General features: G+C 37.9%; 2 protein-coding genes across 2 annotated transcripts in view; both read right to left on the bottom strand.

Annotated features, from left to right (window-relative positions):
• Positions 1-525: 525 nt before the first annotated feature.
• Positions 526-20,573, bottom strand: LOC139722104 (uncharacterized). The gene is made up of 13 exons (XM_071633424.1): positions 20,382-20,573; positions 19,556-19,741; positions 18,230-18,281; positions 17,372-17,504; positions 16,064-16,217; positions 15,128-15,197; positions 10,545-10,680; positions 8,620-8,773; positions 4,268-4,311; positions 3,376-3,644; positions 2,160-2,245; positions 1,035-1,160; positions 526-693 (listed from the first exon to the last, which is right to left on the bottom strand). The coding sequence occupies exons 1-13, from the start codon at positions 20,559-20,561 to the stop codon at positions 526-528; spliced, it is 1,758 nt and encodes a 585-aa protein (XP_071489525.1). The 5' UTR covers positions 20,562-20,573.
• A 33,181-nt stretch (positions 20,574-53,754) lies between these two features.
• Positions 53,755-72,089, bottom strand: part of LOC139722096 (DNA excision repair protein ERCC-5-like) — a 19,244-nt gene continuing 909 nt past the window's right edge. The window contains exons 2-16 of the mRNA XM_071633418.1: positions 70,338-70,523; positions 69,069-69,235; positions 68,373-68,488; positions 67,035-67,142; positions 66,298-66,514; positions 65,172-65,321; positions 63,442-64,516; positions 62,631-62,733; positions 61,930-62,008; positions 59,814-59,933; positions 58,543-58,756; positions 57,449-57,593; positions 56,645-56,836; positions 56,019-56,103; positions 53,755-54,549 (exon numbers count right to left, since the gene is read on the bottom strand). Coding sequence (XP_071489519.1) covers positions 53,755-54,549; positions 56,019-56,103; positions 56,645-56,836; positions 57,449-57,593; positions 58,543-58,756; positions 59,814-59,933; positions 61,930-62,008; positions 62,631-62,733; positions 63,442-64,516; positions 65,172-65,321; positions 66,298-66,514; positions 67,035-67,142; positions 68,373-68,488; positions 69,069-69,235; positions 70,338-70,425 — 3,654 coding nt within the window. The 5' untranslated portion in view covers positions 70,426-70,523. The remainder of the gene's footprint in view (positions 54,550-56,018; positions 56,104-56,644; positions 56,837-57,448; positions 57,594-58,542; positions 58,757-59,813; positions 59,934-61,929; positions 62,009-62,630; positions 62,734-63,441; positions 64,517-65,171; positions 65,322-66,297; positions 66,515-67,034; positions 67,143-68,372; positions 68,489-69,068; positions 69,236-70,337; positions 70,524-72,089) is intronic.

The following is a 72,089-nucleotide window of genomic DNA, read 5'->3' on the forward strand; positions in this document are numbered from 1 at the left end:
TAAGGCAAGACAAGACTCTAACGCTTCTATTGGGTAGACATCCAACATTTCTCCAGTATTATACACGCAGATACATACTGAGGTTACAATCTTTTTTATTTTTTTTTCATTCACAAGTTCACGATCGCCCAATTAAGTCGAAGAAGCTATTCTACGGAAGCGCTAGTTATATACCTGAATGAGAGGCTGGCAATGTGGGCAAAAGTCTGGCATTGCAGCCGCAGTGTTAAACGATATCCCTTTCTGTATTTTCTTCATCTTGCCTGACTTTTCTTTATATGCACAGCACCGCCTGTTGTCGATTTGGTAATTGCCTAGAATACAGTGTGAAAAACCTGCTACTCCTATAGCTACATAAGTTCACTCGCGTCAATGAAACTGACAATTCAAAGACAAGACGTGCTCCGAAAGTTTTCTTCTCAAATGATCGGGAAAACAGAACGAAAAGCAATGCTAGCACGTGATATCTATCAATGTCAACATGACGAGAGTCTTTGCAGCAGCTGCTCTGAAGAGGTTTGTGGATCACTGAATCGTACATAATCGGGATACGGATTGTCCGCCGTGTTTCACGATTCCACTTCGGAAGACTTCGGATCGGCCTCGCTTGTTCGTCACCATGAGCGCGATCGTCAGGTACTCGAAGAAATCCACGGTGTCATTACCGTCAGCATCGATTTCGAGCATCGCTTCCTGCGTTTGAACAAAACACATAATGCAGTCAATCTACCAGCCATGAGCAATTTCTAAAAAGTATATATAGCATCATCATTATGTTCCATTATCGGTCGTTGACAGGACTTTCCATTTTCATAAGAAACATCTCACATCAGAATGCAACATGTGTCAAATATTTTCGGTAATAATACGATATTTTTTTGGTTTGTTTGTTTGTTTCAATCTCCACGTTTCGCGTAGTTTTGCTTTCTCACATACGCAAAACATATTCGTACATCTCTACTTATCGATCACCAATGACAGATAAACAATCGAGACCCAACCTCTTTTTGCCCTTGCCTAAAATTTTCCCCTACCTTGATTTGTGCCGCAGAGTAGAAATTGCCCACAGTCGAATGAATGGCCCTCACGACTTCGGTAAAGTCTAGCATGAGATCGTCGCTGGTGTCGTACTGTTTGAACTGCTGGAAGTGGTCTTTGATCTGGTAAGGGAAAAAAACAACAACACAAGTATTGTAACGGTGCCTTTATTGCTCTGTGGTGTATAGCAGATATACATGATAGATATGCTTTAGTGTCCATTCTTTGATGCGCAATTTGCTATATATTGTGTGTCGCACTTTTTTAATGATGTGATATTTCTGTTACTGTATCTGCTATGCCATGTCAAAGAGATCACACCCATCATTGGTTTTAGTGACGGTTGCATTGTCACTATCAATACAACTGATATTATAATGATGTTAATAATAGTTGAACGATCATGATGATAACTGTAACAAGCATTGATACCACCACCTCAAATATAATCGTTTTCAGTATCATGGAATTGTCCTAATTTCTATTTTTGTCATTTTGATAAACAAAGTGTAGATGAAATAAAAGAATCCAGGCTATACTTCCTAGCCCGGATGTCACAGGACAATATAGACCTTATCTGAAATGAATTAGAGACAGACGGAACATGTGTCATTTATACATCGATAATCAATTGAAATGATCGAATACTATATAAAACGTTACGAATAACGCGTTAACAAGAGGACATATCCAAAGTAGAATCTAAAAAAAAATCATTATAAACACACACACACACACACACACACATTGATGATAGGACTATGGAAGTGAGAAAGTATACGCTTTTTTAACTGAAAGAAAGAAAGAAAGGTGGTAGTGTCGCTGCCCGGAAAGCAGTAGATGACAGGTTCGAGTCCCACTGGTTCCTTTTTTCCGACATGTTTGTTAATTTACAGATCAGCAGTTGCGATCTTAACAAATTTAATTTGTAGAGGGAGACAAAGTGAAGAAATTCGCACATATACACTTTTTTGTTCGTAACCTTATACGACAGAAATAGTGTAGCAAGAAGAGCATCAAATTTTATGAAGTCCCCTGTCGGTGTCTATTCAATATACGCCTGAAGGGATCAACACGTAGTGAAAGGTAATCACAAAGCTCTATAGAAAGGGTGTCCTCACCTGTCGTTCCGTCAATTCCGGGAAATACTTTGCTGCCAATTCGATGTTCAGATGACCATTGCTCAGGTCGACCAGATCTGGATGAGCTGAGGAGAGAGATAGTCATACACTTTATGTAAGTAAGAAATAGTTTTTTCTCGGGTGAGCTCATAAAACGGTATAATATAGGGTGAGAAGGAGATGGCGCAAACACGACTTCGATTGCAATATATTTGTAGGCAAAATAACCACTGATCTCTGTTCCATAGAGATCAGGGCCCTGTTTCATAAAAGATGTTAGGATGACAACTCTTGCTGGAATGGCAACTTCCAATAGCAACAGCCAATCAGGAAGCTCGATTCTTGTCGTTACCATGACAATTGTCATTCCAGCAAGAATTGTTATATTATCGACCTTTTATGAAATGGGACCCATGCAGGGATAAAACGGGGGGAAAATCGACGTCCCACATTTTTTGTCATCAATGTTGTTTGCATTGTTTGTATATTATTGAAGTATAGGATTTGACAGTCGCAGATTTAAAAAAAAAAATCCCGGATAAAAACCATTCTCTATTGTTGTCCATAACAACAGGAATCTGAAAGACTAGATGCAATATAGCATACTCAACCTACATAGGCCATCCTATAGTATTTATAGCGACGAAGAAAAGACGCCAAAGACGAGTTTATAATAGATGGAAAGCCGTTTCGCATCTCATTTTTTCTCTTCTCATTTTTTTCGCATTTATTTCTTCCATTCTATTGTCTTTTTTTTTCTCTGCGGTATTTCTATCAGATCTCCTCATTTTCTTATACTTTTTCTTCTGTTCGGGATTCTTCCATCTTTTTATTTTGCTCTTTATAAACCTGTCTGTAAGGAATTCCCTTTCTTTTATTTCTGTCATGTGATCCTTTTGCTGGTTCGTCATCCACTGAGTATATTGATAATGTTACTAGCAATAGTGAGCAAACGGTATCAACCAGGCACATTGTGCCCGACTCCTCCAACTTTACCCCAAATAACCTTCCCTTCCACAACTCCGTCAGTGGCAGATGGGGAGGGGGGGGGGGGGGCGCACCGGGCTTGCGTCCCCTTCCCCCTTTATTTTTGTTAAAACAAAAGAAACAAAAAAAAAATAGAGGGGGCGCGTGCACCCCTTTTCATTTCATAAAGCCCCCCTCCCATTTCGGAATGGATCCGCCTCTATCCGTGAAGTATTATGGTGTAACCTACGCAGTTGAGTTGGAGATAGGAGCACACGGGATTCCCGCCTCTTCTTCACCGCCTCGGCCTTCTTGAACGCCTTCTCGGGCCCCGCCCCGAGGACGTCCCTCTCTTCGGACTCCTCCATCTCGGAGCCGTCGATGGGCTGGAGCCGCCTGTCGGAGTCCTTCGTCCGCGGGCTTCCCGGCGGGCTAGGCTCGGGCGATGCCGTATTGGAATTGGACTTTTCGCTGTCCTGCAGGGGTATGAGATGGTGTCGAACTACCGGCCTCAGTACTCTGTAACATGGGAGAAGAAAGGCACTTTAAAACAACATATCTGAGAACATGGACTACTGCGTATATTATAATATATTAAACAGATGAATAGATATTGTAAGCAATGGTGATGTATATCATAGACATTTATACTGCACGAAACCTATGATCTCAGTATACCAGATTTTTACCTCCGAAATTGTCAATCCAGGTCATTCCTACTGAAGAAGAGATTGACGTCAGACAATTTCGGAGGTAATTTTATGATACCGAGACACAGAGTTTAGATGCCATTATGCCAGGTAGGTGAAAAGACAGATAAAAATGAACGAAAAAAAAAATACTTTTCAGAGTCATAGAGTAGAAATAACTGTACAATTCCCATGACAGAAATAAATCTCTCGAAGCAGTGAAGGTTTTTTTTTCAGTTGATATTTGTGAAGACAAAATTCATCGAGATACAAAATTGAACTCATATTTCATACTGATTTACGAACTCTGAAGGGTCATAATAATTATTTTGAACTTCCATATTATCTGAGCTGATAAGTCTGCCTAATTACTGTTATTCCTCATAACTTTATCCGGACAGCGAATTCTTGTTTGAATCATGAATATAATCATCATAAGAAAACAAAACTTACAGTGACTTTCCTATGCTCTTCTTTATGGGGTGTCCAGTGAGATCCTATGGAGAGAAATACAAAATTTCAGCAAACTTGAAAATAGTATACACCTTTGTTTGTTTGTTTGCTGATACATGTAATTCAGCACTGTTTTGACTCTGGCATAGTATACCAGCACTGAAGCAACGTGTCTAGCAATAGTTTAACACGGGACAGGAATAAAAGTATAATATTGGTTCAACCATCATGTTTTAAACTGTAATTGTTGATGTTACATTCTGGATTGCCTTATAGTCCAGGCTAGGCTCCATAGAAAGTGCGCCTAACCTTGTTTTTTGATATATACAATGTTTTTTGATGGTTTCTTGTCAATTCGAGGGTGCTGATTCCAAATCCGATTGATGCCACTCGCGTAACCTTGAGCATTTTCGGCAAAACGCAAAAATCCAAAATGGCCGCCAGATATGCTAATTTGGCCATGATAATCCCAGTTATGTCAATTTTATGACAAATTATTCCATCAAAGTTTTTAAAATTTTTGTTCCTTGAGTAATTCTACTTGCACATGCAAGAAATTTTTCATTTGAAGAGGTACATTTAGTATTTTAAGCTTATTTTCAATTCAAAATGGCCGCCACTCCTATACTCATGTACTATATAAATGGCAAAAAATATGCATAGAAATAGAAGACGAATTTCCAGTCACAAACCTACGCTTTTATCAAGTTTTGCATGTGCAATGCAAATCTGATGAGTGCCACTAGCAAAACAAGCAAACAAAAAAGCAAACAAACAGAAAGTTTATTGTTTTTAGGCTTATTATATTCTTCTTAATACAAAACTTCAAAATGGACGCCACTCATATACCCCTGCACAATATGAACGGCAGAGCTTGTGAAATAAACAAATTTCATTTTTTTTCTGTCACTCAGGTACACTGTTTACCAATTTGTGTGCTGATTATAAATCAGAAGGTTGTTACTAACAAAGGCTGTTTTATTTTTTTATGCAAACATCCAAATTTGCTACCTCAACCTGAAATTTTCCCTAGGTATTAGGAAAAATCCACCAAAACTTGAATTGACGCCAACATCAAGATCGTTTATCAGGAATTATAAGATATGAACATTTGATACTTACTTGCCTTGAGATGTTCAACATCAAAATATTCATTCTGATTTACTGAATTAAAAGGCTGAATCCTAGATGATGACACAAATGAAATTTCCAATTAACTGTCCTGTTCTACATTATCTAAAAGCGATATTATACAAACTTTTCAGTCCCCTCATCCGAGAAAGAACATGAGGCAGGGGAAAGTGGAAAAAGGGACCACCTCACTTCCTGTTGTCAAATCTCTGAAATGAAGACAATGCCCCAAAGTTTTTGATGTTAACCCAGATGAACATGGTAGATGAATTTTACCACGGTTTTTTTTTTCGGAGTGAATGTGTTTGAGTATAGGCCTATGATATCGAGGGAGACTCTGAGATCTGTACAGTGCTGCCTTATTCTGAAAGCAGTGTTATAACAACTTCACACTGCTTGTCTTTAATCTTCAGATTCAGGATTGCTCTCGGTAACCAGACCAGCTGTGTTAGGACTCTGAATGATGGCCTCCTTAATGGTGGATGTAAATTAACTCCACTAGAGGTCTTTTTAACATATATGTGGTGACATTACATTCACTTCACGTAGGAAGTTTGCAGATGATCTTGCCTTTACGTCTCAGGGTTAAAGTCCTTGGATGACATGAGCCGAATACTGACCCATCTCAAGACAATAGTGGAGTACTTCATCTTCTGGAGACTTTGCCCCAACCTTTATTAGATTATCATCAGATCCATGCCTTCCATCTTAGTAACCATCTTGCCAACGCCATGTTCAAGACAGCCCTCTGTGGCAAGCCTTCCAAGCATAGGCTAAGGAAGTCCACCCTCCTTCACTGGCACTCAATCACTCTCCCTCACACTGGAAGGAAAGGATGGCAAGTGTCACCAGTGCCGTCAACGCATACCTTGACCTTCCAAACACGATAGCATGGGGGGGGGGGGCATTTCATGAAGCATTTTGTCGGACAAATTTGTCTGACAAATTTGCTCTCAGCCAATCAGATGCAAGGATTTAATAGCTTATAACAGTTTGTAAAAAAGAAAAGATCTGACAAAACACTTCATGAAATGCCCCCTTGAACAACCTGCCATATAATGCGCCTGAAATCCCACAAGCCTATAGATTTCCCTACTGTAACTTGAAAGCTTTGACCCCAAAACAGGTTGGTGCAGATGCTGGTCTGATGTCATCTCTGATACTACCCAAGTTACCGACAACACTATCTCTGGCCTGGCAACAAAAGCCACAGGGCTTCAACGGGTGGTGATCAAGCAAGTCTTCATGTCTTCATCCTGTTTCTATGGCAAATAATCGCCCTCTGACCCCTGAGGAAGTGCTGAACATCACCAGATGTGGTTGCAATTAAAACAATTGCAGGACTAATATGCATCTTTAGCCTGAGAATTCTGCAAACTTGGGGCTGATGTCGCCTGCTGCTAAACATACAATTAAATTAAGGGTTCTTTAAAGACAATAAAAATGACAGTTTTAGTTTTAAGACAACACTGAATGAGATCATGATGTCAAAGTGTATACATGTATTATCAACACCTGAGAACATTTACTGTGAGAGAACTGAAAGAGGTATCTCACATTGCTCCTTGGTTGATGTTTAATGAACAGTTTGTACGGTATTGCATTAGGACGGTTTCGTTTATGCCTTCAACAGTTTTTGTTGTTGTTTTAATTCAAGAAGAAAATCAGGTTTGCTCGATAATATCAAGGCGGCACTTCTAAATTAAATCATATCAAAGTGATGGAGATTATGATCCATTTCGAACTCGCCTCAGGACTGCTCCCTCCCCCCCCCCCCCCAACTCCTTGCTGGAAAAAAAAAATCTACAATGTAAAGGGTTTTTAGTTATGCCATTAATGTCCGATGTGTTTTTGTCTGCAACCATGTATCTCTGCACTTACTGTATAGGATTTTTCTGTACTTTGTTAATATGGTTTTAGGGGAATGCATATTACAAGCTTTGCTTTCTAGCTTCCCCTCCATGTTCAACATTATTTGATAAATACCATGTATCTAGGCTCCTTGATATATTGTGTTAGTATTACATGTTTATATTCAACCGGCATGTAGACTATGATGGTATATTCATTCTTTGCGAGACGTTAGTGAATATATATTGTTGAGACTTTTGTTGAGACAAAATGAAATATATAAGAAATTGTGTTCAACATCGTAAGGCTTATGAATATTAAATGCTCATAATGTAGCCCCCTATATATTGTAAGTGACACCCAACATATTGCACATACAAAACTTTATGATAGCGTAGGTAAGGGACTGGAAATACAGTAAATTTGTTCTATATTTCCATGCATATGTTTTGCCATTCATATAGTACATAAGCATAGGAATGGCGGCCATTTTGAATACAAAAATGAGCTTTAAATGCTAAATGAACCTATATGAAATGAAAATTCGCTTGCAAATGCAGATGGAGTAACTCTAGGAACAATAATGTACGAAGTTTGGTGGAATAATTGGTCATATAATGCACATTGTTGTGTTTATCACGGCCGAATTAGCATATCTGGCGGCCATTTTGGATTTTTGCATTTTGCCGAAAATGCTCAAGGTTACGCGAGTGGCATCAATCGGATTTGGAATCAGCACCCTCGAATTGACAAGAAACCATCAAAAAACATTGTATATATCAAAAAACAAGGTTGGGTGCCTTCTAGCCTGGACTATTATCCGCTTTGACTATAACACTCGAATTGTGCTTAAAACTCCAATTTGTAATGTAGGAAATACAGCATTATGAAACAGTTAAACAATCGCAATTCAATCATCACAGACTGGTGTTAGATTTTCTTAATCTTCGTATCTTCGTATTTCGTTAGCATTCGAGTGGAATTTGATTCTTCACACCTTGTCACATTCTTAATGGTTTGCTAACTTTTCGATTGCTTGTTATAGGTGCGGGGCGTATAGTTATACTGAAGCTTTGTTATTCTGAAGATTCATTAATCCACAAAATGAAACAATGTTCGTTATTCCGAAGGTTCGTCAACCCAAATATGAAATAAGGTGCTTATCAACGAACCTTCAAAATTTTACGAACTTCATTTCGTTTTCAGATTAACATATACCATCGGAATAACGAGTCTTTTTTTTTTTCATTTTCAGATTAATGAATCTTCGCAATAACAAATCTTATTTCATTTTTAGGTTAACAAACCCTCGGAATAACGAGCCTTCGGAATAACACAATGTAACCGTTAGGTGCATGTCTATACATTACCTCAGGCAGCGCGATATAGTGAAGCGGTAAATCAGCTTTAGTGATGTCCAGTTGGCCTTCTTTTGCCCCGTCGTAGATGGCGTTTAAGATTTTCTTAAATCTCTTAGCGTCGATCTTCTTGAATTTCCCTTCTTCTTGCCGATCAACCAAGATTCTACGATCAAAAATGAAAGTCAGTGTGAAGAAAAATTGGATTTACCTGCTGCGTATTTCCTTTTTCTCATTACAACGATTTCGTATGACATATATGGCCAAAGCAAAACAACCAATACACTTATAAAGAGAGAGAAAGAGAGGAGAGAGGGGGAGAGAGAGAGAAAGAGAGGAGAGAGGGGGAGAGATCTCCTTCTCTTCATCCCGCTCCTTTTCTTTCCTCTTCATCAGTACAGTACTCTCCGCATAATCGGGTAGGTTCGGGGAGAGCGTTTCTTACAACCCGATAAAGCGGAGTACCCGATTAACAGAAGAACACGTCTCATTCACAATTGACACACACTATGTGTATATATGCATTACATACTGCACCAAACACCTACACTGTATGCTTAACACGAGTGCTTGCACGGCACATTATACTACATGCCTTACACTTGCTCAGTCATGAGCAATAATTTACACTCTTTTTATGGACAAATATGTCTTCAGAAAACTTTGTTTTGTGACTATAGATTCCTCGCTAACACGCAGATGTTTTCTGAAATGAACACGTCTCTTTGCGTGCACTATAGACACGTAGAACGTCGGGTTACTTTTCGAGAAGTGACTAGGGAAAAGCAAAATTATGGAGATGTTGCATGGCCTGATTTTCGTTGCAAACTTCTCGTACATTTGTATTGTGAATGTTGCTGCGGAGGAAGGGAGGAGCGCAAGTGTGTTCAACTTCTGTCTATGCAATTGTGAGTGTCAGCTACTGTGTAATGTTCGTTTACGTGTGGCAAGTCGGTACTCCCCTGGTATATGTGTTTTCATGTTTAATCACTCCCCAAGTGTAATGATCGGTCTTCTTTGCAAATTATAGACAGAGAATGCGATTACCCGTGGTAAATTTGACATTCATGATTCCTTAAAGTGTTATAACTGCGATAAAATGAGGGTAGAATCGATTAGAAGAAAATTATTTACCCATTTATGCGGAGAGGCAACCCGATTATCAGGTGATTTTAATGTGCATTGGAACTGATTTTGACGTTACTACCCAATTAAACGGAGTACCCGTTTAAGCGATACCCGATTACGCGGAGAGTACTGCATTGCCATCATAATCGTCATCTTATTCAAACAAATTGGTAGGAGAATAACGAGGAAGAATAATTACCCGTACCTTTCCCCCTTTTTTTATTGTGTATAGGTTTGTAAAGAGCACATTTGAGAATGCAAGACTTCTACGCACATATTTCACAAGGTGTTACCTGCTATAATCATACCACAGCACAAAAATGCTACTAGCTGCCAAGATTTTCAGCTCTGCCTATGATATATACAGTAGTTAAATAGTTGCATGTGTTTCTCGTGCACGCAGCCTTCATCACATCAGGAATGCCAGAGACGCGAATAAGAACATAATAACAATAAAAGGCTTCAAGCATTATGCTCTCATTTCGCGATGGTCACATATTTATACAGTAGGTCCTATAATTACATCCACGTTCAATAAATCATGCAATTTGTATTTTGAAACCATCATTCAATATTTGCCTGCCATGTACTTGGTGATTATACATTTAGGTGTTGTCGTATGTCTCTGATTTTATTGTCTTTTTATCAACAAACCAGGGATGGCCAGTTTAAGGCAGGCAGGTTTTATCTCGAACAGTTGGATATATAAAGTAAACAAACGAAGCACACAAGGCTGGAAGGCCCTGAGAGATCTATAAGCATAGAAGACCAAACCAACAGAAGTTGATCTAATGAAGATGGTAACTTACTTGAAGTCTTTCTGGATCCCCTTGAAGCAACCCACGGCGAGTTTCTGCTGGTTGATGATCTCGTCTTCCAATCGTCTGATGTCTTTCTCCATGGAGTAGATCTTTCTCTTCAATCCCTCAACCTCCAACTCAAGGTCTTTGGGAAATAGAAATACACATTTAACTATGTAGACTATAGATAGAAATAGGTAGAAAATAGATAGATAGATAGATAGATAGATAGATGAATACAATATTTTTATTATAACTATACATAAACAGAGAAGTAATTGATAGGCAGATAGATACAATGTATATTGATAGATATATACAGATATATATGTATATATATGTATATATAATATATGTATATATATATATATATATATGTACATATATATATACATACATATAGATAGGTATGAATAGACATGTTGGTAGGAAGATAAACAGATGGGCCGATAAAGAGAGAAGAAAGGTGGAAGGTGTAACGCTGAGCTTAGAAATTTCGTTGGAGAAATTGCATACTTCTTATTGAAAACGGGTTGATAATCATTATCATCACACAAATTCAAAGTCGAGTTTATTTTTTCATATCTAGTTATGATAAAACGGTTTCTCCTTTTTTGCTCCGCTTTAACTTATTTCCCTTCTTCTTTTTTCAGAGGGCATGGACTCACTGCATCAGTTGATACGGTACGCTGAGTAGACATATAAGGCGAGCCAAACATAATGGTTGCTGTCAGTCACTTTTTTTGGCAAAAGTTTGTTTGAAAACCAATATCACCTCGTTTTCATATTGAGGTGCAGACAATACCGCCTTTATAGCATGCATCCTTAAATCTATATCTCTAGTAGTAGCTCCATGTTAATTTGTGTTTCGCTTCAGAGCTATAATACTCATCGAGAAGCAATACCTGTGAGACTAAAGCATTAACCTGATATACTGTCAAATCAATATTGGTGAGAACAAAAACAAAGTGGACGAAGAAAATAATACCAACACCACATATTTCTCACACCTTCACAGCAGATAGAGCTCGAACGGAAAACCCAAAAGAATGCTATACACAATACATTGTAAATCTATGTCCACGCATATCGGACGTGCTTGAAATTAAATCACCGTCAGAATAATGGCAAACACAACAACAAGAAACCCCGAATCTCTAAAACACATTTGGCACATTATTCCATTAGTCACACATCAGAACGAGAGAAAAGAATGAGATGTTTATGATATAAGTTGTGAAATTGCCTCCATGTTGTTTCCACCATTTCAACACACTCTTGGCTATGGTGAAATGTGTATAGAAACTTGTACATCATCTGTTCCAAGAGTCGACCCGATTGCCAAATTAATGAACTGCGACACTATGTTTAGAAGAATATATTCCATCAATGTTTTGTATTATCTAAAGGAGACAGTTCTCCAATTTAATGGTATCACGGAATGGCGTGTTATTTGTACTTATTCTGTATATTCATTTTCAGATTTTCTTTTTCTTTTTTTCTTTTGGCGTTTACTTTGTTTTATTCATATTCATATGTTACAAAGGTTTGGATAAGTTATTGAAAAGCTTTCTTGCACTTTGATGTCGCAAAAATGAAATCGAACCATCTTTAATGATATATGATTTTGACATGATGTCATATAGAAATGCAATACATTATAGTTCACATATATTATGTTATGGTATGTACTATTATGATATAGGGTAATGTAATATAGAATTATATTATACACTGTATAATATCATACAATATTAAAAATTAACATAACTATGTTCAGATAACCTATGCGGTTAATTCAAGCCGCAATCATAAGTTTCCATATTTACGTGTGATACCTTGAATAGTTTTCTTACATTTGACATAGCAACATATCAATTTGCCTTTTATAACTTTCGTTAGTTTTTATGTGATATAATGTCACGTGTTATGTGTGATATAATTGTATGATAAAAGATAACAAGTCAAAGTATACAATTCATTATGACATAGATAAATAGATTATATGAATAAATGAACTGTATACATAAACAACTACAGGCTATACCTATATTAACTAAACACTTCTACAGATACGGCAGACTGGAAAGTCATCGCTAACACTATTTCAAATGAAAAATCAACTGTGTTCATTCACGGTATTCACGGCATGGAAAACAATGCTAATTAACGCTCACAGCTAATTTAGATATTCACACGGACTCATCACCATGACAACCACTTAGCCTGAAACAAATGAAAGAAACAATCCAACCAAAGATGTAGAGGAAATGAAGAAGAATACTAGTAGTGAATTTTGATCCATTAAGATTGGAAAGAGGAAAGCAAAAGACTGCCACCATTTTCAATATGAAAATAGATAGATCTTACAGGGCAGAAAAATGGCAAACTATTATGAGATAAACCAGACGGCAACGAGTGGTAACTAGATATCACGGTAACCTGCCTCCAGCGCTCAGTAAGTTGCCTGATAAACTTCCCGCCAAATCCGGCGACGAACTGGCGAGCGACTCGAAGGATTTTGAAACTGTCAGAAGGGGTTAGAAGAAATCCCGATTACTACTTCAGTTTTACAGTTTCAATTGTTTTACCACACACACTATACAAAAAGATCGAACAGATCCTCAAAAGGCTCACAATATTCCTAGGAATACATGAAAAGAGATGAGTGTGAGGATTATGGTACTGGAATCCACTGAACTATTGATTGAAAAGAAAATGAGACACTAATGACGTCTCTCTTCTCATTTCTTCTATTGTTGGACAGTGTCAGCCAAAGGTTTATTGTTGCAAATACCTTAATTCTAATATCACAAAGGTTTTTGGCATATAGTGCAATGAAAATATGGTTCTTTGAAGAACGTGTGCACTTGATGGCAGAAACTGATCAACAATCTTGTTTGCCCAAAGGCCGGGCGTAATACAGGACCTTTGTAGCAGCCGTCAGACTCTGAAATATACCAGTAATGTCACGTATCGTGCTACAATACGACGTGTACTCCTTTGTATTATGTACATAAACACAAAGTGCTCCATTAAAAAACATAATCAAATTGTGATTCAATCCGTGCCAATCACAGAAAAAAACAAATTCTTCTTGGAAGCCGAGGAGAAAATGTGTGTGCTGACTAATCGATAGAATGTGCTTGTGTGCCTGTTCAATGCTGTGAAATATACTGTGTGGTATACATCTACATTATTTACATTAATGTTCATACACATACACACACACACATACGTGTTTATAAATATACATATATATATATACATATATATATATATATATGTACATATACATATATATATATGTGTGTGTGTGTGTGTGTGTGTATGTGTGTGTGTGTACATGCACACACGCATACATACATAATAAGGGAGAGAGAGAGAGAGAGTGCATAGTGTGTATGATGTGTGTGAGAGCGTGCATGTGTCTTGTCATTATTTAAACCCAGCATTTGATATGATATATAGCACCCAAAAGTATAGATACAAGTCAAACCAACATGATTCCAAAATTCCCCAAACTTAAAAAAACTAACAGAAATACCACAAAACACTGCCATAAACGCATATTACCGTCTACTCTCAGACTAAACGGGGTGTATGCAAAATCTACAAATAATGACAGAAGTTGAAATTTAACGCCAATTACAATCTATTATCCGATACACAAGAAATAAATACAAACATCTTATTTTATTGCTTTGTTTCCTTCATAATGTAATGGATTGCTAGGAGTTCATCACAATAATATTGATAAAACCTCTAATATGGATGTTCAGCTTGCGACGGATGCTTTTACAGATATACGTTAGCCTTTTAACGTTCATGCAGATTCTCTCATAGTTTGAAAGATTGATTAGGTTTATATTAAAACACAAATCGATTTCAAACTAATGTTTCAAAAATGATATTCTGCACTATGATAGACCCTGGTGTTGAGATTCTACCTGTCAACACTCTCATAGGATTCTTCTGGTTTCTATATACGTGTTTATCTTGGCATATCTTGTCACATTTTACATAATTGTTGCTTTATCCTCCGAAACATTGTGACAAAACGAATGCACGTGATAAACATACCTTCCTCCCACATCTTGCAAGTAAACAATGTTAACCAATCGAAATGATGATCAAAAATCTTGATATATTGAAACAATCACAAATGTTTGCTTGATTGAAAAAAAAAAGTTGTTTTGCATTTACACAATCACACTGCTATTGCAAAGGATGAGGGGCATTTGGAACATACTATAAAAGCCAGAATTCGTGTTTTCCTTCAGCTTTATGAATGGGGTTTAAAACAGTCCAGCAGCGAGAATAAAGTAAAACAAGGTGTGTAATTTCAAAGATCTGTGCAGTTAATGAAAATCGTTGTAGAAACGACTATTTAAGCTTACATTGTAAAAACTTGTAAAAAAATGCAACAATGATTTGGAAAAATTAAAACGACCACCGATATGGGTAAGTGTTAAGCTGTCTTTCTGAAGCGCTGTATACTGTAAAGAGTGGAGTTGGTAACATCAAATTACGCGAGATACAAGGTATAGTCAAAGTGATTTATATAATGTTTAACAAGGAAAACAACATACCATTTCTATTGACGATCTTTTTATCCAAGGAGTCTTTCATCTTCTGAATCTTCAACTTTTCTTCCGTTTCCTAAAAACAACAAACACACAAACAAATAAACAAAACATAACAGGTCAGTTCATTGGCTGACAGTGTTTCGTCGGGGCTTTGTAATAATTATACTGTCCGCCACCATTGTTCAATAACACATTTATTCTGAGAAAACAATGAATGGAATGTGGATTGATAACATGACACGAAACCGCTTCACCACAATAAAATTGCAATGATCAAATTCATTATGATGACAGCTGGGTTATCAACGATACAGATGCGAGCATGCAAGTCATTGCTGAAAATGTAATAACTCATACATAACTGATACAGAAACTGCTGAGCTTTCTGCGAAACAAGTCTCCTTGAAACGGTTATAAATGATTGTGTTCAAAAGATCTACTCTCTAAAAAAAATCGAGTGAAAATATTCACTCTTAAAAGATTGAATACAAAAAAAGAGTGAATTTAGAGTGAAATTGGAGTGAATTTTGAGTGAAAATGCTCATTTTCACTCATTTTGGAGTGACGTCAGGGATCACTCGAAGATTTTGGATTGATCCCTGACGTCACTCCAAAATGAGTGAAAATGAACATTTTCACTCAAAATTCACTCCAATTTCACTCGAAATTCACTCTTTTTTGTATTCACTCTTTTAAAAGTGAATATTTTCACTCGATTTTTTTTAGAGAGTATGCAAGAACAATTTGCATTTCATCCATTCGATAGCAAAATCGCGTTCATTTTCGAAAGTTTGACAGAAGCTAGGCAAACAAACACACACATCCAATCTCTATCTCCCCTTCTCTCCCACTGTTCCCTCTTCCATCCACTTTCTTTCTCTTGCGTCAAGCTATAATCGAACATCATTATTATGCCAAGTATGGTAGTTTATAGCTTACCCTTAATTTCTCCGTCAGTTTCTCCTTCATATCCTCGTACTTGGTTGTCATCTCCTCAAGCTCTTTGGTGAGTTTTTCTTCCCGTTTCTTCGACGCCTCCATCAACTTTGTCTTTTCCTTGTCCCACAGCTGTACTGTGCCGTTTCGTTGCAGCCTATCCAAAGTAACATTCATGAACATAATACAGATGACAATGAAATCATGATGACAGCAGCGAAATGCATCGGTGGATAGGGCCAACGACAAAGATGCTTGATCATACTGCTGGTAATCCCGAAAAGTTTTTTTCACGTAGAACGAGGTTTCTGTTCACACACTGCTAGTTGTCCTCGGAGGTAGTACTATATAGGTATATATATCGTTTTTGCCCATGCTTTGTTATCGATTTAGGCCCTATATATGCTGAGGCCATCCATATTAGAATCTGCAGCATTTTCTTAGATAGATTTACCAGGTTTAACTACAACTACCTATAGTCAAATGAAACAAGTCGATATTCCTATCTTGAGCGTACGTCTATAGTGTTTGTCTGCGCGATACTTACCCCATATTCTAATGGTGACGCAAAGGTGTTGGGACGCGGATATTTACTGTATTTACAGGTGTATAACAATTAAGACTTTGTGTTAACTCGATCACAAAGACAGTGAATAACAGGTTCGATTGTATAGATGAACACGGTGGATTGTCCAAATACCGTATGCCCCCCCCCCCCCAAAAAAAAAATACAACGGAACCCTCCACAATGATATCTTTAAAAGTAATGAATCAATCCAAATACAAATTCAGGGTATGAAACTATAACTCATTGCCCACATCTTACAGGTATCCCAATTCGATTTGCTTCTGTGGTCAAAGAGAATTGAGAAATTTTGTAGAGGATGTCAAGAATCTCTTCCCTCCAAGTTTTGTCTATTGTATTCACACACAAAAGCATCCAAGTGCTAAACAATCAATGCTTTACAACATTCAACTTTTCTCTGTGACCGCCTAACCAAATTGAATGGGGTTTTCTGCATTAAAAATATAGAGCTAAGATGTTATATTTTAAGACCCTGAAGTAGCATTTAGACATCTTAATCATATTGGGTGTTATCAATGCAAAAATTTGATTGTATTTTTTTTTTTTGGGGGGGGGGGACATACTGTACAGTTGTGGGTCTGATATTCAAAGTACTGACGTCTAATAGCTGTAATAGTCATGCGTCAAACTCCTAACTTAATTATTAAACCAATGTTGAACTCAGTGAGATGCTGCAAAGTATTGCATTGCCACCACACACTGGGGAGTGTATATGGAGAGCTTACTGTGCAATTTGTTCTTGTTTTTCTTTCAGCTGCTGCTGCAAGACGGGTACCGTGTATTTCCCAGCATTCTCTGTTGCTTCCTGAGCTTTCCACTTCAGTTCAACGTTCTGCTGTCTCTCATCGTACAATTGCTCTGCAAACAAATTTGAACAAAAACAGCACACTTTAAACCATCATAACCCACATAGCAGACAAAACAGTAAAATGATTTTTAAGGAATGCAATTGGAAGAAACCTCTCGGATTTTTAATGGTATCATCGGGCAGATTGTGTGGATGTATACAGGAAATGTACGAGTCATTTTGACGAATGAGTTCTTCTTCATTGCAATGTTATTTTGACGGAATTACTTATCACCTTCAGCTCAAATCAGTTATGGATTGATCAAGCTGTGACATTTAATGACGACACCCCTTCCCATGAATTTCTCTAAGTTTCTGTCATTGATTGCGTCTCTCCTTTATACAAAACGGTCATAATATTTGTCAGTTTGGTTTAATCATGAGTTATTTACATCATTAGCCGGTTAAGTCAATTGGAGACGGCCCCTTAATGAATTGCTTTTTAAGCCTACCGCCTGCCTATATACCACCCAAACCATTTCAAGCAGTTTCAATTCAGCATAGCCTATTATGTAAAACAACTCACAAAAATACACATTCGACTAACGATGGTCTTGAGATCAAAAGCATGCAGTAGGTCCTGTAGCACAGTAAACCGATAGAGTCTATGTCTATCGTTACCCGTGTATAATGCAAGGCACACATGCATGTAAAAATCATCAAGAAAATATCTGTGGTGCGTGTGTGTGTGTTTCTTTTTTTTTTTCGCGTGAAACTCTCTAATTCTGACACTTACCTTGTAATAGTTTAACTTCTTTGATCATGTTCTCTTCCCTCTTAGCTGTAACCTGTAATTCGAACATAATTTAGATTATGTAGATTAAAGGATATTACTGTATCGAGAAAGTATAAAGACAAGGCAAATATTATGAAGCAACGAGTAAGAGTGAAACAAACCACTTTCGCTCGTCAGCGCGCTTGTCAGCGGATAGAATACAATAAGTTACTGAGGAACATGTCTTAATGTAATTTCAACTTCAATATAGTGGAAATGCACACTATCTCTTCGTCAGTATCTATTTCGCTATATCATTGCTAAGGTGGCTTACAAGGCACAAGCTTGAAAACGCACGTGTAACCACACAAAACCACCACACAGTTAAACTATATATAGCGTTATATCGCTCCCCTCGATAACTTTAACTTTCTGTAATGAATCGATAACGGATCTAGCCCTATTATCATTCGTTGTTATTCGCACAATGCGTCGGTGAGAACACGGGCCTTTGATGTTGAGCTGTTAGCCGATTCATCAGAAACACACTGACAGTTAACAATTCGGACTTTGAACAACGTATATATTGAAAATAAAATGCCGACTGTTCTTAGTTACCATAATACTTGTAAAAGGTAACAGTGCATGTAGCCCAGGTCCTACATGTGTATTATGCTGTATTCATCAGGGGCAGCCCAACACATATTTGGCTTTGAAAGAAAAAGAAAAAATAGATGGAAAATAGATTGGAAACAAACACAAGAAAATCTATTGATTTTGAAGGGCTCCTACCCAAGATTCTTCAAAGGAAAGAGGGTTGGGGCTTGCCCATTAACATAAAATTCATGTATAGAGTGTTGTATTCATCCATCAATTTAACTGTTCATGTATGAGGGACACTTGCGTCATTATCTGACATATACTCATGTTGAAAAAGACTAATCAGTCTCGATCATGCCGATGATGACTAGACTCATCTGTGTGTTAATGAGAATAATAGCTGTCAGCGGTGCTCATATAGACGTATGCCGTCATGTTTTGATACTATACGGATATACAAGATGTCAGGTGTTTCAAGGCTGTACTTTGATGATTTCACAATCTGAATCGGCAGCCTGTCCATTTGATTGGTTTACTTTTCTTTCTTTTTATGTTTATTGCCGTTGTTCATGACACACTTGACATGACATGATGAAATACGTAAAGTCAATTAACATCTATCTTTCGTGTTCGGAGGGGTAGCCTTAGCTGAAATTACGTATCCACAGTTGAATAAAAAGTAAATTTATTACCCTGCAACTTCAACAACACTAGAATTCCTTAACTATCTAAGAAACGTATAATCACCTTTAACCTCGTGTCAAGTCCCTTTTTGACGTCATCAACCTTCTCGGCTAGACTCATGATACATTCTGCAGCTGATTTGTCTGTGTCGTTTCCATTTATGGCGTCATCCTGGAAAGATGGGCGCTTCTTAAACGACTTAAAAACGTCTAACAGTTCGACGCGTATCCTCTCCCAACAGTCTTTGTCCTTTGAGAACGAGAGAAAAAAAATGTGCAAATTAGCCTACATTACCAACTTGTAAAAGACTCAATTGATTAATAATTTGTAGACAAAGCATGCAATGAGACGCGGAGAGATAGAAACACAAAACAAGATGGACAAAACGAAGATACACGAATAGAAATGGAATAGCAGTTACTTCATTGAGGTTGAGAAGAAAAATGAGAATGATGGCACGTTGGAGTTTTCCCATTTCGTTTGTTTAATGCGGTTTATTTCAGCCTGTTATGGGTAAGTTAGAAACTACACACAGGAAAACCAGGTGAGATGTGATGAAATGTAGATAGGCATCAAACTTGTCATATATATGTTATAGGAAAAAAAGATTAGTACAGTCGATTTCCGTTATAACGAAGTCCTCAGGAGCGGCAGTTTTCTTTCGTTTTATCAAAATTTCGTTATAGCCGAAAGATAAAGCACAACTATATTGTAGGAGACACAATGTCAATGTATAGGTCAATGGATGACTCAAGCGATCGCTAAAAACAGGGAAAATAAATCAACAGCGGAAGCATAAACAAGAAAATATGATTTAAAGCAGAATCAAGGAACATCCAAGTCAACTCATGTAGGAATTTGAGGCGAGGTATTTAGTAAATAGACTCACGATTTGTTGAAGCTGCTCAGCGTGTTCGGCTGACTTGAGGCAGAGCATCGAGCCGGACGCCAGGTCGTCCTGTACGGCGAGCACGGACTGCATGGCGCCAAGGACGGCCGAGAGTCCCTTCTGAAGCAGGGCTAGTCGGTCCCGCGAATAGAGCAGGGCCTGGAAGTCTGCCGAAGTCATGGCCACATCAAACTGGTCTCCTGGGAGAAAAAAAAATGATGGTGATAACGATGATGATGATGATGATGATGATGATAATGATAATAACAATAATGATAATGATAACACTGATAATGATAATGATAATAATAATGATAATAATAATAATGTTATTATTATTATCATCATTATTGTTACTATTTTATCATTATTAGTAGGAAAAGTAATAATGATAATTTGGATAACGAGAAAAAATCAAATCGGCAACGTTACAGCGTTACTCTCTAAATTCCTTAGATTGGAAATCAAGAGACCAATCCTAAATTAGATCGAGAAAAATATTGTTTTTTTTTTTCTTCAATCCATGAGATTTAGATTTTCATTCTAATGTTGGCTTGGTCCCTCATCTCAGTCTAAAGAATTTAGAGAGTATCGTCAACAATCCTTTTATCTGTCGTCGGCAGTACAGTTTGTTTATGCCTATTGGGTGCGAAAGGGCTAGGAAGTTCTGCTCTCTTAATCTGGACCCTAACAGCCCCACTCAGTTTGCTGCCTTGACAACAGAACCATTGCACCCCTGCTTTTGATACATACCAACCGACTGGCTGACTGAAAAACGCGCAAACGTTATGATATCTTCTTGCGAATCCAACATTAAAATTTTCTTAATCTTGACGGCAGCCGAAATTAATTACTCTAATCGGTATTGCAGAAGTGAAATCACACTGAATGCATTTTATTTAGATGGTGTGTCTAAAACACATCACTGAAGATGTAATGCATGTCTATATGTGTCTGCAACCCCACAGATAATGCTGGCGTGTCGACGGAGCGTCGGCACCCGCGTTGAGATGCGTCATTGCGCCAAATACCAAGCACTTTCCTATGTCCCAGGACCAGATAGGGTTGATAATGATTACAGTCTTTAATCAGTACAGCAACCAACTCACAGTGCCGATACTTGGCTATAGTTAGGCCGGGATCTCGGAGCTTGTCTGATTTGAAGCAAATGGCACAAGGCTCCTTCACATTATTGCGTTGTGAGTTTGCTTTGCAGAAGCTCCCGAACATTCGAGACTCCCACAAGACAAGGCCAGATTGTTTTTCGGGAAGTGACTTCCACTCAAGACATCCATTTTTTGCGTCCTTACTACGTCACAGTATAACCATGTATTTAAACCTATCCTGACGTTCAATCGATAGCTCATGTAGTCGCCTTTGCGGCCATGTCGAGCTGATTTCAACACCTTTGTGAAAGGTGAACAAAGGGCAGCTCCACACGTCCTCTACTTCACAAAAGGCCGTCTTTACGCATAAAAATCGATATGGCGGGATCTCAGCAAAGCAGCTGTGAAAATGGAAGAAAGCGTAGCAGTAATGGGTCGTTGAATTGATTTCTAAACAATACAAAAGAATCTTGTTGGAAAAAATAAGTTGGATTAGCGACAGTTAAGAGTCGAAGTGAAGAGCAATCTCCATGGGAACGTCCAGAACGAATGGACGTATCTATATCAAAGAATACTTAGAAATAGTGATGCACCAGATCAAATTAATTTGATTTGCGTTCAGAACTGTATCATCTGAATCATTTTTGCGTTTGGTTAAGATGCCATGGGGCATGTTGTGTTATGATATATAAGTATCGATTACAGGTTTGTTTACAGGTTGTACTGTGATAAGACAATGGTAAAGTTCTAAAGTTGATTGACCTCATAGATAACCTTGGTTTACAGCAATGGACAAACAACAACAACAATACACACAAAAAACAAAAACAAAGGACGGACTTGAAGCCGATTGTCTACAAGTAGGATTAAAAAACAGCAACACAAAACTGGAAATGTCAGCCACATGCCTGCTGGCGTGGCCAACTTAATTAACCCTACAATTACGTTGCCTTAGGCAGTCGAGGCACAGAAATGTCGATTTCACTTTCTCCAAACGTGATCTCGTGAATGAAAGAGGTGTTACTGCTCTATAAGATGAAAGTAACAATGGGGGCTAATCGCTGAATTACTTCAGTCTGGAGCAGAGTTATGTACACCATCTGGAACGCTCTTTAAGTATGTGAGGAAAGCGACATTACCGAAGGCCTGGGATGTAATAGATATTTTCACGAGCTGCAAGTGGTGACAACGTGCATAAACCCTTTTCACGACCGCCATGTCATACTGCAGTGCCATTGGTATATCAACAAATTGGTCGCCTATGGTAATTACAAAGTTAACATCACACCACGTATACAGGCATTTTATTTACCAAAGTATATACCGCCAGTAAAATGCGAAACGAGCACAGCTGACAAAAGTATGCACTTTTATTGTCAAGGAGTTATGTGATTGTAAACCTATGAAAGAGAGATAACCGGATATACAGTGCGTAAAGGGAAAATCCCCTGCCTCACGCAGAGTCGAGTGTGAATGAATTTAGTATGATATCACTATTCCGCTGCGCAGAAAGTGAGTCGCGTGATGTGAAACAATTTTGATGGCATGATTTTATAGCTTTTGGTTCCCGCAGTGACCTGAAATGAACACAAGTTTAATTCAAGTGCTTTGAATGTCAGTGCCTCAGATCATCCTGTTTGTTACATTGCGACAGAGGGGAAAATAAGTCTTACTAAATCTTGTAATAGATTATAGTATACTGGAATCCTTTCAGCACACATCAGAAATATAAAATACCATGCTATTCATATACCGAATGATACGATTAGCAGTGATCGACTCCGAAATTATTGTTATTGTTTCTTTTTTTTTTCGGGGGGGGGGGGGGGGGTAATTATCATCCATCTCCAAAGTCCGAAGGCAGGCATGCAAATTAATTTGATTCGTCAGTTATTATTTATAGCATAAGGTTGATGCTCATAAGACTATAACAAATGGGTGCCTCCACGAGTGAAACTGATTGACAGGGAAATCTGCAATATTTACAATCCAGGTATTAACATTAAAAGTTGTTTTTCGAGCATATATCTTTAGTACGGTTATGTTCCTATTATGTTTAGCATAATGTGATAATTCTATTGATGCTTAACTCTGCAAGGGAGGAAGAAACATAAGAATTAGAAGAAACGAAAGAAACAAAAGAGGAAGATGAAGGAGGAGGAGAAAAGGATATATTACACCTAGAAGGAGTAAAAAGAAGTAGAGCGTAAAAAAAAGAAGAATTAAGAAGGAATTGATAAGGAAGATAATGATGATTGGTGAAGATATTGAAGAAAATAAGGAAAAATATGGCTAGACGACAAAACTAAGTTTGTAAGATTCATCCGTGAACGTATAGGCCGACGAAGATGGTATATGTCTTTCATCGATACGAAACCATAATTCTGATTTTTAGATATAAAATCTGCCAAATCGTATAGTTTTTAGTTTCTATAATCTATGGTCTCTATGGAAATTAATCTTTGAATCGATTTATTGTTTAAAAGCTAGCACGTGGTGAGACGTACGACCCGGTGTGTGACAATTCCACTTGTACTACGTTTCCTAATTACATTCAGTGGCTTGTTACAGTTTTAAATACAATCATGGTGGCAACAGATATTCGTCTGTCAACACGAATAAACCCTTGTATGCAATCAGTTGTCCCAGGAGACACGGAATTGGCATTTTCAGGACTCAGTTTTAGTATTTTTAGTGAAATTTACGATACTTCTACTATTCATCTTCTTAGTTTAATGATCTGAATTCTATAGTAACTATAGTGAAACAGAATAGAAGAGTGATTACATCACCATGTGAAAAAAAATGAAACAAACGCCAGAATATTATTTAGTCTGCCGATGGCTTGCATACAAATACATTGCTTGCATATCGCGGAAAAGGACATGCTAAATGCGTTGTATTACGACCACAACAGTCTTATTCAAATTAATGATTGAGTTGTTTTTATTGCAACCCGAGCAATATATGCCCATAGTTTTTCTACTACCAAAACTTACTGAATAATCGGTTTTCATTTACACCATCAGTCTTTGAGCTATCCCCCTTGGACCAAAATAATAACAATTTCGTCTGTCGTTTACTGCCTCAAAAATCATTCTTATCCAAGTCACGTACATACTTTTGAGGAAAATACATCGACAACATACAATCAGAAATGTTATTCAATTGTCTGTGAAATATTGTCGAAAATGACATTTTGAGCATACTTACCCATGACGTTCGTTGACAGAATAGATTAATGTCAATAGTATAGTATTAGATACGCAGATTATACCACCATACGAAAACGCTCAGAGCTATCAATACTGACATAGGAATCCACACAGCCAGAAATGTCCAGGGGTAAAGTATATTTCTCCTGTTTGAATCTTTGATGATCTTCACGAAATGAACGCCATCAGCATTAATAGACAGCGTGTGAAGTCAGGGACGGACGAGCTTACATAGAATTAATTGCGTTTTCTGATGGCACGTATGTTTTCTCTTTCTCTGGTTTGAATACCTTATATCTCTAGGGAGAGGTTTGCGCACGCGCGCAAAATGAATAGACGGATTTATGAAGCCATACAGCCCAGACCGTATTGAGATACTTGGGTGTCATTCAACGAGCTAAAGTCGCAAACCACTTGTAGTGTTTCAATGTCCGTGGGAGAACTGTAATTTTGGGATTACAATTCTTTCAAATCGATTGCCGACGTACATTCTTGTGCAAATAAGAGTATAGTGATAAGACACGCCTACGTCACGTCTATAGATTCACGATATTGTTAAGCAAGTATGATATAACATGAATTTAACGGGTATCTCATCATAGTGGATTACTTTGTCACAGAGAAGGATCTCTATAATTGAGAAACTTGTAAGAACTACTGTCTTGGAGATGTAATGAATTACGTCAGCTCAGACTTGACTAAATGACTGACTTGAATGAATGAATATATAAAAGAGCAGATAATTGATGAATGGACCAACAGAGAATCCAAATACCACTATGCAGTTTGCTGTTTAGACATATTATTTTCAAATAAAAGCAGTTGATGACAGGTTCGAGTCCCACTGGTTCCTTCCCGCCCCCCCCCCCCCCCCGGACATGTTTGTAAGGTTACAGATCAGCAGTTGCGATCTTAACAAATTTTATTTGTAGAAGGGAAACAAATTGAAGAAACTCACACCATATTACACTATTATTTTTGTTTGTCAGGATTCAGCCAATACGACGAATGTATATAGCTTAATCAGTCTTATCAAAAACTATTGTTTACTCTTACACATTGTCCTATGCCAATGACGGTATCAAAGATCTTTCCGCTGATCATAACGGTTTGAGGGAGGTGCGAATGTGTGTATAAGCGTGTGTATGTCGACTAGACACGATATTGTTTGTCATTCAGCAATGTTATCCATAATGATACGTTGTAATAATAAAATTTATGCGCTCTGTGCAATTCTTCGACCAAGATTTTTTTTACGAGAGTTCCAAAGCTTCTATTTGCATTATGATAGTCATTAGAATTGTTTTCTATTTCCGTCGGTGACAAAATTTTCGTGTCATGTGATTTCAGGGGAGTGCAAAAAGCACATTGGACTTGCATCTTCTGACAAGCAGTGTATTCACATTAAATGCTCTTCCAAATTATAACCCTAATAGGTGAATCTATAAAAATAACAAACAATTCGAATGTTCATTTTTTCTATACATCAAGTTAGTAATGACACGTGATGATAATTTATAGTGGTAGTAGCAGAAATAATGACAATAAAAGCATTTGTATGTGTATTGATGCATGGTTAAGAGAAAATAAAACAGTCATTGGCGCAGTGCAAATTTGGGAATAAACAACATTGATTAATAATGATAATAATGATAATAATAATAATAATAATAATAATAATAATAATAATAATAACAATGATAATAATAATAATAATAATAATAATAATGATGATAATAATAATGATAATAATAATAATAATAACAACAACAACAACAACAACAACAACAACAACAACAATAATAATAAAATAGTCTCGACTGAATACCCAAAACATAGCTGGCCTATACAGGCTTACGCTGTCGGTACTTTCGTGTGTGTGTGCGTGTGTGTGTGTGTACATATGTGTGTTATACAACAGAGTTCATCACAAAAATGGGAACCCTTCAAGCAAGTACTTCAGTTTTTTATGTTATAGCCACTTTCGTAGGCCTTTTTTTTCTCTCTTGGTCAAGGAAAAGCGGCTTACGAGAAGCAGTCTTATTGTGATGGAGCAAAGAAGTGACTATAAGCCTGTGGAGGATAACACTGAGTACTGTCCTTTTCATATCAAACGCAACAGCAACAGAAACATCCCCGCACAGCAACAGTAAACAACGGCACCGACACTGACAAGTGGATATCTTCGTTTCCCGAGGCGTGTTGCAGTGAAAGTCGCACTAGATCGATTGCAGGTTTTGTTGTTCCTCTGTTAAAAGGCGATTAAATTGGATTTCTGACACTAACTCTTGACATGGCCGTATAGTTTAGGAGAAGCGCGAAGTTATCTGATTGTGGAAGGCCATTCATTGCAGAGCATTTTGTATATAGAATAATAGTCATAGATTTCTACGTTTTAGATTCTGAAAAGTTGTCCTTATTTACATGGATTATATTCAGGGGGCGGGAAACGTGTCGTTGATTGGATAATGGAGACATAATAACTTGAAATAGCCTGGCTGACGTCAGCAACGGGAATAACCATTCCCGTTAGCAACGCATAATAAATATAAATCTTTAATTTACGGAGACGTTTGGCACGTCATGTACATGCAAAAACACTTCACTATCAATTCCGTAACTATTTTATCCAGTTCTATTACTTTTCCCAAGGCCATGAAAAGATTAAAAAACATAATTCTAATCGCTAATCGGCCTATAGTCTCACCGGTCTGTATATCGTGATGCATTGGTATCTAGAATGTCCATCGAAAACAGAGGCGTCAAGAAACACAGCAAAGCTTGTGCACATTCATAGACAATAACAAAAAGAGCAAGACAAAAACAAGTAGACAAACAAACAAACAAACAGACAGACATTTTACTTTCGTTTTGAATTGCAATTTCATCCACACATTCCACCACAGTACGCCAGAAGGAATATGGTGCAATAATTCTAAAGTTTCAAAATGATATCAAACAGTATCCCCTTGAGCATATCATCATAAACCTATAGGCCTATGCGACTGTTTGTTATCATTATTATGCTGACTGTCATGGCTACAAAGACAAATCCATACTCTTAAAGGAATAGAAGTATTAGGCGCGAAATGATTAAATATTCATCTGGAGTGTCTAACACCTCTGTAGTGATTACACAAGTCATTCTTTTCTCCGTACGATGTTACACAATGTGCTGGTATTCAGGTGTGCTATTTACAGTCCGACGCATCCTAGATGCCCCCATTGTATCGTACAAGTCCCAAGAGACCGGCTGGTGTCGGGATGTTTTGTTCAGACCATCCGCTGGCCATGTAATCGGATGCACATACACTTACACACGATGCATAAACCCGAGACATACATTTAACCCATATACATACAATTGAAGCACACAGCATGTATAGGCCTATACATACACGGACGCTTGACCCCCTCCCCATTAGCCCGCAGCTCCCCATCCTAAAAAGACCCCAAACTAAAACAAAAAAAAAAAAGTTCCGCGGCCTTTAGTTATAGCGCTCATGGCCGGCGCCACGTTCTGAAAAGTGGAGGGGCAGTGTATTTCTGGTGCCACTTCCGGGTTTCTTCTCCGCCGTCTGGTATACATCACAAACAATATACCGCGTTTTTGTTTGTTTGTGTGGGTTTTTTTTTTTTCTGTTGCCACTTCCGGGGAAAAAAATGGAGGGGGGCAGGTGATTAGATTCCTATTTATTATAAAAAAGGGGGCCGACCCCCCCCCCCCCCCCCCCTCCGCCCCCTCGTTCCGCCGGCCCTGGCGCTTATTGTATCAATTTTCAAACAACTCCTCACGTGCACGCGTGGCTATATGATGTAAAGAAAGCACAAGAAATATAGTCTGCAGTCACACGACTGTCAAATAAAGTGATATTTGTGCTTTACTTATTAAGTCGACACACAAGAACAGTGTTCTTGTCTTACCCGAGAGATGGGCTTGAAGAATCCAGAAATATAACGTTAACAAAATTAGATACTTCTTTCACCCTGCTAACAGTTAGGTGGCGTAGGTTCAAAAGTATCGAATACTATGACATAATGTAGTGACACTTGACGTTCTTTAAACGGAAGTCCCGAGTTCGAATCCCGCCCAGTGCCTATGTCCTTGGACAAGATGTTTATATCCATCATGTCCCTCTTGACCCAGCTGCATAGATGGGCACCTGGTATAGCTATAAAGATATGAAACGGCAGGACCCTCTGGTAGAGCAGTGGCAATACTGAATAAAGCTACTCTGGATTAAGAAGACCGTGTATTATTACTTCAACAAAGGTAATATTTCAGGAGAAAACTTAAGTTATATCACACACTCCAGTGTCCTTGATCAAAGTTAAATATCTGTAGTGTTTACATAGTGTCTTTTACACAACGAACAAAAGTATCAATGTATTATCGGGTTCGGAAGAAAAAAAAATCTGCGGAATCCACCCTGTATGTGCGCGGATTGTGCAAGGCATAGCAACATTCACACTTGTTGGTATTTTGGTACCATTAAATCAGTGCATTACCCAATACGACCTTAATCCTAACCCCAAGAAAGTAAAAAAAAAAAAAAAGAGCTAAAACATATGAACAAAAAAAACAAACAAACACAACAAACAAACAAACAAACACAAAATGCTGTCATTTACAGAAGCCATATTCGCATGCGATGATAATAATGACCCAAGTGTATACGGCACATTGTGATAGCAACTGCATAAGAACCAGCTTTTGCAGATATCAACAGGAATACAAAGTTAAGTTTACTCCTTCTTAGAAGCATTTTTCATCTTTCCAAATTTTAGAAAAAATTATGATACAAAGAGGCATAGGGACTAATGAAGGAGCTAATCTAAAATGGGACAATTTTGTAATAACTTATTTGAGTCAAGTTCGTGTTTTGACCATTATGTTTGGGTATCCAAGACATTAGTGTATGAATGTATTAACGCATGCTTGCATTGGATGTTCAACTTTATTTATGGCTCCATCTATATGCATATCTAATCATCAGGACTTTAGAGACACTAATCACCATTCCTCACAAGATAAGATGGGATCGAAGTATCAATATCCAGTAATTAATGGGATAATAAGATGATGATTGATATCGTAATTAGTAGGATATTGATAAGATGATTATCAAGGTAGAGTCTAGATGCCAGAGGCTGAACCTTGTTTTATCGTCCGCTCGATGTTTTTTTTTTTTCTTCAAGGTTTTACCCTATTTCGAGGGCAATGAATCCGAATCTGGATGATGCGACTATTTCATCCTTAAGAATTTTGAGATACTCAAGATGGCCGCCAAAATGGCCGCCAAAATCTGAAATGCCTTTACATTTCCTTCAAATTGATGAAAATTACTTGGACAAACACAAACAATTTATTGATGGTTTTACCCCATTTCGTGGGTGCTGAATCCTAATCTGGATGATGTAACTATTGAATCCTTAAGGATTCTTGAGATATTGAAGATTTAAAAAAAAATAAAACTCCTATATATTTCTTTTCAGATGATGAAAAGTTGAAAAGATTTGAGGTTTTAAGCTATCTTCGAGGGTGGTGAATCCGAATACGGATGAGGCAACTTTCATATCCCTGAGGGTTTTGAGATTATTCATGATAATGGCCGCCAAAAATCAAAATATGAAAAATGAAAATAAAATAAACTGATGGTGTCATCCTTTTTCGAGGATGCTAAGTCCGAATCTGGTTGATGAAACTCATGCATCGTTGAATCTTTTAAGATATTTAAAATGACCGCCAAAATGGACATAAACAATCTTGAATATCTTAAAACCCTTAAGGATGCAAGAGTTGGGCATCAACCGTACTCGGATTCAGCTCTCTCTAAAACGGGTAAAATAATCTTTTTCTTTTTAATCTTTTCACCATTCACATACGGAAGTACTTAAATTGGGATGTCAATTTTGGCGGCCATCTTGAACATCTAAAACCCTAATTGATACAAAAGTTGCATCAACCAGATTTGGATTCAGCCCACTTAAAAATAGGGTAAACCTATATATATATCAATTTATATTCAATTTTCCACGATTCGTACGGAAGTAATTGTATTGACATTTTTTGACAAATATTTGGCGGCCATTAAGGATATCTCAAAACCCTCAGGGATACACAAGATGCCTCATCCATATTCGGAATCAGCACCATCGATTTATAAGTTAAAACCATCAAATCTTTTCAACTTTTTATCACTAAAAAAGACATTTGTGAGAATTTCCTTTTTGGCGGCCATCTTAAATATCTAAAAGTCTTCAGGAATACAAAATTGCATCACTCAGATTCGGAATCAGCACACTCGAAATTGGGTAAAACATTACACAAAAAAACCCCACAAAAACAAAACAAAAATTGGACGGACGGTAAAACAAGATTAGGCCCAAAACCTGACCTTGGAACCCAGACGATAGGCCTATCAATTATCTTGATAATTAGTAGGATATTGATAGATGATATCAAAGTATCAATATCCTATATGCTAATTAGACCGATATTGATACCTAGTTCAGATAATAGAAAGACTACTGGGACCAAGGTCAAAGAGCCGAGTGTATACTGTAAAACATGATATATTCGCGGCATGAGGCCTTTTTCATTTCGCGAATTGCCACTGGCGTTCAATGCATATAGTGTAGACAAGAACTTTCGCGTGCATTTTAAATTCTCGAATCTTGGCGCACGCGAAATTCGCGAAATTAATATGCGCGCTAACATTCCTCGTTTTACAGACCTATGTATTTCATCTCACTCATTATAGTTATCCAGGGAGGTGGTTCTCCACCTCCCTGAGTTATCACAGCTACACGCAATGTTTACAAGAGGACCAGATCATAATATTCCTTCATATCTCTATAAACAAAACGGATTGTGTCATGATACCGGCGTCAGCCCACCAACCGACAAAGTTGACAAATGAGTAAAATATGGACATGGACTCGGATATGCATATTGCAATTTTGTTAGAAAAATATAATAACACAAAATTTAATGATTCGAAGATTATGTGCACAAACTCCAACATTCGTTAGGTCCACGTGTTATATGCAATGTTCAGCATCATGCACGTGCAATGTTTGATGCAAGATAAGAATGTACTAAAAACTGCTCGAGGTGCAGGGTCCAAGTTGATGGCATAAAGTTTGCCATATCATGTTCACATGCCCAAACAATAATGCAACATGTAATATTGCACATTTTCCAATCACCCACGATTTCTACGAGTCCGTTGTAACTCATAGTTATGTCCAATAAATCCAGCTGACCGGTATATCGGTCATTTTTTCGTCTGTGTCAGATATTGTATACTCCACTAATCATATTCATTCATGACAATGTTGAACATTAAGTTTCCTTGATCTAACCGACACATGCTTTCAAACGTTGTAAGGTACACGTTTTAACGCTCATTTCAGAAGAATGTGAACATATACGGCAAAACTAATCTCAATCTTATTTGCTAATCGAAAATAGTTTGAAAATTGAACACTGAAACAAAAATGTAGAATATATCATCAGTACTTTAGAAAGAGATCTGTATCAAGAATTAGAGAAATTGTAAACACTTACCAGTGTTTTTACCACAAAGATGTCTTTTTCCCTGAAGAGGTCTTTCCCCCAGAACTCTCTTTTTCTCAAACTTATGCCACCACTGCCATTTTCCTTCATGTATAGGCAATTAGAGCGACTGCGCCGACGAAGGAAAGTTCAGGAAGTGGCTATATCCGCACACGATGACACCCCTTCACTGAATTCCGTCACGTCGGAAAGTCAGTATTCTCAATCGTCTACGGTCACAAGAAGATTACTGATAAAACACAATCTCTATCTATGTTCTCAAAAGAAACTGTGAACTTTCCGAAGTGATAAATACGGCAATGTAAACCATAAACAAAAACAGCCTGAGTGTAAATATATGAAGGCACGCTGATCTGTTTGCTATACGTGTACTGGTAATACCTGCAGTGTTTGTTCTTTTTTCATGCTCTGTACACACATGCTATTGCATTGGTTGAAGCCACTGAACTCTGATACCCATAGCAGACGATTATTGTCATGCGTATTGCATGCATTGCTTTGAGCCATCGATCCGTGCTGTTACGGTTGCTACGCGATTTCGCCGTACACCGTATGATTACTTGCATTTCCGTGCGTGCAGTAACCGCTTTGGCACTGTAACATATAGCAATATAATGTTTGAATTCGGATGAACTAAACACACTCCTAACGTCTTCTTACTCTCAAATACAGCTTCAAGCGCATGAAAAGTTGTCAACTAAAAACCCTCTCCGGTTATGAATACTCATATATATACTCGTCTGATTCCTTTTCTTTCTGTCGTTCTGTATGATATTTCGCTATCCCTTACTTTTTCTTAGCATCACTTATGAACATGCCTATTATCAAATTAAATTAAGGTTCAGATGCGAGTTTCTTCACTTTGTCTCCCTCTACAAATTGAATTTGTTAAGATCTTAACAAATTTGATTTGTAGAGGGAGACAAAGTGAAGAAACTCGCATCTGATGTCTATTATTGTTTTGTTTTGTGAAATAGTTTGTTGTTTTGTTGTAGCTAAGTGTATTGACAGTTTATTAAAACTATTTGTTTCTTTGTGTAATTATGAGCCCCAAACATTAAGCCTTGCTTGCTCTGGACCCTCCTGTAGGGTAATTTAATTCTCTTTATTTATCTCTGTATTCTGTCACGATTTTTTAAAGATAATTATATTCTCCCTTGTACATGATCAATAATAAATGATTTTGTTCGTTTTCTAAAGGGATTTTGTTTTTATTTGTACCAAGCAGAAACAATAAATGAAACTTACAACATACGGGACTCATTCAATGACGACGTTAGATTATTATTTTGTGTGTGTGTATGTTTTGTTTTGACACGCATTTGCCATTTACATTTATGTTTGGGTTTGATGGCAGCAGAAAAAGGCCGTCTTCGCTCCTTTGTCAGAAACAAGCATTTTTTTTTTTGTTCTTGTGGGTGGACCGCTTCAAGAAACTTCATATTATATATAATTGTCAATTTTGTTGAAGGTGTCATATCAACCCTTGGTGATGGTGAAAGTTAGAACGACAAAACAAATAATGTGATACCTTGAGCAAAATTAATATATGATTGCAACCTTCGAAAACTGTTTGCTTGTCAGTAACAGATAAATGATGGTGTTTTAATTCGTGGTACAGCTGTTGTGATCTTCAAATGGGGTCACTTTCACCGCACTTGCGCTAGGCCACAAAGTAATGTGGAGGAAGAAAGTAGACCGATTCGCCATTGAAGGGGTCACTAGGGAAACGTGGGAGAGGCCCTTTGTAAGATCTTTGCCTCTTAACCCAAGTTAACGAGGGAGATACAACGGATTTGCACGGTTGAATGCCATGGTCTTTGTGGCAGAATCGATATTCCTTTATCCGCCCTTGCCTTAACCTCCACATCGCGACCACGGGAGAAGTGAAAGTTCGGATTATAGAAGAATTCGGGTCTAGGGAAACCCCGTAGGGTCCTGGCAGTGAAGGGAGGGAACAATTAGTTAAAACGTCCAATCAATCAATTTAATGTCGTAGCATTTCATGTCTGTGGATTAACAGCGGGTGTCCACTTAGCATAGCATACTATTCAGCCGGAAATTGAACGACTGGCCACAGCGGCCAGGTGTCTAGTTTCTTCACTTAAGTTCGAGCGTTTGATGCTGTTTCAAACTTCTGCGTCTGCAACATCTGAAAATGCGACACTTTCTTGATGTATGGTTTTATCATACAGGAGGATCAACAAGGCTGTAAACAATGCAAAATCCTTTTGAAAGTTAACTACTATAAATAAAACTTGGGTGTAAAGACTTAACTTACACTCTAGCAATATGTAAAACACGCTCCATAATGAAATAAAAGGAAACAAAATACCATCTGATGACAGTCAATACAGGCGTGAGACCAATCCGCAACGATCTTACACCCCATCGCACCCCATTGCACAAATAAATAAATGAATCAAACACAAAGAAACGAACTAAGACAAGGCCTAATTGTTCGCATGCGACGTTGCTTTAGGAAAAGAAAAATGTACGACATTGACCAAAAAAAAGGATGATCCCCACCAAGTTTGAGTGAAATTCACTCACTGGTTCTGAAGATGAAGATGAAGATGTGTTTCCCCCCCCCTTGGCCCCACCCCTCAAACTTTCACCCCCATCTAGGGGCCCAAGAGGGCCATCTTTGGTCTTGCCATGAACAAGCTATATTCTTCACATATAAAGGTATCTACATAAAACATGCCTATAGACTGCATTGCTCTTGGGTCTGGAAAGAAGATTTTTAAAGTTTACTCCCTTTTTCCCCTTGAGGGCTCTCTCCCTGCCCCCCCCCCCGGGGGGGGGGGGGGGGGGCACATGCTCCACATGAACAACTTGAGTCCCTACCCCGTCAGGGTGATCCCCACCAAGTTTGATTGAAATTTGCCCGTTCTGAAGGAGAAGATGAAAATGTATGCTTCCCCCATGGCCCCCACCCTTCAAACTTTCACCCCCTCTAGGGCCCAAGGGGGCCATCTTGGGTCTTGTCATAAATAAAGTACATTCTTCATATATAAAGGTATCTACATACATACAAAATATCTAGACTGTACTGCTTTTGGGTTTGGAGAAGATTTTTAAAGTTTACCCCTTTTCCCTTGGGTGCCCTTCCCCTGGACCCCCCTGGGGGCCACATACTTCACATGAACAACTATGGGTCCTTACCCCCTAAAGATGATTCTCACCAAGTTTGGGTGAAATCTGCCCACCGGTTCTGTAAGAGAAGATGAAAATGTAAAAAGTAATCGCAATAGCTCACTCGAGCCTTCGGCTCGGGTGAGCTAAAAAAAGTGTCTTGCCTGTCTTTATTGCAGGACCATATCACCTTAACTCCTTGACCGTATGATAACTCTCAAGCCCATCCATGGGTTTTTAGTTCAGTGACCAAAATGTGCAGATTTTCCAAAATGTGCAAGCAAATCCACTTTTAACTGCACATTTTGGTAACAGTTGATCCCGTCAGGTATAGGTGCATTTTTATCATGTCAAGTGCATCTCTATGCAGATGACACCGCAATATATTACTCTGATAAAGATGTAAATGTAATTAAATCAGTTTTGAATACTGAATTGCAAGTTTTGGATAAATGGATGTTCCAAAATAAGTTACTGGTCAATTACAAGTACGCTTTTTGGCACACGATATATGTTCATCAAAATGTGACGCTCTCAACCTTAAAATAAGGGATATTAGAATTGATAAAGTGAAAAAAAGTGTGATCTATCTGGGCATTAATATTCACATCGAATTGAGATGGAATGCTCACATAGAAAATATGTGTCAAAAATTGAGCAGTCTTATCGGGTTTCTCGGACGATTACGACATGTTTTAAATGTATCGAATTTGAATGTGATTTATCATACTGCTATCTTCCCTCATTTTGATATATGGAGATGTTGTATGGCAGTCAGCTTCTAAAAGATCTCTTCTTTCTTTGCAAAAAAAAAAGTCCAAAATAGAGCTGGCAGAATTATTTTGAACGTCAATTCACTTTTTCACGTTTCCAAGCAACATGTTCATGAAAAATTAATGTTGAAATCTTTGGAATACCGTTACAGAAAATATTTATATATTATGGTATATAAAATATTGAATAATTTTACTCCAAATCATTTGATTCAAAACATCACATACAAAAACATCCACTTGTGCACTATACGGTCCAATCAAAATCTGAATTTACCGAAACTTAAAACAAATAGCTGCAAAAGAACATTTTTTTACAGGGCTGTTCATGTTATAACATATTACTTACTGAAGAAGTGCATTGCGCCTCATAATATTATGTATTGAATGTTGAACTAAGCAAGTTTGTTGCCAAGTTCTAGATTATTCAATTTTCTTGTGTGTCATTTAGGTAAAGAATTAGTTTGTTGATGTGTAGTTTGTCATTCATTCAGTCTGTTTTTAATGTTATTTTCAACAAGCCTTTATATTTCCTATGAAATGTATCTTTCATGTATAAAAGCTATATACTGATCTGCAACTCTTGTTTGATTTTGTTATGAAGGGTGTAAGATCTTTGATATCACAAATATTGTTTGTTAATTTCTTTATTTCTCGTTTTCATTCTGTTTATTGTCTTTCCAAATGGAAATCAGTGTACGACAGAAATGTAAAAACCTGAAGTCATGCAGTTTTAAAACTACATTAAGTGTTAGTTAAAAATAATGTGCAGTGGGTGTAAGTGGAATCTATGGGAGATGACAGTGAAATGTTGAAACACTGAATATTTGTAGGACTTGGAAATAAGCATAATATATGCCATCAAAAACCAAACTAAACAAAGTGCTCAAATAACTCACAAATTTCACTGCACCATATATTGCGATTACAATGTACTTCATGTAATTGTCGAAGACAGAGCTGTGTCAGTTGTAATAGCATCGTTTAATATCTGGCCAGGCGAGGCTGATAACATTCCGGGCAAGCCTGTATGGATCACAAATGCAGATGAAGTACAAACTCAATGATATATTGGAAGAAAGGAAGCTGTGTAATGTATTGTCTTTGATAGAAAAGAGCCACAGCTCTTTCTGTTATACAGTTTGTATTGTAAAACTTAAGGTTCTGTCCCTACACGAAAGTGGGACATACATTTTCATCTGGCTCATTATTTTATACAGCTGCGCACTGCTCAATTGTGTCAATTATTTTTACTCTTCTTTCCGAAATGATTTCTGGTTGAAAAGGTATTTAGAAATGAAGTGGGTATTCTTTTCGCGTCAATCCCCCTCATAAAAATGGTACAAAATGCCTTTCAGCGTTTCTGAGAAAAGTATTTCAGTCCACGTACTCTATCAGCAAAAGCAGTATACATTGCCACCAGTAAACGATGTTGTATGTAGTTTACATCACATGATTAATAGTCGTTCTACATCAACAGCTTGGATAATCTTATTGATTTAATACGCTGTTATTTTGACTAAATCGTCCACTCTGGTTTATGAGCTCTTCTTATGTCATAAATCATGAAGAAAAGCGATATGACTACAAATGTATGAGACCATTCACTTTTGCACACGAAAAGATGCAATTTCACAAAAACAAACCTGCTGATGTCATAGACAAGTCTGTCGTCGTTTTAATGTAAATTGAAAAATCAATTGAAATCAATTCGATCACGTTGCATTCGTATAGTCAACCGCTAAAGTGGTATGCCTGAGGTCTAATCCTACAATCGAGGCAAGATTTGTAGCCTTGCAAAGCTGACATACTGAACAGTGTCAAGCCATCATTTCTTCACAAACACGGATGAACGCTGGAGGACTCTTTTGTTCAATGCTTACCTGACATAAAAATGAAAATGAAAATCAATCTTGGAATGATTAATGATGGTGAATTCTGATCAGTTCAGTACTGCATGGAATACAATAACATACACGCTTGTATATGGTGAAGGAATATCTTATTTATTGGGCCTACACTTATTTATTGAGTATCTATATACTCACGTAAGCCACGAACTGGCTGATATAATCTTGAAACTGTTTTGCTGTTTGCACATTTTTGCTGCTATGCTATCTGCCATTCCTTGTTGCATGCCAATTTGTGTGCAATCACTTGTGTTTAAAGGCTACGGTCACAACTCAGGTGGCGATCAATAGATTTGCAGCCTGCTAGGTCGCCGCTGCGACTTCGAATTTATACTCCGGTTCTACAGAGATTTTTTTTTTTTTTGTCATCGGTCGATCGTCGGAAGAAAGGTTCTTCTGGCTGCTCTTCAGGTTGCTTCCGGCCACAAACCGAAGTGTATCGGATCACAGTCTGATGAATCCGTGCTTGTGCTGGTCGACTATCAGGTCAGTGTCTGACATGTCGGGCATGATCCGATGAGGTAAGATTCGTCCGATGAAGGAACTAAGCTCAGAGTTGAAGAAGCCCATTCCACTGGTCATCGGAGGCTCATCATTCTGATCCCCTAAATACCAAAATTTCGGCGTTCCGATGAGTTCTGATGAAATCTGAGCCGCAAAGAGGAATTTTGGGGCCCTGATTTCCAGCAAATCCAACAAAGCTCTAACGTTGATCGGGGTAATATGATCGAAGGCTGGTGTCCACCCAATATCTGTCATCTGTTCATCTGATTGTGATTAGAGGGTGATCTGTAACTGACCAAACACTTCCAACAAAGGCAGGACTGCAGTCCGACTAATCGGTCTGAAATAGCATATTAATCAGACTGAGACCAGGATACTTGGCTTATTTGCACCAAAATCTGAAAACGTGTAAACAGACTCTTCAAAGCAGCACACCTCCTGACGATAGTTTAAGTAAAATGCCAATTTCATGTATCTCTGAAGTATTCAGACGAGAAGGAAGATAAACAATTCAAAACAACACTGTTTGTATCATAAACAGATACTTATTTGATTACTTTTTATTTTAGTTTCGTAAACTCATATCAGGTGTACTTCCCAATTATGAGTTAGCCCTGGGTCTCAACAATATAGCATTAGGGGTGATGGGGACCAGAGTTTCCCCCGTCATTGAATCCTCGGGTGCCGTAGGCGTATAGAAGTGCATTTAAGCACGATAGTCCGCTTTAGGTAGGGACACAGGAGGGTAAAGCACTTAAAGATGAATGAATTCAAATGTAAACATGCATTAGGTAGATGCAGCAAGATTAGTAGAGAACGTTAGTGAAATAATTTTGACGAAAATCGGTCAATCAGTTGAAATGGTATGAATTCTATTAAAGGTTTCGGCGTTGCTATCGCTGGATGAGAAGCCTACAACAATATGTGACGTCGCCTATGGAAAACGACGGAAAGAAATAACTAGGAAAAATGACGCATTTTCACTTTTGTGGCATCTGATATATTATCACTTTATTTACCTCACTCAGAAGACGCTTGGGGAGGGGTGGATAAACGCTCTGTTATTATAATTGTGTCAGTAACAAGTCAATGTGAATGTGGACTTTTCATAGAAATAAAAACACAATTTTATGGAATTCCTCAAACAAGCACATTTTTCCACAAAATGTTGCAGTCCCCTTATCCATCAGTAGCGGCACTGAATCTTTAAAAATTCATAACTTGTGACCATCGTCTGATTTTCCTCAAGCTCTCACTGATGTGTTCAGCTAAAATTGCTACATACGATCCACATTTTTATTTACTTAAGATCTCATTTCACATGAGATCGCAGGAGGGGACTTGGTCATCAACTTTCAATCTTAAAAATCAGGATTGTAGCTAACGGTTATTGTCCGACAAAAGTTTGTCAAAGCGCCGGTGCTGGCTGCCCGTGGGATCACCCTCCTTTAATAGACCGTTGGCCATGGGATGTCACTAGTGCTCGATTAGTGTCAGGTGACAGTCAAGTTGATGAGCTATTAACCCTTCAATCTCACAACGGATATTAAACGGAAGGTGCAGAATATTGTTCCCTCCGATGAGTGATGAATTTATGCTGGGCGACTCTCAAACACGTCGGGCAGACCGCAGATTGGAATCAGATGAGCGTCCGAATATGGTAAATCATCGGACTCTCCATAGATTGGTGTCGGACGTCGGCCAGACACGCCCTTTAGCTGCGCACTACAAAATTAATCTGACACTCACCAGACTGACTCGATACTCCCGACACTAATTCGACTTGGGAAAGGCGTCCGGTGACGAACTAAGCTCTGAGATTAGTTCCTTCATGGGACGATCTTGCCTCATCGGATCACGCCCGACATGTCTGACACTGACCTGATTGTCGACCAACACGAGTCGGATTCATCAGACTATGATCCGATACACTTGGGGGGGGGGGGGGGGCTGGAAGCAACAATCTTTGCTTCCGACGAGTGACTGATGAGAAAAAAAAAACTCTTTGGAATGGGGGTATGAGTTTGTTATCGGACGGATGTAAGGGCTTGAGGTGATACAAATGACTACATAATGAGTGAGCAGGACATGGTTTAAATTAAGAAAATTGGTGTATATATGAAAATATTTCTGGCCATATTTCTTAAATCTGAAATAATTATGGCTTAAAGGTAGGCCTGCGGTTAGCCAGATACATTATTCATAATTTGATCTCTTCAACCCTTTCAGAATCTGTGCTAGGGGCTTAGGACAGTGTGTACAGTGCTATGATGTGTTCTGTGCCAATTGGCACTCACAGCATACAAAGGGTTAAAGAATAATCAATGTAAATTGGTTTAATGTCATCATTTCAGCGAAAGAACGTGATGATACCAATTATGCATGTATATTATAGTTTCATGGAGAACTTTACATTCTGTCTGACATCTTGTGGCTGGGGTATTATATTCAACACTCACGTGTTTCACAGTTTCTGCCCTCAAAACCGTCAGGGCAGTGACAGCGGTAGTCGCTTGGAGTCTCTTCGCACCAGCCGTTTTGACAAGGGTTTGACAAGCAATCTGAGACGAAATAGTACAGAAATAATATCAAGTTAGGAGAAAGATGTGTACTCAGGTTTGCTATTTTCATCCTTACAATATTAATGGGCCTATACGCGAAGAACAAGTGTGTTACAATGTCATATCAGGACCTTGCACACCTACAGTTTGTATCATTGCAAGGTATTTCAGATTGCATTTCTTTTTTTACTTATCTATTTGTGTGTGTGTGTGTGTGTGCGCGTGTGTGTGTGTGTGTGTATGTGTGTGTGTCAATCATTGTTCTCTGAAGGAAGCTTGCAAAAACTCTGATCGAAGAGTTGCATAAAAGCAGATGCCAGACTTATTGACTATGGACCAAGCCTAAATGTCTCAATGATAAAGCCCATATGTTAATTCTGATATTAGGCGCATGTACTGTAATATGCTCGTGTGTTCATTTAATACCTATGTATTCTTTTTTATATCTCTATCTGTATACGAGTTTATTTAATTCTCTATTGACGACACAGACGAAGTAAAATAGGGTTCTATACAGGATCAAAATCACACAAGAAAGAACATTAATGGTGCCTAACTATGTACTAAATACGCTCTGTTTACTTATGAATGCGCCACGTGTAGATGAACATTCTCTTAAGGTAGCGTGCTTACCTGGTATTCGACAAATGTGTTGGCTGGTAGACGCCAGTGGTAGGAACGGGCGGAGGATAAGTTTCGGGATGGTCTGTATGACAGATCCATTCCATTGCCTAATGAGGCCGCATGGGGGCAATCCCTGGGTGGAGTAATTCAGGGCGGAGGGTTGACCCAGACATTGCCTATGGGATGATTCTGCCGTGACTTGTGGTAGTTCTTGGTATACACAAAACCATGATATAAACAAAGCGTACACAAAGTGAAAAATATAAAAAGACGATTTCCACAGAAGACACAGCAAAGTAGTGGCATGTATCACTATCGTGACTATGTATAGTTACAGAAAAAAATTCCACTTTCTGTTCAAGTTTATTAACATGTGTAAAGTATAGATAAGGAGACAAAAGAGTGAAGGTTTCTTGAAAATCTGGGAGAATAAGACACTTATGTGGATGTGTGAAGTTTTCCAAGGACACTGATATTGGTCCCTTTGAGATGCAAGGTAAGATGAATATACAGTTCAATCTGAATTGATGGAAATTAACAGTAACGCGTTACCCCTTGGATAGGGTTACGAAGGGAATGTCCACTATAAGGAGTTTAGAAAGCTTATAGAGTTTATTTCTAGAAAGTGATTTTGTAACGGCATCTTATATTTTTCACTTGCTGTATATTTCCATGCTTGGCAACAATGTCATTATCCGGCTATCCATTGATGTAATGAATTTAGCATGCTGTCGAAAGATCGTTTACATAGTAATCCGCTTGAACAGGACAAATAAAAAATATCATCCCTTCGTACAATAACATACATTAGATAAAAAATAATGTGATCTCAGTGAAGTGAGAAAAGGGGGAAATTAATTTTGCATCCTCTCATTTCATGACTTAGTATTTGTAGGATGACTATACCTCACCGCCTTTTTCATGTTTCTTTTTCGTACCAAATGTGTCTTTACGGCCAAAATGAATAAAACGGAATGAGATGAAATGTAAAAAGCAATTCTGCTGATTGGTGTTCAATGTAATAACTTGAATAAATTGAGCGGATATCATTTTTGTACGCATGAACTGTTCAAGGCATTTCAGGGAGGAAGTCCAGGCTAGGCTCCATAGAAAGTGCACCTAACCTTGTTTGTTGACATATACAATGTTTTTTCTTTATGGTTTCTAGTCAATTCGAGGGTGCTGATTCCAAATCTGATTGATGCTATTTGCGTAACCTTGAGCATTTTCGGTAAAATGCAAAAATCTAAAATGGCCGCCAAATATGCTAATTTGGCCTTGATAATCAAAATAATGTGCATTCTATGATCAATTGTTCCACCAAACTGTGTACATTTCTGTTCCTAGAGTTATTCCATCTGCATTTGCAAGAGAATTTTCATTTCATATGGGTTCACTTAGTATTTAAAGCTCATTTTCAATTCAAAATGGCCGCCATTCCTATGCTCATGTACAATAAGAATGGCAAAAAATATGCATAGAAATACAAAACGAATTTACTGTATTACTGTCAGTCACATACCTCTGCTGTTATCAAGTTTTGCATGTGCAATGCAAAGCTGATGATTACCACTAGCAAACCAAGCAACAAGCAAGCAAACAAACAAACAGAAAAGATATTATCTGTAGACTTATATGTTTTCCTCAAAACAAAACTTCAAAATGGATGCCACTCATATACCCTGTACAATATGAACGGCAAAATGTACATGGAAATAAACAAATTTTCTTTTTTCTTTCTGTCATGCAGCTACCCTGTCTATCAATTTAGGTGCTGATTAGAAATCAGAAGGTTGTTACTAACCAAAAAAAAAATGTTTTATTTGTGATGCAAACATCCAATTTGCTACCTCAATCTGGATTTTCCCTATAGGAATTGGGGAAAAAACCCTCACCAAAACTTGAATTGACGCCAACATCAAGATCGTTTATCATAACAGGAATTATTAGATATGAGCATTTGATACTTATTTGCCTTGAGATGTTCAACATCATAATATTCACTCTGATTTACTGAAGCTGAATCTGAAGTGATGACACAAATGGAATTTCCGAATAACTGTCTCGTTGTACATTATCTAAAAGCGATATTATACAAACTTTTCAATCCCCTCTTCCGAGAAAGAACATGAGGCAGGGGAAAGTTGAAAAAAGGCACCACCTCACTTCCTCTCGTCAAATCTCTGAAATAAAAAGAAAATAAAAAAAAGACAAGAAAAATGCCCAAGAGTTTTTCATGTTAACCCAGAATATGATTTGCTTCAAAGTACAAAATAATGACCTTCTGTCTTATCTGTATATCGTAGTTAGTAATCACAGATACCAGATGAATCCATAAAGTAAGATCAAAGACTATTTACCAGTAAACAGAAGAGCGATGGTTGCCATTGTCACCGCTTTGAGACCGATGTCACGTCTGTTCGAAATCTGCACCAATAAAACAATTGATAATGTACTTCCACTGACTCCAAACAATATACAGAATCAAAACAAAACTAATCAACTAATTTGCATAACAACATTGCATTATAGGATGGAATTATATGTATAGTCTATGCATAAAAGCTATCCAACTGGCCTTTCATCGATCTTTGTCAGGTATGTCTGTATGCTGAGCGCCGTTTTACGTTTTCTCGCCATTTTCGTCGCCTCTTTGTTCAATTTCATCACTATTGTCACTTGATTGTATTGAATTTCGTCTGGAAGGGCTTACTGCGTTCAAATCCGAGGTTTTGTCAGCTATCATTAATGCTTGCATATGGAGATCAAAACTTACAATTTTAGAATGTACTTCTTCAGTTGCTGCTGAAATTGATATTTGCCCTTTTTGAATGCTAGGACCTTTTCCTCATAAGGTCATTGCATACTCATTAAATTCATCAAATATTATATGGGCCTCTCTACGGAGAGAGTAACTGGATATTCAACCACCTTTCACCATCGTACTGTTTGTGATACATTTCACAATTTACGGAGACTTCCTCCTATCCAATCAGCATGACCAAGACTCGTTGACAATCATTTATTTTATGTTTAAGTATGTGTCTGTATTTTGAGAACATAATGCTTCAATTGCATCTTTTCTCTTTCTCTTTGCTTCATCTTCTTCGTGTTCTACTCCGGCAATGAATGATAGCTCGGTCACAATAATGGTTATCATTTTGGTATATTATTTTTTATCACATATACACTCAGCAAGAAAAAGAAAGTAAACACTTTTTCAAGTTTATATTTCTCATAGAATGTTTGGCTAAAAGTTAATGAATTATATACCATATTGAAGGCAATTTAATTGGCTATCAGCCTAATAGGTCAATAAAAAGGGAAACTGTACGCATGAGGGAACATCTTTGTTTTTCTCTTCCAAGGCACAAAAGCAAAAATTGCAAAATTGAACAAGTTGTTATTCATGAGCAAGTGCTCTTCCATATAACAATAAGAACAAAATACAAATTTAACACAATTAGATACATGAATTAAGTTGCAAAAATAAACCTTTGATCTCTATAATATCATTGAAGCCCAAAATATCAATAAAGGCCCAAAAATAAGGGAGAAAAATCAAGAATCTTAGGTCAAACCCATATTCCAATGAAATAAGAGAAGAAGCAATATTAACAGAAATGGTAGAAATTTCAATTTGTTTTCAAATTAGGAAAATTGTAAATAATATTTGGTTCTTAAATTCATCTCATGAATCCTTAAATTACTAAATAAGAAGAGTAAAATAAAGAAATTCTGTTTATTCAATCATCTTTATGCCATTACTTCCTATGTCGTTTGAAGTTTAAGCTGACAGAAAATTCTTATTTCCCCCTTTAGTTTCCAATTTTCTTTTTTTTTTGAAGTTATAAAGAGATAAAGATAACAAAAACTTGTTTTTGCTATTTCATTCATGTCTCTCATTGTGTTAAACTGGCTTTTTGTTGTCATTGTTATCTTGAAGGGCATTGCCAAATGAAAGACAACCTATCAAATTTTGCAATCTTTACTTTTGTGCCTTGGCCGGCAAAAATGAATGTGTTCACTCATGCGTAAAGTTAACTTTTGTATTAACCTACTAACCTGATAGCCAATTGAATTACCTTTAATATGCTATATAATACATTGATTTTCACCAAAATCTTCTATGAAAAATATGATCTCGAAAAAGTGTTTGCTTTCTTTTTTCTTTTTTTTTTGCTGAGTGTATAATACCCCGCTTTTCTTATTTGGTACCATTAAATCGCCTGGTCTTATCTTCTATCTGTTCTCCGTTTCTTTTTCACAAACACTGATTACTCGGGGCTTACAGCCAAACAAGCTTGCTTTCATTTAGGTCCCGTAATACTTCTCTTTGTTCAACCCCATTTCGATTTCGACCAGAAATTACAATTGCTGTGTTATTACCATGTATATTGTTTGTTTTTGCACATTGTTTACAAGGTACAATAACTTGTATCATAATTTCTGATATGATATTCATAAATGAGAAGGATATGAAAATAAATGAATTGAATTGAATTAAGTTGAATTGGATTGAAATGAACTGAATGTATACGTAATAAGTGATCGTGTGACAGTATACATGACATTGTTTATGTGACGTACCATTCTTCTACTGTATGTGTCGATCATGTTGGTCGAGTGGATAGGTTTCAGAAGGTCGTGCATTGAAAGGGAAGTGTGGGTTTATATTCTTTGAATTACATTATCATATCTAGTTTTTTTTTCAAACTTTTTAGCCTATTCTATTGTCTCAATGGCAAAAAAAAAAAATACAGCTCGTAAGCTTCTACCAAATTCTGATTTAAAATGTTGTAAATGTGCTGAGTATAACGTTACACCGTACAAGTGGAAGAGGACTTTAATGGAACGATTTTGGTGAAACTTTGACGAACATTAATGCGAATAGATGACATTGATTTTACTGTCTCGTGCTCAGCTACTGTGACTGACAAATCTAAATTGGAATCGATTCAGACAACGCACGAAAATGAAGGACAGTTGTTTTTTTTTCAGACTTCATCAACAAAAGACGAAATTGGCAAGGGCTATTAACTGAATTACGGTGTCCTGGACGAAATTGAAAACACGTTTTTAAAACTCCATGATATGACGAATACTGATGTGTCATATATTAACATAAAATCACGCAATATCAATCTTAAAGCAGGAGATCACAGTCTTGTGACAACATTCTTTTATAGCATAATTAAAGCGACGTTAATTAAAGCAACATTTACAGCATTACACAGCATATAAAGGAGAAGATTTCGAGGAAAACTCTAACGAAAGTGAGTACGACTACTCAGCTACTGCAACAGGCAGATTTGAGTTGGCATTTTCGAAAATCATGATCACAGAGAACGAAACTAAATGAAAACGTTTCATAATTCATTAACAAAAGATATTCCAAAGTGTCTGAGATTAATTCGAAAACATTATTTTCAAAAAAATAAATGAGATTATGACGAAGATGGCAGCGAAAACCTTGATTAATTCCTTGCTTTTCTTAATGCACAAAGATATGAGTAAAATCAGTATTATGCTAATATAAGATTTAGCATTAATGATATGGAAAGAGTCTATTCAGCTTACTGCGTTCATTCTCACACACATATTATATCATGTTGCATATTTTTGTATTCCATGAATCATTCTTTCTCAATTTAGACGTTGTCCGCTTACTTTATCAGAAATAAACTTTTCAATATCATTCATATCACATGTTTGTGCACACATACATACTTACATAAACACACACACTCATACACACATTGAAAAGAACACGCTGTGTTTCAGAAGGATATATATAGTAAAACTCTCTTATCAGTTTTTATGAAGGATGTGACTTTAGAGCGTAGAAATTAATGCCTCATCTGGCTCCATTTACATTCAAAGGCCAATTTCTGAAAACTGAAAATATGATGCAACAGGTAATCCGCAACCGGAGCTAGGTGTATGGTGCTCGGATAACAGAAAAAAACCAAACAAACAAAACTCCCTAATCAAGAAAGCAATGTCCAGAGATTTTACCAGCATTAGGTGGTCCCATAGATATAAAGTTGACAAATAGTACATACTTGAAGCTTAGATCACTTACCATTATTGCCTCGGACAGCACACGCCACAGGAAACCTTGCAATAATCACATAATATTCTTATGGCTTTTCTTTTGCAGTCGGTATCAATGTGCGAACGTTTAATGTGTATCAAAGTTTAGTTGCGTAATTATTAAGTTTAACGGCTTGAAAGGATGGGAAAACAAATTATCAGATTTCTTGATGCCAGGTAAATGGGGCTTTCCAGCGAAGTGGGGCCGTCTCGTCACTTCAAACTCTACCGTCTGGATTAACGAGATTCTCGTCCGAGAAGAGTGTATTTCTCGTAGATATTCATACATGGCTTACAGCGCAACAATCATCGAAATGGTGACAGAGAGAGTATAACCAGCGCATGCCCCTCCCTCATTACAACGTCATGAATGTTCCATCTGTTTAAGTGCATTGTTCGACCGCATGTATCCCCCGTACCAAGTCCTTTTGAGTCTGCAAAATTCATGTAACATCCAGGTTCTCTGATATCAAAGTGATGAGTTTTCCATCAAACGAACAAGTAGTGAAAAAACATAATATATAAAGAAATATAAAACGAAAAGTGAATCGCATAGTATTATGACAGTGTATGATAGGATATGATATAAGTAGTATAAGTGTGAACACCTATAGGCATGCTTTGAAGGATAACAGTAACGTAGGTATGGGAAATAGAGCCGTCCTCTAAAATGCACAGTCGTGTAAGGATGTGCGGTCACTTTTCCCCATGTCATTCTCTGATGTATTATCTGAAGGAATCCAAGTTGACCAGTGTGATGGACTGCATTCCATTCATAAAAGATGCGTGACATGGGTGATAGTGTAATGCTAGATAACGATATCCAATCATTGTACAGGACACCTTTGGCGTAGATTCCCAAAACAATTGAAATTGTGAGAGATAAAATGAAAGTCTATATAGTATAAAAACTTTCTTTGATAAGTTTCAAAGGGAAAAAAATACACACAGAAGGAATGAAGACAAAGAAGTTGGCTTTAATGGGATACAAATAGAAAACACACATATTAGATCCTTACAAAAAGGGATATATTTGTGAGAATGTAACACGTAGATCGTGTTGTCATTTTGTGCGTTATAATTCGGTGAGTGTATAACGCTAGTAAGTTGACAACACATAGAACTACAATATCAGTTAACTTGTGTGTGTGAGTGTGTGTGTTTGTGTGCGTTATTGTGTGTGTGTGTGTGTGTGTGTGTGTGTGTATACACGTATTACTTCGTTACAGATAGGCCTATATACTGCTGATCAGGGACCGAAGGGGCCAGGAGAGTGATATGTATTTGTAATGGAAGTAGGCCTATATTTAGCGAAAATAAGATTTTAATCATTGATTCTGATGAATTCGTTTTTGCTGATGGCTGGCAAAGAGATCGATGTGCAGAAACGGGAACGTACAAAATTCATGCCTGTGTGACAGACGTAGAAAACTTTGGAATCATAAATGACTTTGATATTCCATCTGATATTCGAAGCCTGCAATTCATGTTATTAGCATGATTGCGTCGAAGCGGGCAGATCAGACCTTGATCTCGAGTCATCTGTAATTTACCCAGAGAAAGTGAACACTCCCAATTGTACTCTCGTCCAAGCGGGCAAGTCGGACTGTTATCTATTGGGCGCCTGTATAATTTGCCCAGAGAAAGTGGACACTCCCATTTGGATTCTTGGCTGTGGTCAGATTCGAGGACAACCTAACGTCTCACTGGAAACTAATCAAGGAATGTTGTTAATAACAGAAAAATGCTTTTATTTCTACAAGGTTGAACTCAACATGTTTGAATTCAACAGACTCTTACAAAGGGTCATGTATTATGATATATAAGTATACATACCTTTAGGGAAATTTGCCTATTTCATTTCATTTCATTTCATTTCATTTCATTCCATTTCATTTATTAGGTTTCCACACAAATCATACAGTGTTTACAACATCCGCCAGTGACAATGTAAAGTGACACATATAAATTATAAGTTAAAAGCATTTACATAGTACAAAATTAATTGAAATTATTCCTAAGGATACATTCATGATGGATAAATAAAATTGTGCGTGGAGGGAACCTACATAGAAGCAGATGCTTGTAGGAGTATAGGTTGCTCGAAAGAAAATCAACACAGCACTCACACACACACACACTCTGCACGCACGCAAGTACACCGGCACAAGCATGCGTGCACTCACACACACACACACACACGCAACAAGAGAAGAGAATGAGAAAGAGGAAGAGGAGAAATCACCAACTAGACCGTCATAGAGACATAAATGACGGTATACCTGCAGCTGCAAGAGGAAAGAATAAAGGAAAAAAAATGAAATAAAACCATGTTTAGACCTGTTCTACAATCATGCCGAATAATCTATCAGTATCTAACATTTCAAATCATCTGCTTAATCAAATTAATTCATATTATCACTAGTTTATTGCGGAAAAAATTAAGCTTACGTTTGAATGTATACCAACCGGGAATTCGTCGTAATTCATTATCTGAAGAATTCAATAATGCTGGGCCATTGTAAATAAAAGGACGTTGTATTATGTAATATTCGTAACCTCAGTTTTCGGTATATTAAACATATCACTCTGTCGTTTAGTAAATGGTTTTGGTAAATTACCAAAATCTGCAGTTTTAAAAATGTGCCGTAACGAGTCCTTCGACGCCAGGTCACTGCCACACATTGAGAGGTAAAAAGAACTTCAGAGTTTAGCGTTTACACTTTGTCGAATGTCAGCTTTACATGACTAGGGCCCATCCTTGGCATATTCATTTTAAGGTTTCACCGAAGAAGGGGGGAAACCCCGTGGACACGATACGTAATGGTCTAGAAAGGTTTGTGGTGGTTAATCAAGGGATCTACAAGTCTTATAACTCGGTAAAGGTATTATGATTACAGGTGTCCATGAACTTTGCTGATTATTCTCTTGCGTTTAAAGAAAGGGGGTACTGCACAGAGGTACTCTCGGCAAGGATTTTGAACACGGAGCACTTATCAACAGCCTTTGGTCATAAATACTACAGTTTGATCTACGCATGTGAACAAGAACGTAAAATAACGACAGTTCAGTCCAATGGAAAGCGCCATCGTATGTACCCCTTTGTTGCTTTTGGTCCCCATGCCCAATAACAAGGAATACAACGTCTCTAATATCGCAAATATTTTGATCCCCCCGATTGCAATGATCATCATTGTGATCGCTGGAAGAGAACATCATTATTTCCTCATTAATGAACATGACAGCTGTACTTCAAATGCGTTCAATTCATTATGCTTGAATGATTGTACGTGGTGTATTGGCCTACCTATGGCTACAATTTTGAAAATTCACTGTCAAATCAGGATATAATATGTGACTCTGTGACACATTAATCGGATTTACAACACACACACACAAACTCTCTCTCTCTCTCTCTCTCTCTCTCTCTCTATATATATATATATATATATAAATATATATACATGTGTATATGAAGAGTTTCTTTGCAAAAACCGATAAGTCCATTTTTGAAGATATTGAAGTACGGTCTCTGTCATAAAGTACAATATAATACCTTTTAAATGATATATTGGTCACTACATATAAGGGTATATTTTTGAAGTCATGGTCAAAAGAAGCAAAATTTTTCTTACTATTCTCTTTATTTTTCTTTACCTTTAATCGCAAATATCTCCATTTGACAAATATGGACTTATCTGTTTTTGCAAACAAACTCTTCATATATATATATATATATAATATATATATATATATATATATATATATATATATATATATATATATATAATATAGATGCGTATTATGTAATATATAACATAATGTGCTCTGCTTTACAGCATCGAGCACTTTTCATCAATCCTCAACAAACTATATATTCCAGACAGATATATACCCAACGGATATATATATCTGTGTGTGTAAAATACAACAGATTCTATTGCAATCACAGTATATCCTCTGTCAAGACGTAGCACACAACAAAATTGGAAGAAATATGAGTTGTTTTATTATCTTTTTTCTGAACTAATGTGAGAGGATGAAAACATACAGTGTGGATACTGTAGTTGATGGATAGAAATCCATTTAGGTATGAGATAGCTAGCATAATATTCTGTGTAATAAAAAGGCATCTGGAAAAATATACTCATCACTTTTACACTTGAAAGGTTTACATTTCTCCAGGAAATTTGACCAAACATATCAGAACTCTACAACAATTTTTTTTCATCACGTTTCTGTTGAAAAATATTATTTCAGTAAAATGGCATTTATCTTCTGTGTCAGTGAAAGCATGCACACAAATCAAATAATATTGCCATTCTAATTCAATTTGACTAGGCCTATTGCATAATCTGCACTGCATTACAGAAATAAATATTCCATTATATAGTCACACATAGAAACTAAAGAATAAAGCTGAAGAAACACATTGACTACACTTTTCACACTGTATCCAATATCATACGGTCAAGTGCTGATATATCACTAATGATGTTTATTCAACGGCTTCTGCTAAACCTGAATATCAATTGAGGTTATTAGTCACTGTATACCCAACAGTAAAAAAATGTCTTTGACATGAACGAAAACTTCCGCACATTGTCTGCACACTCTACGATTAAAGCATGTCTTTACCTGAACAAAATGTACCAAGAACTTGGCAAATAGTACTTGAAGATTCCACAGAACTCGCCCTACATTGCCTTTGTCACATCATATTTCAAGCATATTTTCTTTACCATTGCTGTTGTGGATCTTTGGTCAAATTCTCAATGCATTACATGTCAATCCACTACAATCACTTGAATATAAACTTTTTAAACTTTTTTTTAAAACTTTAAACTTTGAGAAGTACTGCCCTGACCATATAAATTCTTGATTGTTGTTATGAATAGAGCAACATACTGTCAATCATTTTGATGCCACATGCCAGTTGAAATGACTAATAAAGTCTTGATTACTCTCCCTGTTCCTTCCATCTTTTTTAGAATTTTATCCTGAGTATTTCCTCAAAGAACATAACACTCCACATACTGCTCTCTAATTGAATCAAACCTAAGAGAGGGCCTGAAATGTTTTTGTTCTCAGGAATCAAGGTGATACTCAATGTGTACTACAAGCAATAGTTACCAATACTATTCATACGTACCGATCTAACCCTGACCTATATTGTACTTTGTTCGAGACTGAATTTCACACCATGCTTTCATTTGATTTCAATGGAATGAGTGAAATCTAATGAACAGAATAGTAGAAATTTCTTCAAAATTGGACAAAAAATAGGGCATTTTAAAACTTGACACGTTTTTACCAAAAAGGTATAGATTTTCTTTTTTTTTTTGTCGCCACACACAAACACACAAACACTTACTCACACAAAAAATGGAAGAAATATGATGTCATCACTCAATAACTCTGGTTTGTACACAAATGAATAATCAAAATCATGTTGGGGTCAATGATTTTGCAACTGCTATCACTCTTCTCCTAACAGTCACCATTCGTAGATTATTCCAGGACCGCAATAATACAATGCAAGGGATACAAGAATTTCTTATCAATTCACATTGAAAAGGGAAATTCAGTGCAGAATTGGGTAAAGATCAATGATAGACTTACGAGGTGATAACATTACCTCTCCCACTTTGATAATGTTCTTGTGACTAATATATATCTAACTTGATTTGTGAAAGCATGGGGAACCATGAAATTCAACAACGTTCTTATTTAGGTCACATCTTGATGAAACCTTTCAGTTCATGTGATTTCACTCTATGTATCACAGCCAACTTGAATATGATGTGGAATTGCACTTGAATGTTAATGATGGGGGTTATATAAATTCAGCATTTCTCAAACGATCAGTCTGAGTCACTCCCGCTGGAAGAGAGCCTGGGTCCCGCGGGAACAACCGGTCCCTTCTTCAGCAAGGCTTTACCCTTCCTGGACCTGACTCCGTCCTTTTGCCCCTTCCCCTTCCCTCTTGGTCTCCCCCTCTGCCCAGCCTCTGGCAGCTTCTTCCACCTGCTACCGGTCACACCATCATCTTCCGTCTGCGGGACCTTGGTATGCTTCACGACCCGACGTTGCACCCCGCTATTCCTGAGCTCTCTCGTGAAGTGGTTGCTGTGCGGGTTCTCGAACTTGTCCGCGATGGCGATGAGGGCCTCGTCGGGAATGTCGTCGTCCACTTCGGAGCCTTCATCGTAATTCACTGGAGCTCTCTCTCTCCGTGTCCTGGTTGATACCACATTAGAATTTCCCTCAATGAGAAACTTTTCTTCCAGAGCCTTACCGCTCTGAAATGCTTTGTCTTTATCATCGGTTTCACTATCACTGTCAACGCTGTCTCCTTTTGACAAAATTCCTGAATCTTTGTCTTTACCCTTTTTAAATTTGCCTCCTTCACCCAATCTTTCTTTTCTCCTCTTTGAAGCAGCATCAACTTTGCTTCCCTTCAACAATCTCTTCTTAGTCTTTTTCTTGGTCTTTTTGATCTTCTGTGTCACCCTCTCCTCTTGGTCCTTTGTCTCTCTGTCAACTTGGCTGTCTGTCCGTCCCATCTGTCGAAGCACCTGCTGCATACGCTTGCTTGTGATCTTCTTACGGAGTCCACCATGGCCACCAATGAAGAAACTTGTAATCTTTGTTTGGGCCTGTTGGTAGTAATTTATTGGCAGAATGAAAAAAAGCAAAGAAAAAGAAATGAAACCACAACAAATACTAAGTGCCTGGTACAGAAGTAACTCTGCCAGAGTGAATATGATGACTTTCTTTCATAAATCAGTACAATCTAACTGATAGTCATAACTGCATCCACACCAAATACACTTAAAAAAGTGCCTGTAAGAAATCTAAGTAACCTAGGAGATCACATATTCTCATATCAGGTGACAAGAATTTGGGAAAATATGAAATCTATATCAAAATTTGTCTGCAATGATTAATAAAATATTTGAAAGTGAAATATATCATTACTAAAGTGTTTCAAGTACAATGTCAAACCTGAAACCAGGACTAAATGAATGATGCCAACCTCTATCTCTAGTTCACTCTTTGCATTTGTTAATGCTAAATACAAGCTTTTAAAGTTTTTTTTTTATTCTTGTAACATAATACTGTATGCAAAAAAGGAGTGATAGCTGAAAAAAAGAGAAAAGATTTCACAATCTGACAACTACCATATTGACACAATATCATTTAATCTTGTCATGTGATCAGGGATCTGGAACAACAGACCCACTGAATAACATGTGGAAATGAAGGTATCTGTATGCCTATAATACAGTGTATGTCTCTGTACAAACTTGTGTACATATGAAATATATGGCGGTGAATGACTGAAGGGTCAGTGGCAGGCAAGAAGGGTTAACCCTAAAAAGACTGGGGGGCCTAAAAGGCCCCCCCCCCCTCGACATTTCGCGCGATTACTCTGCAACATGCAATGCTCTCGCCGCGATGCTCTACGACTTTTTTTTTCGAGTTTCCCGCACATTTTGACACCAAATTTGTGGCGCCCGGGGGTACGGTTCTGAAGTTACATTACTTTTTGTACATGCATGTGAGGCCGAAAATGGCTCAAAAATGTAATTTTGTGTACAAAGTCAATGCAAATTGAGTTTTTTCACATGGTTCATATAAATATGCTTATCTTTACTCTCAATGGCTAAAATTAATTTGTTTTAGGAGTATTATGCTTCAAAAAGTGTCTGCCACAAATTTTGGAAAAAAAACCCAACGAAAACAAAAGGTCGAAAAACAAAGAAATACATAATTCATAAAACAATAAAATGAATAAGAAATTAATTTTGATACCAAATTTTTTTCAAGTACATTTGCTAAGAATGCAACAAAGAATAATTAGACCAAAAATGAGCACTTTTGGAGCTTTATTTACTGATTTAGGTCAAAGAGTCTGATTTCTCGCATAAATTAGCATAATTAATCAAAATAAAATTAAAAAAAGACTATTTTGGAATATTTACATACAAGATCTTGTAGATTACTTCGCACACTACCATTGTGCAAATTTCCGCGGCGATCGCGCGATCCACGGCCGAGATCCTCCCCAGTCTTTCGAGCTACCAAAATAGCCCAGTCTATTTAGGGTTAAGTGACATCGTACCTGCTTCTCGTTGAGTCTTTTCAGCACCGGTAGCAAGGTCTCATCAACCTTCGACTTCTGCCATCCCATCCGCTCTCGGGCAAATGTGTCAAAAGGTCAGGTCAAGGTTCAAATTGAACACACATACATTTGTCTCTCTCTCACGGCATAATACGATGTGCCTAAGTGATACCATGCACTGAGTCATACCAGCTGCATGAAGTGAGACAAAATGGTTTAGTATAAACTCAATAATCACTGAAAACAGAAACATAACAAATTTAATCCAGATTGCATAATCTGATCATCCTGTGGATACATCATATGGATCTCCTCAGGCTGAGGATTAAATCCTTTGCATGGCCCTCTACAAGTCTTCAACTTACTGGGCGTCATCATAGATTCCTGATTGCAACGACACACCTGTGTGTAAGTGAGAAATTAAGTATCAGGGCAATTGTTGCTGTTTTGGAAAAATGTTGCAAAAATTGAAAAGTTTACTGCTCTCCTGAAAACTCATGTTTTTGTTTTTGTTTGTTTGTTTGTAGTTTGTTGGGGTTTTTTTTAGTTACAAGGTCTTGTAAACCAAGGGATGATATTCATTGAACTTTATTATACACTGTACATCATTAGTTAAAAAAGGATATTCCCTGATGAGGTCGAGATCTGGTACACCCCACTCAAAGGGGTCCTCTGATTCATCCACCATTGGAGAGAGGTAGGCGTCGGCCACGCGGGGGTTGGGGAAATCCCCTGGCAGGGTCAGCTTGCGCAGCTTGCCCTTCACTGGAGTCTCAATGGTGGGCATTAGCTGGCCCTGGACATCATCCCACCACGACCTATCAGGAGGATGACAATGATGGAAATGAGAAAACATTCAGCATCTATGAAGTTGGCATTTGTCAAGTTGAATTCTGTGTAAGGGAAAAACATGAAATAGTGTTATTTTCAACTTTACATTTGTAGAGCATCTTCAATTAATCATTTTTCCTCAGGTAATTTACATGATAATTATTAATGAAGGTAGGTTAAAAAGAAAGCAGAACCTTGCTTTGTAGAATGCTCATAAAATTTTTAGAACAAGTCTCACAATAGAGTCTACACTTTGCATACTGTGCAGACGGCATATCTAGTAATGTTTACATTTTGCACGAATTTTGTGAGTCATCTGATACTTGCAAAATTAACAACTTGCAAAAATATTGCCTCCCAAAACTTAAATGCATAATATTTTGTCTCCTATGTGGGAAATCACTATCTTTTATTATTATCATTTTTAAAGTAATCAGAGCCCTTTCTCATTCCAGCAATGTGGTTGTTGGTTGTAAATTTAGCCATGTGCAAATATGTCTTACAGGTCCCAATTTGCAAAATATCATACTAGCAAAATATATGGCATATATACATTACATCAGCTGTATTCACATACAATGATCCATTTTTTGACTCACTTGAATGTCTGCAAGGAGTCCAATCCTTGACCTTTGAACTCACTGAGCACCTCCATGGCAGTCACATGACCTGCCCCAGGAATGCCAAGGGTGTAATCACTCCCCATCAGGTAAGCGAGGTTGATCAGCTTGTCACGGGACAGCACTACCATGTAGAGAAATATGATGCACAGCATAGGTCAAAATGTTCACCAAGTCATAGGTTAAATTGCTCACCAAGTCACACGCAGCACCACAGCATCAAAACACATACATAATGCACACACACACACACATACGCGTCTTTGGTGGAAACTGAGGACCTGTTTTATTCACAAGAATTTTACCACATAACTGAGGACCTGTGTATAAGTAGGAATCTTGTCAACCAAGGACTCATTCGTATATTACCATACAACCGAGTACTTATAACTGTAATGTTAATCAAGGACCTACAAACATGTCCCCCTACACTGCAAAAACAGACCGTCTGGAATGGTTTGCGAACCAAGGACGTCCTCGGTTCTTTGTGTGTCCTCGGTTTAAATGTAAAGTTTGTGTGTATGTCCTTGTTTTCCACCATGGGTAAGTGCACACACACACACAAGTTAAAACTACCACATCTGTGTCAACAATCTTTTTCTCCATGCATGTGTGCTCTACTTGCTCACCAAAGGGTGTACTTGCACTTTTGAACTTTTATGTGAGTCCGCACAGCTTGCTTTCGCTGCTCCTTGGCTGCTAGTATGCTAGCAAGGAGTGCTGTTCATCATGAGGGGCAAGCCTACACTACACTAATACCTCACTCTGTGCACTCACAGAACAATTATACAGGGTGTATGGCGAGTGAGCACTCTAGTAGCAAATCATACATAACCTCTTTGGGTGCGATTGAGCGCTCTCTAAAAGTGAACTGTACTGTACCGTACCCGTGCTCGAACACTCCTGAAGTGTACTGTACCGCACTGAACTGAGCCAAAAGTGGACCACTTCCAGACATGCTCCAAAAGGGTACCAAAAGCCTACCAAAAGTTTGTATGTGAGTTTGCTTTGGTTCACTTTAGAGCGCTCAAACACACCCTTTGTGTGCAGCTAAGTGGAGAACATGGACTCACATAGATGTCTCTCAATGTCACCGAGCTTGAAGAACTCTGGGTCTCGGCTCTTAGAGAAGAATTGCTTGTAGACCCGCCGGCCGCCAAACAGCCAGATGTCGCTGTCTTCGGTGATGGTCCCCTGCGTCTGATTGGTCAGATCCAGATAGGCACACTGGGCCTCGGCTTCCTGGGGGCTGACGATGTATGGAATGCCAAAACACTGGAGTAGTTCCTGGATATCAAACAAAAGGCAATTATTACACGTTAACTCTTTACTCATATCAAATATTTCCAAGAGGAGTGAAAATAGATATACATTTCTCCTACCATAAAAGAAGTGTTCACTGAAATAATTGTGGACTACCTACAAGCTTTTCAGTGAGAGATGCCTAGATGCACAAGGTTTGAAAGCTGATACAAGTATGTGTCATATGAATGTTTTCATAAACCTGCTAAGATAAATTGTAAACCAACTGAAAAAATAAAAAGAATTTGTATGGACCCTTAAGAGAATTCTATGTTCAAATGAATACACACCAAATTGTGGACACACATGAGGTTTTTAAAAGAGTGTAACTGCCTATCTTTACCTACTACACAACACAATGTTGTCTATTCATCCTCATTTCACTGTGAAAACAAGACATGTGCACCAAATATATCAATTGCGCACAAACACAAACACACACAAGTCCATATATGCACAGAGCTGAGTACAGTTATTACTGATATGTACTCATAAAGTAAGTGTGATCAAAATATGATTGGAACGTTAAAATGATATCTCTGATAACTAGAGAAGCACTCTGAGAGTGCAGACCTCCGCCAAGCAGCTCATTTCCACCACTGATTTTGTTCTCCAAATGAGATCAGTGATTTCCACACATACGTATGCTTGCTGAAAATCGCCGAATTTCCCAATATAGAAGCCTTATGTTATTCCAGCTGCATGGCGCGCTTCACCCAAGCAGAAATTGGAGCATGCACTGTAGTGCGCATATGCAAACATAAAAATGCGCAGCGTAAACTCCAAAGTTCATTGAACCTGCCTGCCAAAATACTGAAAATCTTTCATAAAATCCACAAAAATATTCGAATCACTACCAAAATTTAATCATCTGTTTCTTGTGTCATTCTCAGGATTTCCTATAAGTTTCATACAAATACGTTCTTACAACTTTTTGAGTTATTTTGAACACAGACAAACAAACTAACAAACAAATTAACGGTAATGAAAATATAACCTCCTCCCTTGGCGGAGGTAATAAGCACAAGAGGTATGACTGTACCTTGCTGTCAGCATACATGGCATCTGTCACAGAAGTGGCCTTCTTCTGCTGCTTCCTTCTCTCTTTCTCTAGGGCGAGTCTTTCGTTCTCCAGATCCTGATTCACTGCTTCAACACTGGCCTGGAAAGAGCATTAGAATACAGTACTTGTAGTTAAAGGGGAAGTCCGGACGATTATCAGCCGTTTCGTGTGTAAAGAACAATATTTCATGAACCTATTACCCTTTTCCCGACGAGAAAAGACCATCAGATACATTTACTATGATCTTTTTTTAAAATAAGGTAATTCTTCATGTTCGAATCCGTCGCGAGCTGCCCTTCGTACTATCTGTCCCAGGATGCATTGCGCGTGACGTATCGGGCGCAGTTTCCTCAGCTGAGAGCACCGCGAGCGAAGCCCAGCTACGCATCGATCTCCCATTGCACTGCTGACTGCGGGCGGTATCTGCATGTGTGCCTTGTCGGCGCTACTGCAGGAGACCGTACACCGATTTAGGAGTGCTGTTGCCAAACGCTGTATTCCTTTATTCAAATAATCTTCGTTATATATCTATATAAAATCTTCAAAGATTAATGTAAAATAGTTGCAATGCTATAACATTTTCGTTTAAATTGAAATATGTATGTATTATAATACTGCCGTACTTATTAGTGTCCACCCCATCACTTACAATGCATTAGCTGTTGTCGGGCTGTGCAGGCATACATTTACGTCTGCTGCTGCCAAGTGCTATCACAATCCGCGATCGTTTTTTCGACTTGTGAGTGTGAACAATCTGAAATCAGTCTGTCAATGTCAGAATTATTGCCTCTTTTGTTGTCCGAGACTGTTGAAAAGTGTGTCTGACGGTGATAAAATACGACAGTATACATGTAACTTGAACCGAGGAAGAAACGCCAGCGCCAGCTTGGTACCGCCGCCGCGCCGCGTCGGTAACTACGACCAGCAGCCCAATACACACAGCGTAATCGGGCTGCGTGTTGTAGCATTCAGGATCATGTAAAGGTAGTATCGTGGATAGATATCAATTTAAAATCGAAATATTTCTTCAATTTGAAGACTTACTAGTAAAGTTGAAGTATTGACAACACCCTAACACTTGACACATCGGCATTTTTTTAATGAAGCAATAGATCATGCCGCGTGCATCCGCTGTGTGGTCAGAGACTGTTGAGCGGCACGCTACTACCGCTTGCTTGGCCCGTATCACCGTTGCTCAAGCAGGGCTCCCCCGAGCCAGCTGACGCTCCAAGCAAAAAGCAATGTGAGGATGAAACGTCACGCTGTCACGTGATCTTTCTCGCCGGCGTACAGAAATCGAACGGTTACGATTCAAAATTAGTGATGCTAAAAAATCGATTGTGGCGAGTTGGGAGGGTCTTTTTCAATGAAACTTAGTCATTATGGTCCTTTATTTATGTAGATTTTGGTTCATTTTTTTCAAAATCGTCCGGACTTCTCCTTTAACTTGACTATGTCTTCTCATGGAATGAACCATGTGTAAATTGTATGCACAATGCTGCTAGACGTTTTTGCAGGGCACCATAAGCAGTACTCTTTGCAAAGAGAAAATCCATGTTATCGACTCTGCCTATAGCTGTAACCCGCCTACAATGGCCACTTTTTTCATTTCCCTTGGGGTGGCCGCTGTTGACAGGTTTGACTGTATTTGTGAAACGGATTTCACTTATAATCACGAAGATGAAAATGAGATGTGGTCATAATGCTACCTCCCAACAACTCTCCAACTGGTTGTAACATTTAAGATGTGCATACCACTTTATAGCCAATAATCTTGCAACTGCAACGCCTTCTTTTCTTTAAAAAAAAATAATCATAAATGGAAAGTCATCACAATCATCAGAACACCATAACAGACTGATATAGAGAATGTAATTCCTTCTGTTGTAATGTATGCCCCTAAAAATGAGAAAATTGTGTGAAGAATTGTACACAGGACAATGGAAGGTTTTGGTTTGATTCACATGAAGATTTGTGACGTATACCACTACTTCCTTTGGAAAAAAAAAAAGGGGGGGGGGACAGAGATTCTGATTTTAATGGAATTTTAAATTGATTTGAACATAAAGCGAAGCTTCCCTTTAAGTTCTCTTACCAAATCAGCTCCCAGCCACTCGTCTACGTCTGGCTCCTGGTCCGACTCCTGCAGCATCTCAGCCACAACTTCATCTCCCCTGTGGGAAAAGAAACCAGTCTCATATTACTCTCCTTCATCAGATGAGACATTGGATGTTGATAACTCCATCTCATTCACTTGAAGCACAAGCCATTACGTAACAAATTTTGTGAGGGGTCTTGGAAAAAAGAAATGTATCAGAAGAGCATAGAGTGATAATTCACGACATAAGCCTATCGCATTGTCTGATATGTTATCTTCCCATTTGTTGATACAAATTTGTCACTTGTTGCAGAAGTACTGATGAAAATCAAGAAAAAAAATGGCAGTCAGTGGAGTTATTCATCTTCTGATAGCTGAAGGAAAACAATAAAACTCAAGGAAATTACTGGGCAAAGGAATGAATGCTTTAAAGTTTTGCCATGAAACATAATTTATGGTGAGAAATTTGAAACTCTGATACTAAATGTCATCTATAGATTTGGCAAGATTAAATAAATGCCATACAGAAATTTTACATTTTATGTAGCAGCTTTGGTCAATAATTCAGATGAAACATAGAAGAAGCAAACAGACTGGATTAAAAACTATTTTTCAAGTTTTGTGCCAAACAAAATCTCAATTTAGTTTGCCTCAGAAAGTCATGTCTTATCAATTTGACCTTGACAGTTTACACTTACTGAACATAATGTTCCTCTTCATCATTGATTTCTGTGACAATTTGTTCAGTTTGCACTTCAGACCAAGTCTGGATTGGGAAGTCTGCCACTTCTGAAAAGTCATCTGAAGATGAAAGGAAAAAACAAACAAACAACAAATGGCATTAATTCAAGCAAAATAAATTGAGAACAAAGAGTAAAGCACAATCATCACTCTGTCCACATCACCACTACAGGACACATCAAAATTATGTGAACAACTTTTCTGCTCAAATTCCAGTGACACAAACTTGGACAAAAGGGTGATGGCTAGTTCAGCATGATTCTTTGATGGCAAGGCAGGGTTTTAAGTAATTTTTTTCGTGTGCTGTGGAGTAACATTCTAAAGGTGACTACAGTATTACAATCCTGCTAATACTTGAAACAATCTGTTACAATTTTCCTAAAGATTTTATGTATCAGATCAGCAAATATCTTACGAGAACTCTAGTACTTGTTTAACACTTTCATCATTATGATTCTGGATGTTTCAATGTGTTGACTTTGATTGAAACAAATTAATTATACTGATTACTGATACTATTTTATCGATACAGTGTAATGTACAGAGAGATAGGAAATCATAATACCCAAAGCTGAATAGCTGCTAATGTATCATTTGAAAGAAACAGATAAAAGATAGTATGATAGACTGGTAATAACTGACTAAAGTTCTGTATAAACATAGAAAAGTTGTGTGTGAGAAGCAAAAGGGAATTATCATTCTGCAGAGCTTACAAAAATTTAAACACTAGTCTGGTTGTGGATTTATAATTTCTAGGAGGACTCTCACCATTGTTGCCATCTTTGTCATCCTCACTAATCTTGCTCCCATTATCTCTCCTAAATCCATCCTCATCATCTTCCGCTCTCTGGAAGTCTTCCTTTGCGGCACAGGTGTCTTCCTCCTTGACCACCAGTTCCTCCACTATCTCCACCACCTCCTCCTCCTCTTCCTTCTCCTCCTCCTTTTCTTTAAATTTCGTTGGAGAGGAGATAACATTGCTCTGCAACATGACATGCTCACTGTCATCATCATCCTCACTTAAATTGATTACTTCCGGGGTCCTGCCTTTCTCCGGTACAGTCCTTTGGTTGGATTTGCTTTGAGATCTACATTCATTGCTTGCAAGGTCGACAGCAGTTGCATCACCTGTTTCCATAGCAACAGCCTCATTTTCTGCGTTACCAGCACAAGTTTCATTATCAGCATCATTAGTAAGGTAAACATCTATTGCACTACTGCCTTGATCTTGTTTGAAGTCTTTAGGTGAATCATTCCTGAGCATGATTATTTCATTTGAATTCCTTATTTCATGTTGGCGTTCCGTCAAACTGTCAGGCATGGCATCTCTGCTTCCTACTGACTGTTCCTTGCCAACATTGGGAGTCCGCTGAGGGGCTTTCACTGAGGATGCCTCTTGACTCTTTGCTGCAAGTCTAGTAGTGTCTGTATTGGAGGAGACCTTCTTGAGAAGTTCTTCAATCAATCTCCTCTTATCCTGGATTTCATCCTCCAACCTCTCACCTGGCTCCTCAATCTCCTCTTCCCTCCAGGAAGCATTCCCATCGGCAGACTCTGTTTTCATCTGTTTCCTTGGTGGAGATGACTCGTCTTTGTCTGCAACTTCCGCATCCCTTTCTCTGGTAGATGGAGAACTGTCTCTCTCCACGGCCGCAGAGCTCCTCTTCCTCATCGCCTTCTCCATCTGAATGTCCAGACTGGTAGAGAAGCCCGCCCTCTGTCTATAAGCGACGACAGATGCCTCCAGCGCCCCGTCATCCTCCTCCTCTTTCTCATCCTCTTTGCCCATCTTCATCAGGATGTAATGCTGGGCGTCTTCCGATGCCACTCTTCCAGCGTCAACCTAGCACACCAAAGGAGTGCCAGTGAAAAGAATGACATACCTTTGCTGATATGTGCTCAATGAATGGAGTGCATTCTGTCATCATTTGTTTTGTAAAATCGGGATTCTATTTAATGATGGCTTCAGTTAGCTTGTCAAGTATTCAACAACCGCATTCCTATGAAAGTTATGCATGTTAATATACTATCTCCACTTTATGGAATAATTTTCTTTATACTCATTCCATCTCCTGATGGTGTTTTTGAGTTATGTGGTGAGTATACATGCTAAATGTGGCTTCAATTACAATTTGAAGATTGTTTTGAAATTTGCTTTAAAACATAACAACAAATCCCATCTTTGGTTTGACTTGGTAATGGCTGCAAAGCCTTACAAAAAAAGGAAGAAAAGTTGAAAGTTTACTACAAAGTTGGAAATTTTCAAGCAAGTCATATTTTTTTCCCTCTTGGCCTTGTAAGATGAAGTTCACATGTTTCCAATTTCACAGAATCAAAACATAAAGTAGCATTTCATGCAGGACAGCGAAGGAAGACATTTTGCATGCTTTTATTTTCACGCTGCTTTCATGTCATGCGAAAATACATGAATATTTCCACTTTCACAGTATTTTATTTCCAGATCTCCATGAGAGTGATGCCAAAGTGCCCCAGCTCACCTGGCTCCTCTGGGCCTCTGCATCCAGCAGGGCCGCCATCGACGACGACATCCTACTCTTCATCTCCTTCCGGAGGTCCTCCAGCCGCACGCTCAGCTTGCTCTTCTTGATCAGTCTGTCCACCTGGTAGCGGGAGAAGTCACCGGATTGCTGCATGGTGGACAGTAGAGAGTGGAGAGGTGGTGGAAGACAAATAAAAGGATGAGAGGATTATGATCCCGCTTTCCGTTTGGAGTCAGGAGACCAGAGGAAGAATTTGAAATGTAACTGATATATTACTTTATCTCAAATATGATAACAACAAAAACAAGCAAACAAGAATAATAAGAGCCAAGGAGCTATGACACACCTCCAAGGAAAGAGTAATAATGCTAATATCTATTTCTTCTTATCACTACTATGATCAATTTCATTAATAATAATAATAATAATAATAATAATAATAAAAATAATCATCATCATCATCATCATCATCATCATCATTATTATCATAATTATCATCAATATTGACGTTATCATCGTCATTGTTATAATTGTTATTACTACTGCTGCTACTACACTGTACTTCTACAACTATTTCTATCCTTATAGTCATTACTGTTCGCCTCAGCTTTGGATATTAGACAAACTAGTTCCTTCTGGAAAAAAAGAATGTCATCTTGGAACATTATGAAGTAGAAGAAGAAACCCCCACATCACAGCAGGTTTCCCTCTGGTCCATAGACAAGTGTAAATATAAGGAAGAATGATGGCAAAATGCTGCTTGCTATATTTTTATACGGCTTTCGATAGCATAGCAATATTGTCCGTCTTACTGTATACTTCTGTTTTAACTTTACATAAGTGTGAGTTGATCAGAGCTCCACTTCATAAAGTATGTTTGGACAGCAACTCTTGCTGGAACAGCAACTTCGGTACCAACAGCCAATCAGGAAGCAAGATATTTGCCATTACAAGGACACCTGCCATTGCGACACGAGTTGCTATCAGAGCAACTTTTTAGGAGCCCAGCACATCCATGAGTATTTTTAAAAAGTGTGACTTGGTATAATGAGTCCAATTGGTCACTTCATCAAGTTGACATCAAATTAAAGAGAAGAAAGTGGAAGTGGTCAAGTCCACTGACCTGGGGCAGCTGGTGCATCCTTGACCAGGAGTTTCTCTTGGACGACTCTTGCATCTCGGTAATGAGTTCGTGCTGGACCTCGACGGGCAGGGACAGGAAGGACTCGGACTCCACGTCCACCAGCCGCAGGTCTTGGTACGATTCCGCCAGCTCCGCTTGATACTGGGCGACTGCCTGTGCAATACCGTCGTCATCACTTTCATCGTCACCCTCGATGCTGAAAGAAGATTCAGACAGGACAAGCGTGAAGATGTGACACAGAGGGTGACTTGAGTTTCTGACCCCTTAATACATTCTCAATTGCAACTTTCGAGTGATACCCTATGTGACTTCAAATTACTCTTTTATTTTTTTATTCTTTCTCATTTGTGTCAGTAGGGTGATGCATGACACTGTGTGTGCGTTTGTGTGTGTGTGTGTGTGTACAATACATTGCTACACAGTTTCCCATGATGGTCTCAGAGTGATGGGATGCTTTATACTATAATAAGTACAACTCTTAGTGAAACGCCTCTTCAGTATAAGCATCATAAAAGAAAGAATGCATACATCTCAAAGTTTTAAATGGGGGAATATTTTTTTTTTCTTGCATATATATGCAAGTGTTTAATTTGTACTAATAGTGAGTGATAGTAGAGAAAGACAGAATAATCCCAGGTAATAAGATTAGCTCCTGACTTTGGTGTATCGGTGTATATTGGCCTAAAAATGGCTGACTACTTGGACCATAATCTTACCCATTCGCTCCTTGGCTGGTAGAAGGCATTGATGGTAACTCAAACATGTCATCATCGTCCCGTCGCCTTGGCAACCTCAACTTTGGTTCCCGATTGGATGTTCCTTCCCTGGTAAGAGATAGAGGGGTATGATGATAGAAATAAATTTTCTGTTTAACTGTGTTGAAAGATGCAGGTACATTCACTGGACATTTGTCTCTTGTGTAGAGGCACAAGCAATCAGCTATGAATATTGGGTGGTAGAAGGCTTAATGGTGCACCACGTATACTTTCTAGGGTATGTGTGTGGCCCTGAAAAGGGCCTACCAAATCCGGACGTTTCGGCAAGCATGTTCTCGCCATTCTCAAGGGAATGAATCCCGATGTTTTGGCAAGCATGTTCTCGCCGTTCTCAAGGGAATGTTCTCATTCCCTTGAGAACAGCAAGAACATGCTTGCCGAAACACATACATACATACCCTAGAAAGAATACTTGGTGCACCATTAAGCCTTCTACCACCCAACATTCTACCGCCACGGAAGCCTTCAAAGATTTCAACTATGAATAACAATCAAAGCTGTAAGCAGGATCTTGGTTCTTCTCTTTTTTTTTTCTTTTTTTTTTGGGGGGGGGGGGGGGTGCAGGGGTTAGACCCCAGAGTTTTCCCATATCGCATTTCTTAAGGTACAATATTTGTCCCAGAAAAAGGCATATTCGGAAGATTTATAGGGTGTGACTGCTCTTGCAGCATACAGCCTCAGACTCAATACAATAACCCACCAACATGCAAATGTGCTAAAATGATACAGTCAAATTCTATACCATATTGACAAACATTCCAGATTACACTATCAGTTTAATTTCACTGATTTCAAACTACATTGTATGAAAGGAAAATGAAGGAAAGAGTTTATGAGTAGCTGTTCATATTTAGCTCCAATGTCATTTAAACTTTCAATTTTCACATGCTAGATCATTTATTAAGATTCCTTCAACGTTGTTACAACATCAACACAAATTAGCCAGTGCTGACAACACATCACTTGCTTGAACTGACAGGAAATGTTAAAACTCCTGCTGCTTACTGTATTCATCTGTTTATGCCTTTAGAAGTCATTATTCTAGCTAAGTTCAACACTAGCAATATACCATACTGTAAATGTGGAAATTTTCATGCATTTCACGCGAACAGATTTCAGCAAGGAAATAGAAATGTGCAAATCAAACATTCCTCTAATGACTGTCTCGATTCCGCAGAATTAAAATCATCCGAAATTCATCTTACCCAGCTGAGCGCGAAATATTACTCGTGCAAATATTAAAGTAATCTACAGTAGATAGTGATGTGTTGGCCTTACCCATTCTGTTCCATCACAGCTTTGACTGCATGGCTTTTGAGGAAATTCTTGATGATCTTCTCAGAAGTATTTTCAGACTGGGCTGCAGCAAGCTGCTTCCTTTGCCGTCTTGCAGCCTGAAAAGAAAAGATTATTCATCACTCCTGCTTGTACAGTCAAGATGTATCAGGTACTGAAATTTGGTTCTGGTGTGTTTAGTCTGTTGCATACATAGAACATAGACAAGGCAACACAATTCACAATGTGATGAAATGAAGTACAACAAAAATTCACATTAAACATTCAAAAGTGCTGGCAAGAAGCCAAGCAACTATTTTCCATATTCCGAAATGACTAAATCCATAAAAATGATAATGCTGTATCACATGGATATTTTTATCATTACTACAGTATTAAGAAAAAGTGATGCAGTATCCAACAAATTTGGACAAAATACCCCTTGTCATATAACTTAAGATATCTTCAATAATCATTCTGACACAGCCCTCAAGCTGTGTCTAAAGTGTTGCATAACTACCAGTATACCATACAAAGTAGATGTATATCTCTCATATATACAAAATATTATATTTGTTCATAATGGAACAGGCACCTACATGGAGAGGTGATATAGACATTATGCCTTCAACATATTTCTGTTCACACATCAAATAAAACATATGTACGGAATTGTCTCAATGATTCTTGGAATCTTACCAGTGTCTGCCTCTTAATCTGTGGAGGGGTTCCATCGAAGACAAAAACTGGTTTGATGCGATAGAAGAGCAACTTGCATATACGACTGAACAGGACCTGAAGGTGGGGGTTAGCAGGACTGTTACTGTAGCCAGCCAACACTGCTTGATTCAGCCAGATGCTGACATGTACGAGAGGTCATGTGTCAAGGAAACAATACAGGAGTCCTCAACCTAGAATGACCCTTGATTACAGCTAACATCACCATACTCACCTGGGATACCTCAATATTCATTTTATACAGAAATTGGCATAATCACATGAATAATACTATCTCAGCAACCGGGGTCATACCTTAAATGTATTATTCACGCAAATCTTCTGGAGATACTATCAAGTCACTTCTCGAATTCAAGAAAAAAACACAAAAAATTTTGCTGTACATACATAGGTAAGCATAAAGAGATTTACAAATTTTTGGAAATCCATGCCAGCATTAACTGCATTTTAATGTGTTATGCACTAAAAGAAATAGCAATTATGGCAGAATAGATGACACAACTTGCAAAACTTTCTTCAAAATTTCATTTGATATTTTACCAGCAAATTTGACCAATGTCTGCTTTCAGTCAACCACATTAACAGATCATTTCTAATTGTGATTTCACACTGTAACTGGCAGGTACCATCATACATTGTATTTTAACTCACACAATTTTATCTATCTATTTTTAATCTAAAAAAAAAGGATAAGCTTTATGCAAATCTTCTTTATTGCTTGTTTTGTATGACAATAAAAACTTAATCAAAACTAAGAACTATTCCTGAAAAACAACAACAATAAGCTTTCTTTTCTGTACAGTTCTGGTTGAGGTGAGGATTTAGCTTTCAACGTTTTGCGAGATATTGGGAAACCATTCTATGAGATGTCAAAGAGCATGCAATTCTAAGGGGAATCAACAGTTTATTTGATGAAAATCGGTTTTGAAATGGCTGCGATATCCAAAAACAGGGTGAAACAAAGAGATCCTAATAAGGCGTGGCCTGTCGCCTTTTATCATTATCACTTTTTTTTTATATCTCAGCCCTTTGAAAAACAATTTTCATCAAATAAATGTTGAACCCTTCTTAAAATTACATGCTCTTTCATATTTCATAAGATGTTTTTCATTATCTCACTTAGGAATGTTATTTAAACCTGAATCCTCACCTCAACCAGTAGACATACTGTACAGTCCCTTTTAGCTTCTGGCTGTAAGTCCATGATGAAAGTTAGAACAAAAAGGATATCGACTGCCAAGACTTTGCCCTCTAATGACTCCAAATTAATAGGCCTCCCCGTTGACTCGAGGAGCTTCCATAATCCTTGCACTCCCATGTTGAGACCTCAATCAGATTTTCTTCAGTTCAGCATCCCTTCTCGTCTCTGGCTCTCAAGTAATTAAAATGTCATCACCTTTCCTTTAAGGTGTGTTCCTAAAAATTGATGAAAGGGGTAAAGTCATAAAATACAAGGTAGGTTCTATACTCATCAGTTGTGTATGAACTTAGTCTGATTTGATTTAATTTGATTTTACCTTTTTTTTTTGGTCTCATATCCATTACTAAGAATCAATGACAGATCTTTACTAGTACCGTATAGTAAGTCTACTACTCATCGACCACGTTTTTTTAGATCGACCACCCTCGCGCAACGGCTTTCTCGCATATAAAATAACAAATACACGTGGGACGGGGCACAATACGCTGGAACATTCGAACATGATGATCATACAAATCAAGACTAGAAATGTCGCTATGGCGACTGGTATGCCTCAGCCATAATGCATGATTCTCCTAATAGGTCTAGTACATGTGGACAATGTGTGATTAAATTTTCACAAAATTGGCAAAACAAGTTTGTCACAAATGTGTTGAATGTTCACCTTCCTTGACCTAGGTTTAATTGGATGAATAGGAGAGCATGTATTTGGGATTTAAGGACTTTAACCTGACTTTGACCCATTCATACGTTTATGCATTGAGTAATTTTCAAGGTATCGAGAAAAAGTGCAATTTCTGTATCGAATAGTAAATTTTTACCGTTTTCATCTTGCCTTTGACCCTAAAATTCATAAGATAATCACTGTCAGGCAGAACATGCATAAATATGTAGTACGTTTCAAGATAAATTGAGCCACTTCCGAGATATGGAGGAAAAAATTAGTTCAGCACTTTCACTTGATCTTTGACCTTTTGACATTTGAGGCAAAAACAAGAGAAAAAAAAAACTTTCCAGAGAATCTCTATTAGGTTATACATGCATACACCAAGTGTAAAAATAAATAATCCTGCTGCCATTGCATAAACATGAGGGTAATAGTAAAATTTTGAAGTGTTGCCCTTGACCTTGGACCCCCATAAGCCCTTAATTCTCTAGATAATCACTGCCAGTCAGTACATGTATACTAGTACGTTCCATGAAGATACCTTGAACAATTTCCAAGGTACGGTGAAAAAAGGTGAAGTTTTAATATTTTTACTTGACCTTTTGACCTTTGACCTCATGACCCAAACTTTCACCAGAGAATCATAATTGGGTAATACATGTATACACTAAGTTTCAAGAAACTATCTTCAGGCATTGCATAGATATGGTGGAAAAAGTGAAATTTTATGTATTTGACCTTGACCTTTTGACCTTTGACCTTGAGTATGTGCACCCAAAAGTTGATAAGCACAACTTCACCTCATACACATACATGCCAAGTTTCATTAGGATACCTCAAAAGGTTTTGATAGTTACCGGCCCTGTCTACAAAATTCATTACGGACGGACGGAAGGATGGACGGACGGACGGACAACCCGAAAACATAATGCCTCCGGCACCACTTCGTGGCGGAGGCATAAAAAATTAGGGGGATACAGGTAATAACCTGAGGAAACAGATCCCGGGAAAAAGAATTGAAGAAAATCCTCATTAGTAATACTTTAATAGGTCCAACTATACTCAAGAAACTGCTCATAAATCTAAAGAATAAATGGGGAACTGCCTACAAGCC

The sequence above is a fragment of the Diadema antillarum genome, unplaced genomic scaffold (genome assembly GCF_040938485.1).
Source record: "Diadema antillarum isolate AM-2024a unplaced genomic scaffold, OU_Dant_1.0 scf00000157, whole genome shotgun sequence".
NCBI classification, from domain to species: Eukaryota; Metazoa; Echinodermata; class Echinoidea; order Diadematoida; family Diadematidae; genus Diadema; species Diadema antillarum.

Excerpts from the sequence above, each read along its gene's own strand:
- LOC139722104 (XM_071633424.1), bottom strand. The coding sequence starts at position 20,561 with ATGACTTCGGCAGACTTCCAGGCCCTGCTCTATTCGCGGGACCGACTA. Across the intron at positions 19,742-20,381 it reads CTGAGCAGCTTCAACAAATC|GACAAAGACTGTTGGGAGAG; the intron begins GTGAGTCTATTT and ends TCGTTCTCAAAG. Across the intron at positions 1,161-2,159 it reads CGGAATTGACGGAACGACAG|ATCAAAGACCACTTCCAGCA; the intron begins GTGAGGACACCC and ends TTCCCTTACCAG.